This window comes from Sarcophilus harrisii, chromosome 1, assembly GCF_902635505.1.
Source record: "Sarcophilus harrisii chromosome 1, mSarHar1.11, whole genome shotgun sequence".
NCBI lineage: Eukaryota > Metazoa > Chordata > Mammalia > Dasyuromorphia > Dasyuridae > Sarcophilus > Sarcophilus harrisii.
In genome coordinates this window covers 2,458,430-2,527,178 of record NC_045426.1, presented here as the reverse complement: position 1 = coordinate 2,527,178, position 68,749 = coordinate 2,458,430, and the positions used below count along the sequence as shown (strand labels likewise).

Here is a 68,749-nt window from a genome sequence, read left to right as displayed (position 1 = left end):
GACGGGCAGGGACGTCCCGGTCTCCATGATAGGGCAGCTGGGCAGCCCCTCAGCACCGGGAGTGAGGGCATGGAAACCTTCAAGAGACAGAGAGACAGAGACACACAGAGAGAGACAGAGAGAGACACAGAGACAGAGACAGACAGACAGACAGACACACACACACACAGAGAAGAGAGAGAGAGAAGGGGGGAGAGAGACAGAGACAGAGAGATGGAGAGAGAATGAGAAAAGAGACAAAAGAGAGACAGAGACATGGAGACAGAGACAGAGCAACAAAGGGGGAGGGAGCAGCGCCCGGGGCCCGTGGAGCTGAGCTTGGGCCTCCTCCCAGTCTCCTTGACCCCAAGGCCGGCCCTTCGGGGCCTTTCTCGGCGGAGACCCTGGAGGGGCTGCGCTTTTTCTCCAGATTAAGGCAGACGGGGTCAGGGGACTTGCCCAGGGTCACAGCTGGTGCCCGAGGCCCCCTTCGAACTGGGCTCTTCCTCAGCCGAGGTCCGGCCCCCTCCGAGCCCCTCGCTGCTTCCTACGCAAACAAGCCCCAAACCAGAGCGGAGCGTCCGAGGGGGCGGCCGGGCGGCGGTCCCGGGGGCACAGGAAGCAGGGGGTGCGCTCCGCTCTGTGTCTGGGACACAGGACACCACGTTCTCTGCCGCTGGCAAGAGAACAAAGGCGAGGGGCAGGAGGGGCCGGGGCATGTGCTTGGGAGGCGGCCAGTAGGCAGAGCCAGGAGCCCGGGAGGGGCGGGCTGCCAAGGCCCGAGGTTGGAAGACCTTCCGCACCACCTTCGGCACAGGCTGAACCTGTCTCCAGAGCGCGTCCAGCCTCCGGGCCTTTGTCCTCCCCCTCTTGTCCTCAGAGGAGCCTCTGGAGCCCCGGGACCCCTGCTCAGAAGCCACTCTGTGAGGGGGGGGGCGTCCAGGAGCGGGGGCTGTGGGGGGGCGGGGAGGCCATGGGAGGGATGTCTGGGAGGGGATTCGGGAAGGCCCCGAGCAGGAGCTTCTGCCTGGGCTGGGGCTCCGTGGGGGTCAAGAAAGGCCTGGATTCTGCAGGTCAGAGGTGAGGGCCTCCGTCCTCGCTGGACAGAACAGGAAGAGAAGCCGAGCTGCAGCCCCGCGGCCAGAGCAGGAGGGGGCGGGCACCGGGGCCGTCCAGCCGGGAGGGACCCCAAGGACGCAGACGGGCCAGGGCTCCGAGACTCTGGCGCCTCCAGCCGAGTGGCAGCCGAGTGACCCGTCCAGCCCGGCCTCGGTGAGGAGGCGCTTCCGGCTGCAGCCCGCGTGGGCCGGCCCCGACCTGAGAGACAGCGCAGCCGGCCCCGGGCGACCAGACACTGGCCCTCCCAGGAGCCAGCCCGGCCCCGCCGGAGCAAACGGTCCCTTGCCGCCTCCTCTGAACAGGAGCAGGACAGTGGGTGCCAAGGCCCCGCTGCGCCCAAAGCCCGGCTGGTCGGGCCCTGCCTTCCACGGCCACCGCTCTTTGTGGCCGAACTCTGACTCCTGCCACATCTCTGGACTCTGCCCCTCACTGTCTGTGTGTGTGTGTGTGTGGGGGGCTGGATTCTGGACAGCATCAGTGGGAGGGAGGAGGCCCCGGGCCAGAAACTACTGTTCTTGCTCTGCTATTCGCTTCATGCACACACACTCTCACTCACCCACACAATTAATTTCCCCAATTACATTTTTAATATTCATTCCTTTATTATTATTATTATTATACCTTTTTATTGCCAGAGCCCATGCCTGGGTAGTTTTTTACATTTTCCCTTGCTCTCACTTCTGTTCCGATTTTTCCCCTCCCTCCCTCCACCCCCTCCCCGAGATGGCAAGCAGTCCTATACAAATCAAATATGTCACAGTGTATCCTAGATAGAATATATGTGTGCAGAACTGAAGAGTTCTCTTGTTGCACAGGAAGAATTGGATTCAGAAGGTAAAAATAACCCAGGAGGAAAAACAAAAATGCCAGCAGTTTACATTCATTTCCCAGTGTTCTTGCTTTGGGTGTAGTTGCTTCTGTCCATCGTTGATCAGTTGGAATTGAGCTAGATCTTCTCTTTGTCAAAGAATCCACTTCCATCAGAATCCATCCTCATACAGTATCGTCGTGAAGTATATACTTGTTGGTGTTTCTTTTTCCAAAACACAGCCAGGTGATAAAAGTTCAGATCTTTGATCGTGTCCTTCAATATAGCCCAGTTAGCTCAGAGACCTCTCTCTGCTTGGGTCTAAGAGCTCTGCCTGAATGTCTCCAAATCCAAAGGTTTGTCCTTCCGACTCCAGCCAGCCCCAAGGTAGAAGATGCAATGAACCTCTCTTGCCTTGAAGATAGGGCTTGTGGGCTTCCTCCCAGAGTGCTCCTCTCCGACCCCTGGGAATGTTCCCAAATAACTCTCCCAAGCTCTAAGAGCTTCCTGTCTATATATGATCTCCCAAAGGTTAACTCCTCCTTCTGGAGAGAGAGGGATTCTGGGTTATCTCCCAGAGTGCTCTCTGGCCCTAAGGGAGGTGTGAATTCAGATATCTCATACTAAGCCATACTAAGCCCTGAACTCTCCCAAATGTGTGAACTCCAATGAGTAGTTAGATACTTCTGAGCTCTCTAAAGGTGTGAACACAAGCATTGTTCTATCAGTTGTACTTAGTACCTTGTTTCAAGTTCTGGCCCAAAATATCTCCTCGCAGGATTGGATCAATCATACTGAACCAGGCTAAATTAGATAATTATTGTCTCTATCAGCTCCAATGGCTTAATACTCTGTAAAGATTCCAACCTATACTGATCTCCTGGTTCTGCTCATTTCGCTCAGCATCAGTTCGTGTCAGTCTCTCCAGGCTGCTCTGACATCCTCCTGCTGGTCATTTCTTACAGAACAATAATATTCCATAACATTCATATACCACAGTTTACCCAACCATTCTCCCATTGATGGGCATCCCCTCAGTTTCCAGTTTCTGGCCACTACAAACAGGGCTGCCACAGACATTCTGGCACATACTGGTCCCTTTCCCTTCTTTAGTGTCTCCTTGGGGTATAAGCCCAGTAGTAGCACTGCAGGGTCAGAGGTTATGCACGGTTGATGACTTTCTGGGCACAGGCCCAATCGCTCTCCAGAGCGGCCGGATGTGTTCACAATTCCACCAAAGGTGTTTTAATATTCATTTCAAAAATGTCTGTGTTCCCAATTTTCTCCCTCCCCCAAACCAGGGAGCAACCCGGCAGGGGTTACACGTGTGCAGTCCCACAAAGGCGCTTCCGCACCAGTCATGTTGTGTGTGATGGAAGTGACAGACCTTCCCCTCAAAACCCCCAGAAAAATAAAAAGCTGAGTCGCTCGGTTCTTCATGGAACGGCTTCTATGTCCGCCTTTGCTTCTGCTCACTTCCCTTTGCCTCAGCTCCCAGAGCCTTCCCAGGGGCATCCTGCCCATTTCCCACAGCCCCCTCACAAGCCCGGAGCCGCTCGCTCGGCCATTGCCCAACCGGGGGCATCCCCTCAGTAGCCACTTCTCTGACACTATGAAAGACCCACCGTAGACAATTTTGTCCAAGTGGCTCCTCCCTTGCCTCTGGGGGGGGGGTTCTTTGGGGTGCAGGCCCAGCAGTGGCGTTGCTGGATCCAAGCCCGTGCACTCTGACGGCCCTTTGAGCCCTTTAAGCCAGTAACTGTCTCAGTCAATGGGTCAAGAAGCATTTATTAAGTGAATTAGACACCATTAAAAACTACAAATAGAAAAAGCCCCTTCTTTCCAAACACTTATTAATCGAGGAAGAAACATGGAAAGTCTGAGGAAGAAGGGGCAGAGTCAGAAGCCGTTGGCACAGAGAGGGTCCGATGTACAACTAGGCCGATGGGGCCGGGCTCCTTCCCACGGGGTGTGAGAGGAGCCGCGGAGTCAGGCAGGGACAGAAGGGCGGCCGGAGCGAGGGGACGGCAGCTTCCGGACAACGATGGGAGGAACCCGAGTCTGCATCGCAGAGAATTTCAAACCGGAAAATACCGCAGCAGAATGACTAGAAAGAATAAAGGAGAACGCAAACATATCGGGACTAAACCCGGAGAAACGGGAGAGCCCCGTCTGGCCCCAGATGTGCAAGGATCCACTTTGTTTTCCAGGGACTTGATCTCCCCCCTCTGGAACCTTCCCTGGTAACAAAGTACCTCCCATAGAACACGTGACAGCGACTGCCCCCACAACCCCCCCCCCCACCTTCTAATGAGAAGAGGGGGCAGGACTGGTCTCCTGTGATGCTTCCCTAACACACACACACACTCACACTCACACACTCGCTCACAGACACACTCACGGACACACACTCACACTCACACTCGCCCTCACACACTTGCTTCTGAGAATTGTGCTGCAGCTCCCCGCCATGATTCTCCCCCCCCCCCCCCCCCCCCCCCCGGCTGGGCATCTTTAGGAGGCAGCACAAGTTGGGCCCGTTTTGGGCCCTGGTCCCTCCACGGGAGTTGCCTTTGCAGCAATGAGAGACCCACAGTTTCCATATTGATCAGTGCATGTGACGGCTGTGCCGTCAGGTTTTTGGGGGCTTCTCCCCGTCCCAGGGGACCCCGACCCGGAGGGGGGACCAGAATGTCCAGGCGGCGGCCGAGGCAACCAGTCAGAGCTCCTGACCCGCCAACAATCCTGGGCTCAAACCACCAAGCGAACCAAGCGAGGGGCAGCCGCGCCGCCCCTGGCTCTGCCCCACTGACCGGTCACAAGGTCCAGGGCCCGAGGACTCAGAGATATTCCCACAAGGCCCAGGGGCCCGAGGACTCGCAGGCGTCCCCACCAGGCCCGGGGGCCTGTGCTGTTTGCCACCTAATGTCTGGTCCGGGGGGGAGGAGCCCGAGCCACCCGAGGGTGCCTCAGGACTCTGTGCCCAGAAGCCCCTCCCTGCCATAAGCGGACAATGTCCCTTCCTGGTCGTTCTCCTCCCTTTACCCTACTGTTTGGGGCTGACCCCGGCTGGGTCCGGCTGGAGCCCGTCCGGTCCGGCCGACGCCTCGGGGCCAGGGCTTGGAGGCAGAGCCGGGCCTGTTCCCAGGCTAGGGGCGGCCCCCGGTGCCGCAGCCGAGCAGCTCAGCCTCCCTCATCTCTTTTCGGGGCAGTTCTCCCAAAAGCCACTTTCTTTTCCTTTGCCCAGAATCCATGAACCCCCGTCCAAGCCATGGTGGGGCCCATGCCCAGGTGCCCACAGGGCCGGGCAGACAGGGGAGGAGCCGGGACCTGGGCTGACGTAGCCTCTGCCTTCGGCCTGGCTGGGGGCGGCTGAGCCCGCGGTGCTTGGGGCTGGGGGCGATGCTGCGGGCGGGAGCCCAGGGGGGCCGGGTCTGTTTGGGGGCTGTGGCCCCGGGTGGAGGCTGGCTCTGGGCGCCGAGTCCTGGGGCGCCCTCGGGTGGCTCGGGCTCCTCCCCCGGACCCAGCTGGCCGCAGCTCCCGGACGTTAGGTGGCAAACAGTCAGCGAGGGCCCGGCTGAAGGGGCCCAAGCTGAAGGTGGGGGAGGCACCCGCCGGCTCCGCGAGGATGGGGCGCACCTGCCGGCCTTGGGGACCCTCCTCCCCCCGCCCGGCCACGGGACCTCCGACAGGAACAACCAGAGCCCCGAGAAACGGCTTCGGGAGAGGCAGGAAGTGTCTGCTCTGAGGCAAGGGGCAGGTAACGGATCCCAGGTAAGTGAGCAGGACGGGCCGTCGGTGGCCTCCCTCCCACGTGGCTGGAGGGGGGGCCGGTCCTGTCTCCCTGGGCGGGAGCTGGGCCCCGGAGGAGATGGGGAAAGTGCCCCCCCAAGGAGGAGGCCGGGGGGCTGACGGGCAGCAGGGGCGGCTGATGTCACGGCTCCCTCCCTCCCTCCCTCCCTGCGTCTCTGCAGGCCTGTCACGTGTGCGGCCGGGCTCTCTCCCGCCCGGTGACCAGGAAGCTAAGCCCACGTGGCGGCTGTTAGTAGGGGAAGCAGGGCCAATGAGCCCAGGGCTGGTGGGCATGTGCAGTGTGCTCGGCTGATGCAATCCCCACGTGGCCCAGGCCGGGAGCCTCTTCCGGGGAGCCTCACGGTGGCCGATGGAAGGAGGCTCGGGGGCTCGCGGGGCCCCCCACCGGCCCCCCACCGGCCCCCAGGGGCGGCTCTTGGCCGCCCAGAACACGGCCCCCGGGGGTGTCCCCAAGGCCCAGCTGCCCAGGGGCCCATCTCCCTCCTGCCGTGGGCTCCGGGTGTGGGGGGAGACCTGGAGCTTCCCCTTCCAGGGAGGCTGGGAGGCCACAGGCCGGAGGCTGGATGCTGGAGTGCTCGGGAGCTTGAGAGGTCAGGGCCAGCGGCCGGCTCCGCGCTGGGGCAGCGCTCAGTGTCAGGGCCCAGGAAGGACCAAGGACGCGGCTCCCGGCCTTCCCACGGCTGGCTGTGAATGGGGGCCGGGAGAAACGTGCTCCCTGTGTGGGCCGGGGGAGGGCCCGGGACCCAGTGTTCTTTCCCAGCTTCACAGGAAACATCCCCTGCAAAAGCTAAGCCGCTGATTGGCTGAATGGACTCGGGGCATCAATCACTGTCCAAGGCCAGGCCGGCAGGCCCGTAGCATCCCACGCTTCCTTGGGGGGCCGGAGGACCCCCTGAGAGCCGCAGCCGGAGAGGGCAGAGCCCCCAGTGCTGAGGGGCCAGCGGGGCTGAGGGGGCCGAGGGGCCAGACGGGAGGCAGGGCGGGAAGCCAGGGGCCTCTGCAGGGGCCCGGGGTGTGGGAGGGAGGGCACATGTGCTGGGCCCGGCCTCTCCCACGCGCTCGGGCTCATCTCCCGGCTCCGCTCCCACCGGGGAAGGGGCCAGAAAATGAAGTTCTTGGCGTTCAGGGCCCGGGAGCAGCTCGCGCCTCCCTGGGTCTTAAATGGTGGCTGGGCCGGCCCTGGGGGCCCTGGGCTCGGCTGTGCCTCCGGGACCGCGGTCTCCCCGCTTTCCTCACCTCCCGAGTCCCCTGTGCCCGATTCTGACTCCCCGGGAAGGGCCCGTGCAGGCTCTGGTTCTCACCAAACCCAGTGGCCGTGGCTGGTGCTGCTTCTCCGCTCCCAGGGGGCAGCTCCCTCTCCAGGACAGCCGGGCCTGCCGGACGCCCCCTCCTCCCTGAATCCCCTGAGACACCGGCGCGGGGGTGCCCCCTGACACCGGCCCCACAGATGGAACTTTCACGCTCCCGGGCATCTTGCCAGCGCCTCCCCCCCCCCCCCCATGTCCTCCTTGGGCTTCGGGCCTCCTTCCCGACCCGGGAGCATCCCCGAGGCTGCGGCCTCTGCGCCACTGGGGCCCGGGGAGACTGAGGCAGGCGCCAGCCAGTCCATGCTCCCCAAGTACCCGGGCAGGAGTGCCGGCCTGGGGGCGGCGCAAAGGCGGGAGATGGGAGATGGGGGCGGCCGTTGGGGCAGCAGCCAGGCCCGTGCAAACCAGGCCCGAGGGTCCCCAGGGAAGGGCTTAGAGTTGCCCCTGCTGGAGGGTTTCCTACTTACCCCGGAGCTAACAGGGAGCCTCTGGGGGCTGCTGGGCCCAGGGTGGAGCTGGGACCCAACCAGAACATTCACTGCCCAGCCCTCAGGCGAAGCTGGGGGGGGGGAGAAGGGGCCCCAGCGGCAGTCTGGGAGGATGGAGGGGGCTCATGGGCGCGGCCCGGGGCTATGCTGGGCCTGGGGGAGGAGGAGCGGACCCTGGACCGTTAAACCACAGCTCCCTCGTCTTTTGGGGAAACTGAGCCTGTGCTGGGGCCGTCTGGCCCCTGGGGCTGCTGTCCCCCCTGCACCCCCCACCTCTGTAGCAGCTGCCCCCAGGGCCCCCTTGCCAGGGGCTGGCGTTGGGTGCCATGACAGACAGCAGCCCCCCCCCCCACCCGCCTCTGCTTCCAGAGGCCCCACAGGGTCGCCCCCCAGCTTGGGGTTTCTCATCAGTGGGCTGAAGGTGCCCCCCCTCTCCCATCCTGCCCTGGCCTGTCCCCGGGGGGCGGGGGGCCCGGGAGACGCAGCCCGGACTCGGGCCGCCTGGGCCCCCCAACATCCCGGGCCCCCGCGGCTGGAGCCCCGGAGTCCCCCGAAGCCTCGAGTCTGGTCCCCAGTTATTCGGGGCCTGGCCCCCTCCCCCCCTCCCTGCATTCTGAACGAGACCCAAACAGCTACATTTAATGGGGTCACTTCTCGGGAGGGGGCGGGATCTGGGGGGCCTCGGGCGTTCTAGAAGCGTCCCTGGAGACGGAAGCTCGGGGGTGGGAGGAGCCCAAGGTTCCAGCCCTGGAAGCCTTTGCAGCCTTGGAGGGCAACCCGGAGGCGGTGGGAGGCGCAAGGCCACGTGTGGGAAGTGGGGGCAGTTTGGCTCCCGTGCCCGGCCCGGCGGGGGCCTCTGGAGGATGCCCAGGGGCTCCCGGGTCCGGAGGCGGCCCCTGCCCCCTCATCCCCGCCCCCGGAGGCTCCCGGGGCTCCTGGACCGAGAAAAGCCCGGTCTCTTTTCCTTCCTCGAACTTGGCATTGGATGTGACTCGCGGGCTCCGCGTGGAGGAGGGGGAAGGCTGCAGGGGCGTCGGGGCGGAGGGCTCCGAGCCCGGGGTGTGGGGCCCGGGCACTCCCCACAATCGGACTGGCCCGGCTCCGGGGGGGGTCCGGGGGGGGGCTCCGGGAGCGAGGAAGCTGAGGGGGGGCTCCCCACAATCCGACTACTCGGGGCTCCGGGGGGCTTTGGGGGGCTCCGGGAGCGAGGAAGCTCTGAGCTGGGGGGCTCCCCACAATCGGCTCCGGGAGCGAGGAAGCTCTGAGCTGGGGGGCTCCCCACAATCGGACTACTCGGGGCTCCGGGGGGGCTCCGGGGGGGCTCCGGGAGCGAGGAAGCTCTGAGCTGGGGGGCTCCCCACAATCGGCCTGGGCCCGGTCCGGGGCCCGAGCCGGGGGGGCTGGGGCTCCCCCTGGATCTGGGCGGCTGGGGCCGGAGCAGAAGCTCTGGTGGGGCCGACCTGGGACCGGGGCCCGGGGGCGGCGGGGCGGGGCCTCCGGGGGGCCGTGCCCGCCGGAGCCGGGGAGGCCCCGGTCGGGGGGGCCGGCAGCCCTCCCGGGCCTCGGGGCGGGCGGGGGGCGGGCGGGCCCCTCGGCCCGGAGTTTCCGGAGGAGGCGGGGAAGGGGGCCGCCCTGCCGGCGGGGGCGGAGCGGGGCGAGGCCTGCGCCCGGGGAGGCGGGGGGCCGAGGCAGGGCGGGGCGGCGGCCGGGGGGGCGGCGGGGCCCCGGGGGGGGCGTGCCGGGGGCGGGGGCGCGCCGAGCCGCAGGCCCCCTGCAGAGGAGGGGGCGGGAGCACGCGCGGGCCACGAGCCGCCGCTCCGCCCCCGCCGCCCCCCGCCCACCTCCGGCGCCGTCCCCGTCACGGCCGCCTCCGTCCCGATCCCCGAGTCCGCCGAACCCGAGCCCGCCGTCCCCGGCTCTTCCCGCGCCATGGGCCCGCCCGGGGGTCCTCCCCCGAGGCCGCTGCCGCCGCCGGCGCGGGGCCGAGCGGGGCCGGGGAGCGCGCGCCTCGACCGGCCCCGGGAAGGCCCCTGCGAGCGGCCCGGGCGCTGCGAGACCCCGCGCGCCCACCGAGCCCGCGCGCCCGCCGAGCCCCCCGCCGAGCCCCCCGCCGAGCCCCCCGCAGAGCCGGGGGCTGAGGCCGGGGCCGAGGGCTCCGGCGCCGAGGGCTCGGGAACCGAGCTAGAGGAGGAGGAAGGGGGGTTCGAGGCGCTGCCCCCCGGCCCGGCCCAGGCCCTGAGCGCGGAGGCCCCCGAGGCCGGGGCCGGGGCCGCGACGGGGACCGGGGGGCGCCGCCGCCGCAGCCGCAGCCGCCGCGACGCCGCCAGGTGGGAGACCTTCGGCTCCAGGCGAGTGGGACGGGAAGGGTCGGGGAGGGGGCGTGGGGAGAAGGGGGAGGGGGCGTGGGGAGAAGGGGGAGGGGGAGGAAACGAAGGTCCACCGTGGGGAAAGGGCTTGCTGCGGGTCACGGGTGGGGGAGGGGGCCCTCCGCGCTCAGCCTGTGCTCGGGCTCCAGCCTGGTGAGGAGGGGGCGTCCCCGGCCCGGGCCCCCCCATCACTTCCTCCCTAGCAGGGGACTCTGGCTGGGGGGGGCATCTTCCCCGGGTCTGGCGCTCCCGAGGGGGCGGGGCGGCTCGGGAACCTCGGGGGCGGGGGCGGCGGGGGCTCGCTCCCCATTGTTGTTGGATGACGAGCCTCCCCAGACATTTAGTAACCTTGAAGCCATCCCTGCCCCCCCCTCCAATCAGTTGCCAAGGCTTGTCAATTCCACCTCCACAACAGCTTTCCCATTGGTCCGCGCTGCTCCACTCCGCGCCACCAGCCCGCGGGAGCCCCTCACTCCCCCGCTGCCCCGAGCGCCGCGGCCTCCTCATTGGCCGCCCGCCTCTGGTCCCGCCCCCTCCGGTCCTGCTTCCCCCTCCCGCCGCCAGCCCTCCCCCTCCCCAGATGGTGTGGCTCCTGTGGGGACCCTGGCCCCAGGCCCCCGGGAGCGCCCCTCCCCCCTCCCCCGTGCGCTTGTTCGGGCCGCCTTCGGGGGCGCCGCGCCCTGGGTCGGGGTCTCCCTCCGCGGGGACCGGGGCGCCCGGGCCCCACCGGCTCTGCCCTGGGCCGGCCGGGGGCGGCTCCGGCCGGGGAGAAGATGGGGGCCCGGCAGAAGTGACCGCCCCTGAGCCCCGCTGCCCAGAGCCCCTCTTCCCCTGCAGCCCGGGAGGCCCGTCCTGCCGCCAGCCACCCTGGCCCCCGGGCTGGGGCTGCCGGGCCCGGTCAGAGCAGGCTGGGGGCCGGGCGGAGGGCCGGAGGGAGGGGGCCCGGGCCGGAGGGAGGGGGCCCGGCCCGGGAACGCCCAGGTGGCCCAAGGTCCTAAACCGCAGGGGAGGGGGAGGGGGCGGGGGAGGGGGCCCGGGCCCGGCCAGCGCTGGAGCTCTGTGCTCCAAGCCAGTGCCCGGGGCCGCACGGGGCGGAACTTTCCCTGCCTGGGCCCTGGGAGCCACAGGTGGCCGCTGGCTGGGCAGGGAGCCCGCTGGAGGAGGGGCCTTTCTGACCCAGGGGCTCCGGCCCTCAGGGGCTCCCACCTTCCCTCAGGGGCTCCTGCCTTCTGGTGTCCCTCAGGGGCTCCCCCCCTTTGGGGTGTCCAGCCCGGGCCGAGCCTGCTTAGACTCATATTTGCTTCTTTGGGCTTTAAAGATCACCTAGGTTAGTTAGGATTGAGTAAAAAGAGAGGTCCTTCAAGGCCCCTGTGGCTCTGGGCCCCGATCTTGCCCCCGGCTGGCTCATTCTAGACCTGAGGGGTGACGTCACTTTGCCCTCTGCCCCCCGGGGCTGGCCCGCTCTGTGGGACACTCTAGGGCCCGTTTTTGTGCACTCTGTACAAAATGGTCCCTTTTTTCATGAGCCCTGGGAAGCAGGGGGCTGTCGTTGGGGGAGGGGGACTGCGGGGCCGCCATCGGGGGGACTGTGGAGCCCCCCGGGAAGTTGAATTCTGTCCCTGAGTGCTCCTGGTGTTCTGGCGGTCAGCAGACCACGGTCTCCCTTGGAAGGGCCCCAGCCACTGGTCCTGCTGGCCCGAGGGCAGCCATTGGCAGGACCCCTTCTTAGCCATCCCAGAGCCCTGCTGCAATGAAGTTCGAATGCTGTTTGCATCCCTTGTAACCCTGTGGGCGCCTCCCCGGATCCTCTCTCCGAATAGAACTGACAGTCACGTGGCTTCCCTGTGTCTTCGTGGTGTGTGAGAGGCGGGAGCCACGGGGGAAGACCCCCCCACACCCCTTTGCCCTTTGCCTCCCTGAGGGGCGCAGGTTTGGAGCTGCCCTGGCGGGCGCTCCAGCATAGACTCCCTGGTACAGCCCGGGACCCTGAGAATCAGGGGCGTGACCTGCTCGCCCGGCGCGGGGCAGCCAGGAAATGGTTCCCCAGCCCTGGATAGAAGGCCGGGGCCCCCGATGGGCTGGTCCACACTTGCCCAAGAGGGAGAATGAGCCCAGGCCGCCCGTGGGTCCGCCCTCAGGGTCAGTGCCGGGCTTCCAACGGCCGGAGCAGCCCTTGTGTTAAACTGAGGGCCCAGGCCCCAGGGGTCGTGCTTCAGCAGCATTTCTAGGCGGAGGGGGAAGGGGGGGGGTCCCCCAAGCCCAGAGCTTTTTCCTGGCTGGGATCAAGCACTGGGCACGTTCCTGGCTGGGGTGATCCGGCATCTGCCTCTACTCTCTCTGTCTCTGGCCGGGTTTCCATGATCAGGCCAGGATGCAGACCCAGGCTCCTCCCCCATTCGTCCCCGTGCCCCAGCCTGTGCCAGACCCGTTCTTTTTAGTTATGGGCTGAGGACCCCCCGGCCCCGCTCCTGCGGCCCAGGAAGCTCACGTCCCCGCAGAGCGGCGCGGAGCTTGCGGCAGAGGCTCATCTCCGAGGCCGGCCCCGCTCCCGCACCGTCTGTCTGGGAAACCAGAGCACGCTCAGCAGGAGCTCGTCGGGCCCTGGTCGGGCACTGGGCCAAGCTCTGGGGGTATCAAGGAAAGCCAGCGGCCCCGTCCTCACGGCAACTACACACTGACGGGTTCGGAGAGGATGGAGGTGGGTGGTTCTGGAAGAGGCTCAAGGTGACATCGTTGTGCTGGAGGCGCTGTACAGGGCGCCCCCCGGGCCCGAGCGAGGCCGAGCGCGTCCACCACAGGCCTGAGCATGTCCCACCACAGCTGATCGTGTCTCACTGGGCCTGAGTGTCCCCCCCTGGCCCGAGCGTGTCCCACCATGGCTGAGCACGTCCCCCCAGGCCTGAGCGTGTCCCACCACAGCTGAGCGTGTCTCACTGGGCCTGAGCGTGTCTCACTGGGCCTGAGTGTGTCCCCCCTGGGCCCGAGCGTGTCCCACCATGGCTGAGCACGTCCCCCCAGGCCCAACCCCGTCCCACCACAGGCCTGAGCATGTCCCACCACAGCTGAGCGTGTCTCACTGGGCCCGAGCGTGTCCCCCCTGGGCCCGAGCGTGTCCCACCATGGCTGAGCACGTCCCCCCAGGCCCGAGCGTGTCCCACCACAGCTGAGCGTGTCTCACTGGGCCTGAGCGTGTCCCACTGGGCCTGAGCGTGTCCCACTGGGCCTGAGCGTGTCCCACCACAGGCCTGAGCATGTCCCACCACAGCTGAGCGTGTCTCACTGGGCCCGAGCGTGTCCCCCCTGGGCCCGAGCGTGTCCCACCATGGCTGAGCACGTCCCCCCAGGCCCGAGCGTGTCCCACCACAGCTGAGCGTGTCTCACTGGGCCTGAGCGTGTCCCACTGGGCCTGAGCGTGTCCCACTGGGCCTGAGCGTGTCCCACCACAGGCCTGAGCATGTCCCACCACAGCTGAGCGCGTCCACCACAGGCCTGAGCATGTCCCACCACAGCTGATCGTGTCTCACTGGGCCTGAGTGTGTCCCCCCTGGGCCCGAGCGTGTCCCACCATGGCTGAGCACGTCCCCCCAGGCCCGAGCGTGTCCCACCACAGCTGAGCGTGTCTCACTGGGCCTGAGCGTGTCCCACTGGGCCTGAGCGTGTCCCACTGGGCCTGAGCGTGTCCCACCACAGCTGAGTGTGTCTCACTGGGCCTGAGCGTGTCCCACCACAGGCCTGAGCATGTCCCACCACAGCTGAGTGTGTCTCACTGGGCCTGAGCGTGTCTCACTGGGCCTGAGTGTGTCCCCCCCGGGCCCAAGCGTGTCCCACCATGGCTGAGCACATCCCCCCAGGCCCAAGCCCGTCCCACCACAGGCCTGAGCATGTCCCACCACAGCTGAGCGTGTCTCACTGGGCCTGAGTGTGTCCCCCCTGGGCCCGAGCGTGTCCCACCATGGCTGAGCACGTCCCCCCGGGCCCGAGCGAGGCCGAGTGGGTCCCACTGCGGCCGAGCGGGCCAGTGTGAGCCTGGAAGGCTTGGCTACAGGTCAAAGTCCCCGTGAGCCTTGGGGGCTTTTCTGACTTTGGGCATCTCGCAGTTCTTTCGCGCTGTCTCCGAGTGCACCCTTTGGGTGTGTGGGGAGAGGAAGCGGCTTTTCTGGAGCGTTGGTACATTTCTGGCACCTCCCGTGACCGGGCCAGGGCTGGGTGAGCAGACAATCTCCAGGGCACCTTTTCTGGCCCCCTACGTGGAGGCGAGCGGTGTGACCCCTGAAAGGTGCCCAGACACCGTGAGCTGCCGAGTCCCACGGCTGCTTGCAGCAAGACCCTGTGGCCCGGGTCGCCTGTGTCTGCACCTGCCGCCTGGTCACGGGCTCTGAGATCGCCAGAAAGGGGCCTGTGGCGGCCTGTGGCGCGTGTGGTTTAGGTCAAGTGAATGACGGGGCGCCCGCCTCCGTCTATCTCGTGCAGCCTCTTTGGGGTGGGGGCTCTTTCGGGGGGGGGGGAGGCGGCCGGGGCAGTCTCTGCAGAAGGTGACATTTAGCCTTTGTTGTGAGGAAGCTGGGAAAGCAGAGGATGAAGAGGGAGAGGATTCCAGGCGTGGGGCACCCTCCATACAAAGGCGCAGACGATGTTAAAGCGCAGGAACGGGGGCTGGCACAGACCGACTGGGGAGCACAGGGGTGGGGGGGGCCTGCAATGTCTACAGAGCCTGGACTGTGGGAGGGGCTTCAAGAGTTTCCGGGGGGGTTTTCTTGGATCAGGGAGGTCGAGGGAGCCCCGGCACTGACTGAGAAGGGGGCAGGGAGAGGTTGGTCAGTCCGGCCCAGGAAGCCATGCTGTCCCCTTCCCTAGGAGGAGATGGCGGAGGGGGGGGCACATTTAGGAGGCGATCGCAGTACCTCAGGAGAGAACCTATGGACCCGGACCAAGGAGGAGAGGGCGCAGAGAGGGGCACCTGGGCCAGGGGCGGTGGGGCTTTGTGCCCGATTGACGGCGCCAGAGGGGGTGAATCTTGGTGCTGGTGGTGGGGAGGATGGGGGCTCCTTGGCAGTGAGGGAGAGCCGGGGAGAGAATAACCTTAGAGAAGGCATGTGCAGGGAGAAATGGCCCGGGGCAAGAGGGAGGGTCTGAGACAAGGCTGAGGCAGGGGAGAGAAACTGAGGTGGGAAGTCCCAGCGGAGCTGCCAGGAGCGAGGCCAGCAGCTGTCAGGAAGGGAGATCCCGAGCTCCTCAGTGGGCACTCAGAGCAGGCCTTGCTGCAGTTGGCAAAGGTGGAGAGGAGGCTTCTGTCGAGCCTGTTCCGGGACCTGTGACCAGAGAGTTAACCTCTGGAAAGTCTTGTGTTGGGGCAGCTCTGACGCAATGATCAGAGCACTGGCTCTGAAGTCAGAGGACCTGAGTTCAAGTCTAGCCTCAGACACTTCCTAGCTGTATGACCCTGGGCAAGTCACTTAACCCCAATGGCCTCACCAAAAAAAAAGTCTGATTTTAACTTGGCTTATGGGCACAAAGGACATCTTAAAGCTCCCGGCACCCCCACCCCTCCATTCTGGCCCCCACCCCTCCATTCTGAGCCCCCACTCCTCCATTCTGGGGCAAGAGCCCAAACTCCAGCCCAGAAACATGGGAAACTCAGTTGTTGGGGCTGCTCCTGTTAAGTAGTCAAGCCTTTTAAATCAGACCAATTCCCAAGTTCTAATGCCAGTGATTGGATCCAGTTCTCAGTCAATGCTCCCAATGCGCTCTGGAATGACGCAGCTTTGTTTTCGTTCCTCCCATCCCCCGGTCGAGCCCCATCTCTGTCTGGTCAGGCCCTCCGGCCCCTGCTGGGACAGCCCCGTGTGGGGCCCCCACTGGGACAGCCCCGTGTTGGGCGCCTGCAGGGGCCACTCAGCAGCAGGCAATGGGGAGCCGGACCGTGGCTTCAGCGCTTGACGCACTGCCAGTGGGAGAGGCTGGATGGCCTCAGTGACGGCCAATTGTTGCAGAAGGCCCAGCGGGAGGGACCGGGCCCCTCCTGCCATCCCGGGGCGGCTGGGTGAGGCTTGGGGTGCTGGGGCCTTGCAGGTCTCACCCCTGGGTCAGCGGGTCCCCATCACTGAGCCAGCCTGTCCTGGAAAGTGTCACCTGGGAAAGCCCGGCCTGCCGTGGTCTCTGGGCGATGGGGAGCCCGCTGACGCCTGGCCCGGCTTTTCCTGAGCCCCCGGGCCCGTTCTTGACAGGGTCTCAGTTGAGGGCAGCAGTCTCTGTGGAACGGCCGGTCACTTACAGAGGTTCCCAGATGTTTCCGCCTCATACAGACGTATCTTGGGGTGATGTGGGGACTTGCTGAGACGGCGAACTCTAGAACGTGGAGTCAGGGAGTCTCTGCCCTGCGTGGAACCGGGCGCAAGGCTGGCGGACGCTCCTCGAGGTGCTTGTTGCTCCTCAGAACTGCGCGCCCCCCGCCCCCTGTGAACAGCTGCATTCCGCTTCCTTCAGCTCTCTCTAAGTGATCCCGCTCCGGCCCCTTTGAGGGGATCCCGCGGTCACGCCAACATGACAGAGGCTGTCCCAGGAGCGAGATCCCGGGAACCGTCGCTTGTGAGAGCGCGTGGTCTGTTACTGGTAACGCTAAGGGCAACGCCAGACGGTTCCTCGCCGGGGGGAGCGCTGGCAGAAGTCGGCAGCAGTGAAAACCCAGGCGTCCGCGCCCTTTTCCTGGCCTTTGCCGCATGAGGTGGGCAGGGACGTGACGGGCGATCCCGTCCCACGGTGCCGTTTACTTTCCGCGGGGGCCATGGTCATCGGCCGGCAGGTTGCCCCCTTCGCTCTCCCGGAGGATGCGCGGGGGCCGCCGCCCCCAGGGCAGGGCACGGCCCACTTCTTCTGGGTGACGCTTGGCCCTGGGACCCAAACTCAGAAGGGCGGCCGTATGGTCCCACGGGACCGTTCCTCGGACGCCAAACTTCACAGTGGCAGCCGGGGGCAAAAGTTTGGGTTTTTCAGTCTTCGGAGATATCGGGCCCTTCCAGTGCTCCTTCCCCTAAAAATAATTCCGTGCTAGACTTCCCCTCCCACTGAGCACCAGTTCCCACGGAGAGGGAGTAGTTATACAAAATAGAGCTTCCTTCTCATTAATATTCATGAACTTTCCTGATTCTCCATATGAACTCAGATGAGACTCCCTCCATGTCGCAAGTGTAACTTAGCAATTCCCCCGTTTGGGCTGGAGCGGCAAAGCTACTTCCTCCGACTGGGCGGCTTCACCAGGCCGGGCCGCAAGGCTGGGAGAGCTTCTCCCAGGGGCCTCCGGGGCGGCTCTCTCCCTCTCCCAGGGGCCTCCGGGGCGGCTCTCTCCTCCGGGACCCAACCCTCTCTCCCCCAGCTGTAAGTGATCATTCCCCAGTGGGAAACACGTCCACCCTATTAAACAACGAGCAGCATCCACAGATGGGGAAATATTCCCGAGAGACTTATAACCGGACAGCATTCGGCTTGCAAGGGAAGTCCCCGCCTTAACAGCTTGGCTCCGATTCCGAATCCAAGGAAAACTTGTGTGGATGCAAAGCAGTCAGGGGGGTGGGGGGAGCGTTCTCGGCTGCCTTACAGAGGAGCCCCGCCTCCCCACCTCCCACCCCGGGTCTGCGCCGCTGCCTCCCTCCCTCCTCCCTCCTCCTTCCCGTGCAGTGGGACCTGGAACCGCCTCTGGAGCTGTCCAGCACGGAGGGGTGAACATCAGAGCAGGCCGTTAGTCTCGCTTCCCGGGGCCCATTTCTAGAAAGCCTCTTTTCCTTTTGATTTCTCAGTCGCCACTCGAGCTAACTGGGATTCCAGGGCAATTTGCACCCTTTCCCTTCAGGAGCCTTTCTCTCCCGAGATATCGGCCGGTTTTTAAACAACCTTGCTAACCACATGACATCAATTTAGTTGATTTCAAAGTAACCCTTCCCAGTTTTAGACTTTCTTTCAGGTGGACGATAAGACATTAAAACTTTATCCAAACACAGTGACAATATTTTTTTTTCAGTAGTAGATGTTAAATATATTAAAATATAAATTAGATACACAATAAGTATACATGACCAAACCATTATTTTGCTGTGCAAAAAGAATCAGACTCTGAAATATTGTACAATTAGCTTGTGAAGGAAATAAAAAATGCAGGTGGGCATAAATATAGGGATTGGGAATTCAATGTAATGGTTTCTAGTCATCTCCCAGAGTTCTTTCTCTGGGCATAGCTGGTTCAGTTCATTACTGGTCCTTTGGAAATGATTTGGTTGATCTCGTTGCTGAGGATGGCCTGGTCCATCAGAACTGCTCATCATCTAGTATTGTTGTTGAAGTATATAATGATCTCTTGGCCTTGCTTGTTTCATTCAGCATCAGTTCATATAAGTCTCTCCAAGTCCATGTAAGTCTCTGTATTCCTCCTGCTGGTCATTTCTTACAGAACAGTAATATTCCATAACATTCATAGACCACAATTTATTCAGCCATTCTCCAGCTGATGGACATCCACTCATTTTCCAGTTTCTGGCCACTACAAAGAGGGCTACCACAAACATTCGTGCACATACAGGAGTGACAATATTTAGATCAGAGCTTGGGTTGGGGGGGTGGTCCTTAACTTCATTAAAACGCAGGAATTCTACATTTTAAGGCAAGTTTTGTTTTTTTTTTAAGATTTTTTTAAACTGAGGCAGTTGGGGTTAAGTGACTTACCCAGGGTCACACACAGTATCTGAGTCCAGATTTGAACTCAGGTCTCCTGACTTCAGGACCAGTGCTCTATCCCTCTAGCTGCTCCCTTTTTTACACTTTTTAAAAGTAATTTTGAGAATTACAATTTTCAAAGATTTATCATAATCATTTTAATAATGGGAATAAAGGGAAGTGGGCTCTTGACAGTATTTTACATAATTTAGAACCATCTCCCACAATTGGGAGGGAATTGACTTTCCTGATCATGTTTGACATTCTCCCATGTTGGAATCCTTACAAAGTGTGTAAAGTCATTTGAGACAATAATTATCTAATTTAGCGTGGTTCAGTACAATTGATCTGATCTTACAAGGAGATGTTATGGGCCAGAAGAAACAAAGTGCTAAGTGAAACTGATAGAAACAATGCTTGTGTTCACAACTATAGAGAGCTCATATAGGCAAGAAGCTCTTAGGGCCAGAGAGCACTCTGGGACAGACACGGAGCACTCTGGGAGGAAACCCATAATCCCACTCTCGGATCCCACAATCCCACTCTCGGAGAAGGAGCATAAATAGAACTTCAGTGAGCCAGTCAAGTGAGTTCAGAGAGAAGCCCTCTCTTGGAGGCGCAGCCAGATTCATTCACTTCATCTCACCCCACTGTGGTGTCTGGGCTCCTGCACTTCCCCCACTGAGACCAAGGCTGGTCTGAAAGGCTCTCCAGAAAGCTGCCCAGCCCCAGGCAAGGAGACAAGAGATTCATTCCATCTTCCGCCTTTGTGCTGGCTGGAGGCTGCAGGACAAAGCTTTGGATTTGGAGACATTCGGAGGGAGCTCTTGGAACCAAGCAGAAAGAGAGGCCTCTAAGAAAAGCTACCCGGGCTATTTTGGAAGGAGAAAATAAACCTTTGAACTTTTATCACCTGGCTGTGTTTGAAGTGATTATTACTTTTAACTGAAACTAAGGCTGCCTCCAGGAAAACCTCCCCAAGAACCCTGCTCCCAGAGAGAACTATCATATTATAAAGAAGAGAACACCACACTCCCAGATTCCACGTTGCAAGAGAAACTCGAAGCCTATAGGATATCGGGAGGCTTTGATGTTGTTTTGGTTTGCCAACTGAACACCAAACTCCTCAAGTTTTACCTCCATGGCTGGAGCCAATCCTTCTCCTTAGGAAAGCTTCGACTTTTTACCTCTGCTATGTTGTTTTAGTCTGAAGCCCGCTGAGGACAGTTAACGTTTCCACACGGCTCCTTCTGCCAGCACTTTAATATCATCCCATTCCTTCCAAGGTCTTGTGGATGGGCGCTATAATTTATTATCCCCTTTTGATATATAAAAATGATGGGTTAATTCTCTTATGTATCTGTCACAATTATGTATATTCCCACCAACCAGATCAAATCCGGATTTATAATTCCTAATCATACTAATTAAATCTCAGTTTTTCTAGGAGCTCCGTGTTTTCAGTTAGCTCGTGTTCAGTTAGGGTGGCCCTCTCAGCTCCCCATAATTATTTCTTTATCTCTTTAAATCCTCTCAAATGCCAAATCAATCCTTTTTATTTTCTTAACTTAACCCTACCCATGTATCTTCACGGGGCACCTCTCCCTTACCCAGAGGCTTTCTGCTTGTCACCTGGGAGAGGAAAAGCTTCTTACTAATTTTTTTTTTACACAAAGGCCTTTCGCAGGACTATTTAAACCAGATCCAAACCCCTACTATTTTCAGATTAATCACTTAGTTGATGTGTATTTGTTAAATTTTCACTTAACTCTTCAAAGTCTTGGGAAATTCCTTTTGTAAGTTTATATTGATTGGGGAAGGGCACTTAGACAAAGCTTGTCAGGGCGTTTTTCTGAATCCTATTTATTTCTGTGGGATCAAAGCCTCTTACTCGCTTCTGCTTGCTTAATTCTTCTAGTCCTAATAATCTGCATTTTAATGAACACCAGTCTTTATCAGGCAAGATCTATTAATTGCTCTTCTGTCCTGTTGGACTTCTTAAAGGCTTACCAGTGCAGTTTATCATTTCAATTTCTTTGAAGTCATTGGGGTTTCTGAGGGAGTTAAATAAACCCTCAAACCCGCTCACTCAGCACAAGGCAAAGTTCCTCTTTGATGTCCTCAGAGGTCGAGTCTTCCTTTCTCAAAGTTAATCTCTTCTGTGCCAGAGAAGCCTTCACTCACCCATTTCGTGTTCCCTTGGCAAAGACCGGGCAGAGGCCAGAGCCCAAGTAGGGTTTTTCAGTTCCTAGCCTGGTGTGTAAAAGCAGCTGACATTTTGGTGCCATAGTTAAATGGGGAAAGAAACTTGGAAGCTCTTTTTCTTTGACTGTGAAAGATTTTTGCTCCTCGTGGGCTCCTCCTTTTACAAAGTCTGGGATGTTTTCTTAGTTACTGAATTATTGTGTCTAATTAAGCAGTTAGGAATTTTTGGATTGTCTCATCAAAAGGGAGTTAATTTACTAATGGTTTTAAAATGAACAGAAATCTTCACACTAATTTAATTTTTGGATTCAATTTGGATCAAGCGTAACCATATAATCATTAATATTTCAATTTTCACGCAGGCCATTAACTGCCAGGATTTCAAATTTCAGGACCCACCGTTATCGATCAGCTTATGCTTTGACTTTTCAAAATTAACTCATATTGAAAAGGATTGACAAGACTCTAGTTGTTGGCCACGTGATTGCGAATTTCACGTTGGTTTGATTTAACTAGCCAACAGTATCTTCAGGAGCACATTCGGACGAAGCCGTTGACGTTTAAAGAGACCGATCCGGTTTGACATGGTCTTCCCCGGTGACTGTATCCCTTTCACTAATTCTTTGATAGTAAAGCATATTGTTGTCCTTTATGATTTACTAATAAAATTTCCTCATTGTCAAGTGGTCAACAGTGATTTGTATTAGAGATATCTTTTGATTTTTAGCATAATTATTTCTTGATTTAGAGTATCTGATTTTGTTAAAAACACCAATGGAAATATTAATTGGAGCTAGCAGAAATTGCACCCCTCCTTGAAAAAAAAAAACACCAACAAAAGTGTGATAAAGGCTATAATTTTTTTTCTTTTTTCTTTTCTTTCTTTTCCTTTTTTTTTTTTTTTCTTTGCTGAGGCAATTGGGGTTAAGTGACTTGCCTAGGTTCACACAGCTAGGCAGTGTAGTATCTGAGGCTAAATTTGAACTCAGGTCCTCCTGACTTCAGGGCTGGTACTCTATCTACTGCACCACCTGACTGCCTCCCGAGGCTGTAATTTTCCAGTGATTTTTTTTTCCTTTTAAGTTATTCAAAGGTAAATACATTTCCTCTGTTTTTTTTTTTTTATCCCTGCTTCTTATAAGCTTCACAGAAAAATATCATATTTTACTTTTTAGTTGATCCCTGATTCCTTAAAAAATTTTATTAAAATTTTTTATTTTCAAAACATATGAAGGGATAATTTTTCAACACTGACCCTTGCAAAAACTCATGTTCTAATTTTTCCCTCTATCCCTTCCCCTAGTTGGCAAGTAATCCAATAAATGTTAAACATGGTAAAAATATATATTAAATCCAATATATATATGCATATTTATATAGTTATCTTGCTGCAAAAGAAAAATCAGAACAAAAGGGAAAAAATGAAAAACAAAATAAGATGCAAGCAAACAACAAAAATAAAATTCTGTGTTGTGATCCACACTCAGTGCCTACAGATCTCTCTAGGTGCAGATGGCTCTCTTCATCACAATTCCATTGGAATTGCTCTGAATCATCTCATTGCTGAAGATGGCTATGTCCATCAGAATTGATCATCATATGTCTTGTTGTTGAAGTATATAATGAAATCCTGGTCCTGCTCTTTTCACTCAGCATAAGCTCCTGTCAGTCTCTCCAGGCCTTTCTAAAATCCTCCTGCTGGTCATTTCTTACAGAACAATAATATTCCACAATATTCATAGACCACAATTTATTCAGCCATTCCCCAGGTGATGGGCACCCACCCAGTTCCCAGTTCCTTGCCACTACAAAGAGGACTGCCACAAGCATTTCTGCACAACTCCACCAACAATGCATCAGTGTCCCAGTTTTCCCACATCCTCTCCAACATTAGTCATCTTTTCCTGTCTTCTTAGCCAATCTGACAGGTGTGTAGTGGAATCTCAGAGTTCTCTTAATTTGCATTTCTCTGATCAATAGCAATTTAGAGCATCTTTTCATATGACTAGAAATGGTTTTAATTTCATTTGAAACTTACCTGTTCATATCCTTTGACCATTTATCAATTGGAGAATAGTTTGAGTTCTTATAAATTTAAATTAATTCTCCCTATATTTTAGAAATGAGGCCTTTATCAGAACATTTGAATATAAAAATGTTTTCCCATTTTATTGCTTCTCTTCTAATCTTTTCTGCATTAGTTTTCTTTGTACAAAAACTGTTTAACTTAATATAACCAAAATTTTCTATTAGGTTTTCATTTATGATCTCCAGTTCTTCTTTGGTCACAGATTCCTTCCTCCTCCACAGGTCTGAGAGGCAAATTCTCCTTTGTTCTAATTTTCTTACGATATCACGCTTTATAGACATAAAGGTCATGAACCCCTTTCGACCTTATCTTGGTACAGGGTGTTAGGTGTAGGTCAGTGCCGCCTTTCTACCATCCTAGTTTCCAATTTTCCCAGCAGTTTTTGTCTAATAGTGAGTTCTTATCCCAAAAGTTGGAGTCTTTGGGTTTTCAAACACTAGTTTTCTATGATCATTGACTGTTTTGTCCTGGGAACCAAATCTATTCCATTGATTGGCTGCTCTTGATCCCTGATCTTTTCTCTCTCTGGGCACACCGTGGGATTTACCGCAGGGCCGGGCCGATAACAGAGCCGATAATGGGGCTTGTTTGGTGTCTTCTGGCTGGAAGCAATGGAAGGGTGAACAAAGTCCAATTTTACTTTGATTCTTTTGGAAACTGAAAATAGTTTAAAATGTTTCTGTTTAGCCTTTCAAAAACAAAACAAAACAAATCAAATCCCTCCGTTTCTTCCCTACTGTAAATTTGTTGATTTCTTCCAGTGTAGTTTTTAAATTATACCTTTGAGAAAATCTGTGACCCGTTCCACAGCGAGGTCCCCAAAACTTTAGATCCAGAGACTAGGAAACTGAAGAGGCTTCGGAGTGATTTTGTTGATCAGAAGTGAGCCTTGAGCGGTTAGAGATTTAATTCCAACATCTTAGTCAGTGGTCAATGGCAAGTGTATTTAAGTGGAAGTTCTGAGATGTGTAAGTTTTTTAAACTTGGATTTCACTCTGAATTGTCCTGTACCATTTCCCCATGTGGTTCTTACCTTGATGCTTGTGTGAATTTCACTGAAGCCTTCTTGCACAGAGATTTGCCAAGTTTTTGTTTTCTTTTTTCTTTCTTTCTTTCTTTTTCTTTTTTTCTTTTTTCTTTTTTTTTTTTTTTTTTTTTTTGCTGAGGCAATTGAGGTTTTCCTCAGATTTTTACAAAGCTTACTAACTTTCAAAATATTTATCAAAGCATTCATATCATGATTTTGACATTTTCAGCAGAGAATAATATATTTAATTTTCTTTCTTTCTTTCTCTTCCTTCTCTCCCTCCCTCCTTTCTTTCTTTTGCAACTGGGGTTAAGTGACTTGCTCAAGGTCACACAGCTAGGAAACATTAAGTGTCTGAGATCAGATTTGAACTCAGGTCCTCCTGACTTCAGGGCTGCTCCTCGACCCATTACGCCACCTGGCTGCCCCTATCTCTTAGTTTTCACTTCATATCTTTCTTTCATTTTTGTAACTTCAATCTAGGGAGTGCTAGAAATAGAGAAGCAAGACTTTTTCCCCTGAAGACTTGAAAGTTTTTCCTTTCCCCCATCATCTTCTGGCCGGGAGAAGAGGCGAGCTTGGGTGGTTGGGACAGGTCCAAGCTTGGGGGCGGGTGTGAGCAAGAATCAGCCCCGGCCTGCGCCGTTCTGACCAGCATTTACACAAGGGCCCTTCGGGAGCGACGGCCACGTGCCCCAGCTCCTTGTGTTCACGGTGTAATTTGTCATCTGTACAACCGTCCCTCCCCGGTTTCCTCTCGAGAAGTGAAGCCAAATCCCTGCTGGAGAGAAAAGCGCAGAGCTCTGGCCGTCCCGACTCTGCTGAAGGGGGAAGGCCGGAGGCTAAAGTGGACACGGAAAGTCCCTTTTGTCTGAAAAAGGCCTCCCCTTCCTGAGAAGGGCAAAGGAAATCACACCGTCCCCAGGGAAGCTGACCTCTGCTTGGAGAAGGGGGGCCCACCTCCAGGACCGCTCCCCCAGAGGAGCTCTTCCCAGACTGTGTTCTGGGGTGGTTGTGATAAAAAAAAATCTGTGGTGAAGAGGGAAACCGAGGCCCGCGGTTCCTAGCATGGCCGTCTGTGAGCCGGGCTCCAGCGCAGCTGAGTGAGATCCCGGCTCCTCTGTGAGTGGGGGCACCTGGGCAGCCAGCGTGGGCTTTTCGGGACTTGGCAGGGGTGGGCGGGCTTCCCCGAGACGGGTCCGGGGAGGGCGTTTCTCGGCTGGGCCCCGGAGAGCCTGCCGTCAGGCGGCCCCGCCTCGGGAGCACGAGCACCTTCGGCCTCCGGGCCCCGCTCGCCATCCCGGGGCAAGCGCCCAGACTGAAGCCCAGAAACATAGGGCAGTGCGGCAGCCTGATCGGCGCTCGCGGTACACCGTCGTGCCGACGGTTCTAGGGACTGCGTCCGATTCTCAGTTGTAATTAAGAGAGATGCCAGAACAAAGTGGGGGCCAGTTGTCACTTTTGCCTCTAGGGTAGGGTTCAGGGGCCGGGAGCACTAGGAAAGAGCGGTGTCCCCAGAACCTAGAGGGGAGAGCACGGAGGAGCAGAGGGGGCATGGAGGGCTGGGGAGGGGGAGAGGGTGCGAAGGACGCGGGATGAGAAGGGGATGTTGGGGAGGCGGCGGTGTGGGTGACCAAGTGAGCAGGTCTTGGAGGACGGGGCTTAAGCAGGGAGAGGAGGCAGGAAGGGAAGAAAAACCAAGGGAGGAGGGGACCAAAGGACGGTCTGCTCAAGAAGGAGGAAATGGGAGGCGGGGCATCAGGGTCAGATCCTTGGAAGGGAACAGGGCCCTTTTGGGGCAGGAAGGGGAGAAAACATCAGTGAAAACCGAAAGGAGAGAAAAAAAATTTCAACCAACTTTTAAAAAGGGAAAGGAAAAAAATCTTCCTTTGAAACCCCCCCCTCTTTCCCCTTCCTAAGGGCAACAAATGTGGAAAACCATCCAACATCATAACCTAAACTCAACCCTCTCTAAATTGGGTATCCCTCCCTCCCCTTTCCCAACCCCCTAATTCCTCCCCCCCTGCCCAACCCAAACCCCCTCTTCCCATTTCAAAAATGGTCCCCCTCCCCGTCCCGGGACGCTTCCCCAAACTTCAAACTGAAAAACAAAACTTTTATTCATCCGCTTATCCCCGCCCCGGCACCACCACTGCACCCCACCACTGTGCCCGGGCCGTAAAAAAAAAGGCCAAACCCTCCAAAAATTCTCACGAGGCGCTCAAAAAACGAAAAAATCCCCACCCGGGAAAAGCCCGTCCCTGGGGGGCTCCCTCCAAATGCAAAAACCTTTTGCCCTTGCCGGGTCAAATGCCAAGTTTGGGTTTAAAACCCACCCACCTTTCCCCCCCCGAAACCTCCCCTCAAAACCCCCCCCGCCCCTCCCGTAAATCCCATCCTTTCACCATTCCCAAAACAAACCCCCCCATAAAACCCGGCACATAAAAGCCTTAGAACATTCGGTCCTCTTTTTCCCAGACTAAATCCCACAAAGGGAAAAACCCCCGTCGGGAAACTGCGGTCACCACTTGGTCGGGAGGCTTAAACCGGGCAGGAAATTTCTCTGGGGGGACTGCCTTTCCCCCCCCACCAAACCCACTCCCCTGGGCTCAATGGACTGAAAGGGCTCTTCCGAAAGGAAACAGGACCATCCCCATAAGGTGTGGGGGGATCCTCTTCAGAATTCCGAAACGGGTAAAACCTCGCGGCATCCCCAAAGGGGGCTCCCAACCCCCCCCTGGGTTCTCCTAATCCCCCTCTTTCCTTCTCCACATCTCTCCTCTTGGCCTTTTCCCTCCCATTTCTCTTGGGGGGGAAAACCCCGGCTAATCTCAGCCCGGGGGGCGGGGACTGGGGGGGCCCCCCCCCTCCCCAAACCCAGGCCTCTGGGCCACTTTTGGAACCCCCCTTCTTTGGGGCCCCCCAAACCTCCTCACCTCCCATCAAACTCCCTCATCCCCCAGGGTCCAAAGGGGCCCCCTCCCCCTCCTAGGGCCCCTCAACCCCCTCCCCAAACCAAAACCCTCTCCTTCCCCGCCCCCGGGCCCAACCACCCCCCTCCCTCCCGTCCCCCCCACTTCCCCTCCCGGGGGCTCCCCCTCAGGGGAGGGAACTCTCCCACTTGGGCCCCCCCTCCCCACTACACCCAGGAAACCCCAAAATGGACTCTCCTGTCCGCCCCAGGGAGGGGGGCACCAAAGCCCCAGGGCCAAACCGTGGGGAGCGGTCAGGGCCCCACTCCCCACCTGGGAAGGGTTAGTCGGGCAGAACTCTGCAGGGGGAGGGGCTCCAAACCCAAGAAAGGGGGAAAGGGGGGAGGGAATAAAAACTTTCCTTCTCAACTCAAACACTACAAAGAAACCAAGTCATAGAATGAGGGGAAGGACGTGGCAGCTTCCCAGGGGTTTATGCAAATACAATGGCCCCTAAAAAAACCAAACCACGGGACCAAGGGGGATGGAAAAACCCCCCCCCCCTCCCTCTTCCCTCCATCTCCTTTCTTCTTCCCCTTCCCCTCGACTTTTTTCTTCCTCTTCTTCCCCTTTCTTCCTCCTTTCTTTCCTCTAATTTTCTCCTTTCTCCTCTCCCTTTTCTTCCTCCTCTTCCCCCTTGCTTCCACTTCTTCCCCCTTTCTTCCTCCTCGTCCACTTTCTTCCTCCTCTTTCTTCTTCTTTCTCCTCTTCCCCCTTTCTTCTTCCTCTTCTCTCTTTCTTCCTTGCCCCCCCCCTCCTTCATCCTCCCCTTCTTTCTCCCCTCCTCCATTCCTTTCTCTCCCCTTTTGCCCCCCCAATCTTCCTTGGGGCCATTTGGCAACTCCTCAGCCGTCTCGGGGCGGTCCCCTTTAAGGGGGCCCCAGGGGGCGGTGGGCCCGGGGAAGTCGGGTCGCGGACCCCCTGCCAGGCGACCAGTCGAGCCCCCGACTCTGAGCCGGGGCGGGGGCTTGGGTGGCCAGGGGCGGGCCCGCCCCCTTGGCCAGGGGGCCACCTGTGACCCCCGGGAAGGGAGGGTCTGGGGGCCTCCTTTCCCCAGGCCTCAGTTTCCTTCTCTGTCCGTGGCCCAGCTCCGAGAACGCGGCCGAGCTCAGGGTCTCGTCTGCGGCAGCCGGGCCGGAGTCCAGGGGCTGTGGCCTTCCCCGGGCTCCGCCTCTGCCTGGGAGTGCGCCCACCCGAAGGCCGCGGCCCCCCCCCCCCAGCCTCCCTTTTTGAGGTCACGGGGCTGTCGTTGCCTTTTCTTAGGCCTCTGAGGGGCTCCCCCGGGCGGCCCTTCACCCACCCTCGGCCCCCAAGCTGCTGGCAGGGGGGGGTGCAAAGGGCATTCCTCGGCCCCGGCTCCTTTGGGGGCCGACCTGAGGCCCTGGGGAAGGGCCTTCCCCCAGGCAGAGCAGCCTCCGGCCGGGGCCTGACGGGACCGGGGCTCTTGGGGGGCTCTTGATGGGAGGAAACTTTGGGACCCCAATGTGGGGGCGGGGGTGGGGCAGAGAGAAAAGGAGAAGGGGGGTGGGGAAAGGAGAGGGCAGAGGAGGGGAGGGGGGAGGGAGAAGGAAGGAAAGCCAAAGGAAAAGAGCAGGAGATTGGGAGGGGAAAGAGAAGGGAACAGGAGAAGAGAGAAGAAAAGGGAAAGGGGGGGCTTAGGGACAAACCCAACAGTAGGCAGAAAGAACAGCGGACACAGGGACAGAGGCAGTAGGGAGAACAGGAGGATGGAGATGGAGACACAGTGAGGCAGAGACAGGAGAGGGAAGGGGGGCGCACCTGTGGCCCCGCCCCGCCCCTTCAGCCGCCCCTCCCGGGCAGGAGTCCCGGGGGCGCCCGCTCTCACTGGGGGGGCTGTGTCGGGGCCGCCCCTCCGTGCCTCAGTCCTTTCATTCGACTGCCGGGGCCCACCCCGGGACTTCCCAGGCTGCCCTGCCGGCTGCTGGGCGTGGAGGTGCCCTGGGCCTCTCCCTTCCCCCGCTTCCTCCTGCGCCGGGCACCCTGGGGGCCCCGACTCCCCACAGGCTTTCCCCCCCGTCCGCCTCGCCTCGGCTGGGCGGGTCGCCTCGGCTGGGCGGGTCGCATCACGGGAACCGCCGGGGCGTGGTTAGGTTGGCCCAAGGCCGGGCTCTTGGTTGCCAGGGCGGATGACCAAGGTCCCAAAGGGGGTTGTTGGCCGTGGGTTCGGTTCCCACCTGTGACCCCACCCCCCTGGCCCCACTAACACCTGTGACCCCACTAACACCTTGGCCCCCTGCCTGTGACCCACTAAACCTCCCCTAACATTGGATAAACCTGTGACCCACTAACTTTTTCTGCCCCTGTTTTAACTAACATTTGGCCCCCAAACCTTGGTCCTCCATCTGTGACCCCACTAACACCTTACCCCATAAATTTGCCCCTAAATTATTGAAACCCCCCCCACCTTGCCCCACATAACTAAATTTCTAAATGTGTCCGTTGCATTTTTACCCCCTAACACCTTACCCACTAACACCTCCCCCACTATTTACCCTAACCACCTCCCTCCCATTTATAACACCTTTTACCCCCTCCACCTGTTACTAACACCTGTGCCCCCACTAACACCTGTACCCCCACTAAACCTTGGTCCCTCCACCTTATCCCTCACTGTCCCCCTCCCCTGCCCCCACTAACACCTGTGGCCCCACTAACACCTGTGGTCCCCTGCACCTTACCCACTACCTTGACCCCCTCCCTTGGGCCCCTAACACCTGTTCCCTCCCCTGATCCACCTCTTGCCCCCACTAACACCTGTGACCCCACTAACACCTGTGGCCCCACTAACACCTGTGACCCCACTAACACCTGTGACCCCACTAACACCTTGGTCCCCTGCCCCTTGACCCCCATCACCTTGACCCCACTAACACCTGGCCCCCCGCCCACCTGTGACCCCACACCCCCCCCTAAACTTTGAAATTTCCCGCCAATTTGCCACTCCCTGCTTTTTAGCTCCACCTTCAGAAACCTGGCTGGGTGGGGAAACATCCGGACCCATTTCCAGCTGGCCCTTTCTTTTTTTTTTTTTTTTTTATTTTATTTAAAAACTTTTTTTAAGGGAAAATTTTAACCAACATTAACCCCTCTTTTTAATTTCCCTTTTTTTTTTTTTAATTTAAATTATTAAAATACTTAATACAAAATATAATAACCAAAAAATTTTTGCTTCAAAAAAATCAATCCAAAATTTTTTCCCAATTAAAATTTGAAGGGGAAATCAAAGATGCAGGTGTGCATAAATAAGGGACTGGGAATTCAATGTAATGGTTTTGTCATCTCCCCAGAGTTCTTTTCGGGTATAGCTATTCATTCATTACTGTCCATTAGAAATGATTTGGTTGATCTCGTTGCAAAGGAGCCTATCCATCAGAACTGGTCATCAAATAATTTTGTTAGTATAATGATCTCCTGGTCCTGCTCATTTCCTAGCATAGTTTTAATCTCTCGGCCTTTCAAATCTTCTGGGTAACCTAAACCCGAGACCCTTCTTGGGGATAACCGGGATCAGGGTTTTTCTGCCCCCCCCCCTTGGCTCTTCCCCACTTCCTCAGCTGAGCTCTCCCGGCTCCCCCTCGGACCCGGTCGCGCCTCGTCCGTTACTTCAGGCGGCGAGCTTGGAGGGGGCTGTCGGTCTGACCCTCGCTCCCTGGCCCGCCCTTCTTCGGTACCCCGGCCCGGGAACAGCGCCAAGCGGCCCCGGGTTCTCGGCCGCGGCCCGGGGCCCTGCGGAAGGGGGATCGGCCCCGAGCTGCGACTTCATTGGTTTCCGGCGGAGCTGCCGTTTTGGCTCCCCCGCCACGCGCTGCCCCCCGCCCCCTTCTCCCCCGACTGGCTTTGAGGGGCCTTGGTGCTGCTTTTTCCGGGCTGGGGCGGGCACCCTCCCCCTCCCTGGCCCTCCGTGGCCCTCCGGGGGGGCTGGGTGAGGGGGGATGGGCTCCCCGGAGGGCGTTTGGGCGGGCCCTCCTGGGCCCTGCTGTGGGGATGTGGACCAAGTGCTCTGTTTTCCAAAGTGCAAACAAACTGGCTCCCCCAACCCAGGTGGCCCAGAGGCATTTTGGTGGTCCCGGTCCGCGCCTCGGCCAAGGACCCCCCGGCCTGCCCCACAGGCGGGAAGGAGCCGGGAACCGCCGCAGGCCCAGGGGCCACCTGAACAAGGGAGGGGCTTCATGTCTGGCGGCCCACGGGAGGCCCCCCGGGCGTCAGGCCCTAAGCCTCTTTCCGGGCCCGAGGATGGGAGTGCACGGGCTCCATGGGGCCGCCGGCCGGCTCAGCCCTCCCCCAGCCCCCAAAGTGGACGCCCGAGCTCTCTGTCACTCACCGAGTGCTTGCGTCTGGCCCCTGGGCTGGGTCTGGCCCAGAGAAGGCCCTCGCCCTGCCCGGCCTCCCAAGGGAACAGCCTCCCTCCTCCGGTGAGGGCCTCGAGTGCCGGCAGAGGGGGCCGTGAGCTCAGTGCCACCCTTGGTTCGGGAAGCCCGGGTTCAGGCCGGTCCCAGATGCTGACCAGCCGTGTGGTCCCGGGCGAGTCACCCTTCTCGCTGCCCCTGCCCTCCTGGGGCCCAAGGGCTCTTTGGACAGCCCAGTGTGTTCCGGGCGGAGCCGGGGGACGGGGGCCGCGCTGTTGGGGGAGTGGGGGATGGGGTTCATGCCACAGGGGGAGTGGGGGGCGGGGGCCGCAGCATGGGGGACAGAGGCCATACCATGGGGGGAGTGGGAGGTGGGGGCCGTGCAATGGGGGGGGAGCGGGGGACAGAGGCCGCACCGTGGGGGAGGAGTGGGGGAGGGGGCCGCGCCACCATTGCCGCGGTAGGTGCCGTCTCCTGCGGGTGCCGGCCGGGCTTTGGTCACGGTGCCCCCCGCGGCTGAAGCCTGACGCCGTCTGTTTCTCTGCTGGCACAGAATGGACCCCGCGACCTACGCGGAGTATCTGAAAGAGTCTGGAAACCAGATTTTTAAGAGCGGGAACTTCTCCTTGGCCATCAGGAAATACGACGAGGCCGTCCAGGTGCTGCTGCACTTGTACCACTGGTGAGTGCGGGCGGGGGCCGAGGCGTTTCGGGCTCTCCGCGAGCCGCCCTTCGTCCCTCGGCCCATCTGTGGGGCCGGGGGCCTTCCGGTCGGGGGGCCCCCTGCGTGGGGGGATCTTCGGCTGCTCGGCGCACGGCCCTTGTGCTTTGCGCGGTGATTCACAGCCGTCGCTCGGGGCCGGCCGTTTTTTTCTTTGTAGTTTTTCTTTCCCCCGGTTCAAGGCGTTGGCAACATTCTTTTGGGCCCCCCATTTTGCCCCCCGTCAACCCAAAGTCCCTTCTTGGGTCCGGCTAAACCCGTCCTGAACCTTAACTGGGGCCCCCAGCTCGGGGTCTGGGGCGCCCTCGCAGCCTTTCTAAGCCAAAGGGTGTCCCCCATCCCCCTCCCCCGTCCCCTGCCGCGGCCTCGGCCCTCCCCGGTAGCCGGAACCGGGGCCTCGGGCCCCTCCTCCCCCGGGTCCCCCCGAGGGGCCGGCGGCTTCTCCAACAAGTCCAATGCCTTCTACAACCTGGGCCTGGGAGGGGGCCGGGTGAAGGCCTGCGTGGGACCCGTCTCGTGGGGTAAAGCCCCTCCGCGCCCACGCCGCCGGCTTCTCACCGGGCTCTTTGTGCTTTGAACAGGCTCCCTGCGGCCCTGGCCATTGTCTGGAGGACAGGAGAAAAAGGTCTGGCTAAGTAAGGAAACGTGCCCGTGGAGTGGTAGGAGCAGAGCACGGCCCCGCCCGCCCCGCCATGGGGGGCTTCTGGCCTTGCTCCTGCGTCCGGGCCGCCACTCCCGGCCCCGGGAGCGGAGGGGCCGTCGGCCAGGCGCGGGCGTCTCCGGTGCTCTCTCTCGTGCACGTGCTTTGGGCCACCCGGTGCCACGGGGCCCTGGGGGGAGGGGAAGAGATCTCCAGCTTCTCTTAGGGGAGATGAGCCGCAGTCATCCAGCGAGGCTGCCACAGGGGGAGGGGAGCCGCACAGCCCAGTGAGCCTCCAAGGCTGGGCCAAGGGTGGGAAGGCCCCCTTGTGGCCTGTGCCCTTCCGGGCCCCGGGATGCTTCCCGGGAACCCCCCGGCCCTCGCTCCTCGCCGAGCTTCTCTTTGGGCCTTGGGAGTCTGGGATTCCCAAGTGGGCAGTTCTCCCCCTATGAGGGCTGGGTCTTCCTTTGGGACCCTCCCGGAGAAGGAGAAGTCGGCCCATCCGCTCCCCGGCCTCCGCTCTGGCTCGGGGCCGGTCTCGAGAGCTCGCGGCTGCCACTGAGCTTCCCCCGGGATGACGGGGCCGCCCACGTGGAGCGAGCTCGGGCAGGAAGGTGGGCAGGGAGCTCCCCCTCCCGAGCCGATCACGCCCCCTTTCCCTGGCCCTAGCCCCCTCTCTGGGTGGAATGTCTTCTGTCCCTCCCCGCTGCTGCACTGGAGCTCTCACCGGCTCCCCGGGATCTGCCAGTCTGAGTTCGGCATTTGGGACCCGCCGGTCTCGCTTTGGCCCAAGCCCTTCCCGGGCCCTTCTTGCTCGACACTCTGGTCCCCTTGCCGGGGCTCCGGCCCCACGCCCTCTTCTCTGCCTGCTAGCTAGCTGACCCTTGGAATTCTGGGCGTCCTTCAAGGCCTTGCCCCCTAGGCGCCTCCTCTTTGGGGCTTGGGCCCCATCTCTCGCCCCTGCCCTGGACCTGTCCTTCAGCTTGGCCCAGGGTCCGGGCCTCTTGGGCCTCCTTGGCCTCTGAACCTTCTCTGCTCTGCTGCCCTTCTGCTCCGCCATGGGCACAGGCCCCTGGGTGCGCTCGGAAGAATCAGCTCCTTCTGCTCACCCTCCCGTCCTTCTCTGTCAGAAACTGCTGGTGGGAAAGGCGGGCTCAGAGCTCCCCCGGTCTCTCTGGGCTCAGAGCCCCTCGGGTCAATCTGGTCCTAGAGCCCCTCCTGGTCTCTCTAGGCTTGGAGCCCCTCGGGTTAATCTGGGCCTGAAGCCCCCCAGTTCTCCCTGGTCCTGAAGCTCCCCGGATCTCTCTGGACCAGAGCTTTCTGGGTCTCTTTGGGCTTGGAGCCCCCCAGTTCTCTCTAAGCTTAGAGCCCCCTGGGTCTCTGGGCCTGAAGCTCCCCTGGTCTCTCTGGGCCTGAAGCTCCCCTGGTCTCTCTGGGCCTGAAGCTCCCCTGGTCTCTCTGGGCCTGAAGCTCCCCTGGTCTCTCTGGGCCTGAAGCTCCCCGGTCTCTCTGGGCCAAATCCCTGGTCTCTCTGGGGCGGGCTCCCGTCTCTCTGGGGAGAACCTTCGGTCTGGGCCTGGCTCCCTGGTTCTCTGGGCTAGGCTCCCCCGTCTCTCTGGGCCTGGCTCCCGGTCTCTCGGGCCCCCCTGGTCTCTCTGGGCCCACTCCCTGGTTTCTCTGGGCCGGGCTCCCGGTTCTCGGGCCTTGTCTCTCGGGCGGGCTCCCTGGTCTCTTGGGTGGGCTCCATCTCCGGGCCAGGCCTTCGGGTCTCTGGGCTGGCTCCCCCTGGTTTCTCTGGGCCGGGCTCCCGTTCTCTGGGCCCTCCCCTGGTCTCTCTGGGCCCTGAACCCCCTGGTTCCTGGGCAAAGCCCCAGTTCTCTGGGCCAGGCCCTGGGTCTCGGGCCAAGCTCCCTGTTTCTCTGGGGCCGGCTCCCTGGCTCTCTGGGCCAAGCTCCCCTGGTCTCTTGGGCCTGGCTCCCGTTCTCTGGGAGGCCTTCCTGGTCTCTGGGCCGAAGCTCCCCTGGTCTCTCTGGGCCTGAAGCTCCCCTGGTCTCTCTGGGCCTGAAGCTCCCCTGGTTTCTCTGGGCCTGAAGCTCCCCGGTCTCTCTGGGCCAGAGCCTTCTGGGTCTCTGGGCCTGAAGCTCCCCTGGTCTCTCTGGGCCTGAAGCTCCCCTGGTCTCTCTGGGCCTGAAGCTCCCCGGTCTCTGGGCCTGAAGCTCCCCGGTCTCTCTGGGCCTGAAGCCCCCCAGTTCTTTCTGGGCTTGGTGCCCCGTGGGTCTCTCTGGGCTTGGAGCCCCCTGGGTCTCTGGGCACGCTCCCCCGCCTGCCTTGCCCTCTGCTTGCCTCGACCCCTGGGGCTGGGCGGTCGGTCTCCTGCCGGAGACAGGTGGGCAGGACGGCCCAGCTCTGGCTCTTGAACGTGGGCCGTGGTCCTTGCATGTGAGGCAGCCTTCTTGAGGCTGGCCCGACCCCCCCCAAGTCTGCCCCCGGGGCTGCCTGCCCCAAACCTTCCCCCAGCTACGTGAGGCTCCCCACCCTCCTACTCCCGGGGCGAGCCGGGTCCCAGTGACTGCCCTCTGTCCCCTCTCTGCCCCAGGGCTACTACCGGGCCGGCTACTCACTCCTGCAGCTGCTGCAGCCCTACGAGGCGGCCCAGATGTTCCTGGAGGGCCTGCGCATCCTGCAGAGCTCCCCGGACCAGGTGCAGATCTCCGACCTCATCGTGGGCATCTTCACCACCATCAGCGGTAAGCGGGGCCCGGTGTGCCCGCTGGCCTGTGAGCCTGTGCGCCTGCGGGTCTGTGCGCCCGGTGTGCCCGCGGGGTTGCCAGTGCAGCCTGGGCCTGAGCAGGGGGCCTCTCCCCAGCCTGTCTGCCCCAGCTGGAGAAGCAGACCGAGGCCGGGCCCCCTCCCGGGTGCCAGCCCTCCCCCCGGCCCCAGATGCTCCGGCTCCCGCTCACACAGGACGTGGACTCCCCCAGACTCTCTGCGGCTTTAACCATAATCCCCGGGACGCGCCCCCCGGGCCCCTGGGCCCAACCCTCCGGCGCCGCTGGACGCTGCCCTCTCACCCCCAGGGGAGCACGTCATCTTGCGCAGTTTCCTGCCCTTCTTTGAAAAGATCTTCAGCGTCGGTTTCGACGCGAGTGTTTGGCAGGCGGTCATCGAGAAGCTGGCCAAGAAGGGGCTGTGGCATGTGAGTGGTGCAGGCCTTGGTGGGCATGGTGGCACAGTAGGCATGGTGACACAGTGTGGGTGTGGTGGGAATGGTGGGCACAGTGATACACTGGGCATGGTGGGTTCAGAGGGCACGGTGGGCACCATGGGAGGCTCATGGGCGATGAATGCTTGTGCCTTCTCCCAGCCTGCCCTGGTTTTCTGACCGTGAACGTAGTTCCCACGGGGTCTCGGGCTGGCGAGGGGCCCCGGCCTGGGCGTCCAGCAGCAGGGAGAGGGCCGGTGTAGTCGGCAGTAGTGGGCGGGGGGGCCTGCGTTCTAGGTCCCCGGTACACCGAGGCTTTCTGCTGGGGGGCCCCTGCTGTGACCGTGGCCCCAAGAGTTCTGTCCTCAGGGTCTGGTGCTGCCCCCGGTTCTTAATAAATGCTTAGAGCATGTTCTGAACAACTGCTTCCTGGGTCGCTCTGGCTGCGTTGTGAGCCTCTTGGGGACGAGTGTCCACCGGGCCCGGCACTCGGGGGCCGTTGGCTCTGCTTGGCCCTGGGCGGCGGTGGGGGGCAGCTTCAGAGTGGCGGCTCAGAGAGCCTTCCTCCCCACCTGCAGCTGTCCCGGTGTGGGGCCCCTGCACCCCCTCACGTTCCCATGGAGCGGCCCCGGCCAGCTGGGCCTGGGGGCTGGGCTTGGGGGGCAGGGGGCCCTCGGGCCGGGCTGAACTCTTCCACCCCTCACCAGCTCTTCTCTACCCCCCTCCCCAGTCCTTCCTCCTGCTGTCCACCAAGAAAGACAAGCTGCCCCGGGACCTGAGGGTGCCTGACCTGTCCCTGAAGGGTCTGTTTGAGGTACGGGCGCTGCATCTGGGGGGGCTCTGCCTGGCCCTCCCCTGCCCCTTCCCCCGGCCCTCCCTCGCCTCCTCCCCCACCCTCCCTCATCTCCTCCCCTAGTCCGTGAGCATGGAGGCTGGGAGTCCCCGGAGGGTATGAGACAGGTCGTCCCTTCTCCTTCCCCAGAAGTACGTCCTGTTCGGACACTACGAGAGGATGGAGCAGATGCCAAAGCTGGTGCAGTGGCTGATCTCGCTGGGGGCCAGCGTGCAGAGCATCGGGCCCTACCCGCTGCACGCCATCATGAAGCTCTGCATCCAAGCCAGTGAGTGCCCCTGGCCCCCGGGGACCCCCGTCCCCAGCCCAGGCTCTGGCCCACGTGACCCCCGTCCCCCCCCAATACCCCCCCTCCTCCTGCACAATGGGGGTCTGGCCCACGTGACCTCCCCACCTCCCAGCCCGGGCTCTGGCCCACATGACCCCTGTCCCCCCCCGGTCCCACCGCTGGTGCCCCCCTCCTCCTCCTGCCCGGCGGGGCTCTGGCAGCCCCCCCGTTCCTGCTCCCTGGCCCCCCGGTCCAAGCCCCAGGCAGGGAGGTCACGGGGCTGTTCTTGAATTCAGAGGAGAACCACCTGTTCCGGTGGCTCATGGACCAGAAGCCCGAGCTGAGAGCGGACATCAACCAGACAGACGCGGACGGCTGCACCGTGCTGCACATCGTGGCCTCCCACTGCGCCGGGTACCTGGGCCGACGTAAGGAGCCGAGCGGGCCGGGGCCCCTTTGCCGGTGGTGCCCAGGGCACCCATGAAAAGCCCGGCCTGGGACAGGCCCCGGACCCCTCCGCTGCACGGGCGGTGCCTGGACCACCACGGGCTCCCCGGGGGCCGCCATCCATTGGGCGCCCCTTCTCCCCCCCCAGGGAGCCCGGCCGTCCCATCCAGCGGGGGGCCGCCGTCCTCGGGCTGCAGGCTCAGGGGCCGGGGCCGATGGCGCACACTGGGCCCGGGCCGGGCTGCCCCCCGCGCCACCTCAGCGGGCACGACCGCCGGGCTCAAGGATGGGGCTGCTCCCGGGGGCGCCTACGCGGCCTCCTCTGCCCAGTCTTCCTTGGCGCCCCCCGTGGGCCCGGCTCTGGCCTCTAGCCACCAGGGAGCGCCTCCTCCCACGGGGCCGGAGCCTTGCAGGCCGGCCATGCTGATGCCGGACGCCCTGTGGGCCGAGGGGCAGGGTGGGCAGTGGAGCCGGGGAGGGCCCCCTCTCTGGGGGCCAGGCAGAGCAGCCCGAGGGTGGGTCGGCAGCTCCCCCTGCTTCTCCCTCTGAGTAAGGGAAATGAGACATTTCTCAAAATCTCTGGTGATGGTTGCTAGGCAACAGCATTGCCCGGCGACCCCGCCCTCTCTCACTGTTGCCAGGGAGCAGATTGGCGCAGGGGGTGCGGGGCCGTCTTCCCGGGGTGATGGGGGGTCCCCGAGCGGCCCCCACCCGCGGCGCCGGTGGTAACGTGTGGCGCCCTCGCCCGCAGGCCAGACCGAAGACGTGCAGATGCTGCTGTACTTGGGCATAGACCCCACCATCGTGGACAAGCAGGCGCGCTGTGCCATCGACATCCTCAAGCGCAACAAGAACTTCAAGGCCGTCGACAAGATCAACTCCTTCTTGGACAGCCGCAAGCGGGGCTGCGCCAAGGGCGCTCCAGGTACGTGCACGTGGGCGCGCCCCCGCTCGGCCCCCCGCTCGGCCCCCCGCTCCAGCCCGCAGCTGAGCAGGACCTTTCTCCCTGAGGCTGCCTCGTGGCCAGGACTCGCCATCAAGACTCGCCATCAGGCCCATCCCGCTCCGGCTCAGGCACTCGCTCGGCTTTTTCCTTTTTTAATAACCGCTTCCTGGTTTTCCAGATCCACAAAGGGAGTTCCCCACCTTCCCCCGGCAGACCCTCGGGCTCCAGACTTTCCTGCCCCCTCCCCTCCCCCTCCCCTAGACAGCAGGGAAGCCTGCATAGGGTGGACGCGGGGGTCCTTCCATGCACGATGCTCGATGCTCACGCTGCACAAGGGAGGACAGACCACAAAGGGAACATAAGAAAAAAGGCAGCAAATGACACAGGAAGTGGAGGCCCCACCTGGGCCCCTCAGCCCTCCCCACCCCAAGGCCCAGGAGCTCTCCCGCCTCTGCTCCTTCCCTCAGCGCCCGCAAGGCCCCTCGTGCCCCATGCCCAGAGGCTGAGATTGGAACTCGCGTCCTGTGCTTCCAAGGGCGACCCCGTCTCCCTTTGGTCCTCAGTGGGTTTCTTCCAAAGCCCCTCCTGCCCAGAGGTGCCCCCCATTCAGCCCCAAGGGTGCCCTGTGGGTTCCCTTTCTCAGCCTAATCCGCAGTCTTCGCCTTCAGACACCTTCCTGCCCGACAGCCCGGGCCCAGCCCTGGCACGCTGCAGGGGTCAGGCAGGGCCTCCTCACCGCCGCCCTCCCTGTCCCCTTTGCCCCAGGAATCCCGGGCACGCCACCTCTCCCAGAGACCCCTGGGGCTCCCCCACGCTTAGGGCACTGCCCCTCAGCATCATGTAGTCCTCCCTTCCTGTGATCTATGCCCAGCGTGTCCTGCACAGCAGGGGCTGACTCTTCCCCTTCCTTTCCCACAAGTGTTCCTTCCCTCCTCCCTCCAGCCGTGATCCCTGTGGCAGGGGCTGACTCTTTCCTTTCCTTTCCCACGAGTGATCCTTCCCTCCTCCCCCCACGCTGTGATCCCCCGTGACAGGGGCTGACTCTTCCCCTTCCTTTCCCACGAGTGCTCCTTCCCTCCTCCCTCCAGTCGTGATCCCTGTGGCAGGGGCTGACTCTTCCCCTTCCTTTCCCACGAGTGCTCCTTCCCTCCTCCCTCCAGTCGTGATCCCTGTGGCAGGGGCTGACTCTTCCCCTTCCTTTCCCACAAGTGTTCCTTCCCTCCTCCCTCCAGCCGTGATCCCTGTGGCAGGGGCTGACTCTTCCCCTTCCTTTCCCACAAGTGTTCCTTCCCTCCTCCCTCCAGCCGTGATCCCTGTGGCAGGGGCTGACTCTTTCCTTTCCTTTCCCACAAGTGCTCCTTCCCTCCTCCCTCCAGCCGTGATCCTGGCAGCAGGGGCTGACTCTTCCCCTTACTTTCCCACGAGTGCTCCTTCCCTCCTCCCCCCACGCTGTGATCCCCGTGGCAGGGGCTGACTCTTCCCCTCCCTTTCCCACAAGTGCTCCTTCCTTCCTCCCTCCATCTGTGATCCCCGCGGCAGGGGCTGACTCCTTTCCTTTCCCAGGAGTGCTCCTTCCCTCCCCCCTCCTTTGGCGGGCCCTGAGACCAGAGCCAGCAGGGGGCAGCGCAGGAGGGCGGGGAGCGCGGGGCCGCCAGGGCCAGAGCGGGGCACATAAAGCCGGGGCGGGGGCCGGGCCCCTCTGGGGCGGAGGGCGGGCGGGGAGGGGGAGGGGGCGCGGTCCGAGGTGAGGGAGAAGGCCCCTGAGGGAGGGCGGGGCAGCGCGGCGGGAGGCGGGGACTGCCCTCTGGGGGAGGTCCCGGCTCGGAGGTGAGAAGGCCGCCTTGGCGGGTATGAGGAAGCTTCCAGGGTGAGGGCGGCTCTGTGGGGGGGATGGGCGGGCCTCAGACTCCTGGGGGCGGGGCCGGTCTGTCCCCGAGGGGGCCTTGGAGGCCACGCCCCCCTCCGGGCTGCCTTGTCCTCTCCTCTGGGAACCTTGGCCTGGCCCCGCCCGGGGGGCGGGGCTTCCCGGGGCTGCTCTGCCCCGGAGCCACCACTAGGTGGCAGCGTGTGGCCATGTGGGCAGAGCTCAGTGTGCGGCTGGGCCGGGGCAGAGCCGGAGCTCCTCGCTGGGCCCCAGATCCGTGCGCGGGACTGGCCTTGCCCTTGCTGGAGGGCCCGCGGGCCCGGGTGGGCTGCTCCAGCGGGAGGCGGCGGCCCGGGGCCGGGGCCGGCGACATGGAGACCCGCTGTGAGTGCGCGCCTGAGATTTCTGGGGGCGCACAGGGTAGGGGGGGCTGGAGTCAGGCGGGGGGCCGGGAGAGCGCCCCTCTGTGTCCCGGGCAGAAAATGCAGGGCCGGGGGAGCCGGGGCGCTAATGCCGAGGAGGCTGGAAGCCCCTCCCCCCTCCCCCGTGAGGGCGCCCCCTGCCTCTCCCGGGAGACCTCGCGGTGGGGGGAGCCGGGGGCGCTAATGCTCCTGGGGCTGGAAGCCCCTCCCCCCTCCCCGTGAGGGCGCCCCCTGCCTCTCCCGGGAGACCTCGCAGTGGGGGAGCCGGGGCGCTAATGCTCCTGGGGCTGGAAGCCCCTCCCCCCTGCCCCGTGAGGGCGCCCCCTGCCTCTCCCTGGAGACCTCGCGGTGGGGGAGCCAGGGCGCTAATGCCGAGGAGGCTGGAAGCCCCTCCCCCCTCCCCGTGAGGGCGCCCCCTGCCTCTCCGGGGGGTGTGTGCGGCTGTAATTGATGAGACTTGGGGCCCTTGCTGTCTCCTGGGGAGAACGGGGTGGGGGTGGGGGGGCGGGCGGGCCGGCGGGCATTGACCCCTGTCCCCCCTCGCCTCCGCTAGGCGCGGGAAACCCGCGATGTCACCGGTGTATTACAGGGCCCTCGGCGAGTGACGCCTCCCTGCGCGAGAGCCACGCCTTCCTGGACATCCTGGAGCCCTTCATCCAGTACCTGTGCACCGAGAACCGCTCGCAGCAGAAGGGGCTGCTCAAGCACGAGGTGGTCCAGAGGTTCCTGCGCCTCCTGTCCACCATCCAGGGTGAGGGCGGCCGGGGCCGGAGGGGGGGGGGGGGGGGGGGGGGGGGGGGGGCCGGGGCCTGCGGGGAGGAAGGGAGGTGGGGGGAGGGGCGGTGGCCTGTGGGGGAGGGGGGAAGGGAGGTGGGGGAGGGGCCGGGGCCTGGGGGGGCCAGGGAGCACGCTCCTCCTGGCCCCTCGCCCGGTGCTCCCCCGTGTCGGGTTCAACCCGCGGTGCGAGTGCCTTCGTGCGCCTGCTGCTGGAGAAGCAGAAGTGGCACGAGGTGCTGCTGCTGCTGACGGGCAAGGCCAACGACGAGTCGTCCGTGGCCGACGGCCTCATCAAGAACTGCAACTTCTCAGACCTGGACATCCGCACCGTGATCCAGCACCTCAGCCACTGGGACCGGCGCCGCATCTACCTGCTGGGCTGCCTGATCGACTGCGGGGGTGAGGGGGGCCGGGACCCCGGCCCGGCCGCTCAGCCAGGCTCTCAGCCTGGCCCCCTCCCCTCCCCCGGCCCCTCAGCCAGGCCCCTGCCCTCCTCCCCGCCTTGGCCCCCTGCCCAGAGGGAGGGCCCGCCTCCGTAGGGTACCACCCTCTGCCCTTGGCCTTTGCCATCTGGGCCGCCCGCCCCCTGGCGGGATCCTGAGCCCGGCCCGGGACTCTGGCCACAGCCGCCCTCCCGGGGAAGGGGCCGACGACTGGGGCTTTTCTGTTGTGTAGCGCCCCCGGAGGGGCTCAACAGGAACCAAGACCACGAGCGACCGCTCACCATGTGTCTGAAAAGCGGGGACTACCAGCTGGCCTTCCTGCTGCTGAGCAAGGGCGCCGACCCCCGGGGCATGACCCTCACCGAAGGGGACATGCCCCTCCACGTGGCCCTCTTCATCTACTTGGATAAGCGAGGTATGCGGTGCTCCCGGGCGTCTCTGCTCCTCCGCCCGCCCCTTGGGGGATGGGCAGGGAGTTTAGCCGGGGCCTGGGCCCTCACTCCGGGAGGGAGCTGCCTTCCTGGCCCCCGCTCTGTCCTGTGCCCCCGGGCCCCTTACCCTGACCCCGTGCTGCCCCCTCGGCCCCTCCCCCCGGCCCCATCTTGCCCCCCGCCCCTCCCCTTCCCCTGCACGGCCCGGGCTGACGGTCCCCGGGCCTTGTGGGTCCGCAGCGGACATCGGCTTCACGTTCCTGAGCCACCTGCTGGACCTGTACAGCTCGAGCCCGGCCGACTTCCACTTCCTGAGCCCCAACGCACAGGACGCCAACGGCAACACGGTGATGCACATCATCTTCCAGAAGGGGATGCTGAAGCGCGTCAAGAGGGTCATGGACCTGCTGGCGCGCTTCGACATCAACTTCAACCTGAAGAACAAGGAGGGCAAGGACGTGAGGCACCGCATCAAAAAGAACGACATGCTGCTGCTGACCTGGAACAAGGCCGTGACCGAGCACCGGCGCCGCGGCCGCCCCGACCCTGCCTCCCCGCACCCGCCGCGCCCGCTCAAGCCGCCCGCCGCCGGCCACGCAACCGCACCTTCCCCGCCCGCCGCGAGGTCTCGGCCATCCGCCTTCCGCCGGGGGAGGTGGCCCTGGGGACCCCTGGCGAGCGGGTCCCCGACTGCTGGGAGCGCGGCTGCACCTCCCCGGCCGCGCGGGCCGAGGGCGCCAAGCCCTTCACACCCCGGGATGGCTTGGTGCAGGCCATCGTGGCCCTGATCCAGCGGCTGGAGTTGGGGCCCCCGGGCCCCGAGGAGGCGCCCGCCTCGCCCAAGCCGGGCCCGCCGCCCAGAGGCCGTCCCGAGGCGGCACCCAGCGGCAGCGGGAGCCGAGGCCGCCCGCCCGCCGCCGCCCCACGGGGCCAGAGGCGGAGGAGGTGCGGCGGCGAGGCGAGGCCAGCACCCGGGGCGGCGGAGGAGGAGCGGGAGGAGGATGGGGAGGGGGGGGAGGAGGAGGAGGCGGCGGCGGCCGTGGTGGGGCCGGAGCTGGAGGCCCAGCTGCAGGACTTCGACAATATGACGTGGGAGATTGAGTGCACTTCGGAGATGCTGAAGAAGCTGGCTAGCAAGGCGGTGACGCGGGTGCTGAAGAAGAAGATCGTGCTGGCCATCCAGCACCTGGGCAACGGCGAATGGACGCAGGGCCTGCAGAAGCGGCTGCGCCACCTGCGCGGCGACATCCAGCTCTACGAGGCCAAGCTGGATAAGGGCGCCCGCATGCTCTGGGAGCTGGCCATCGACTTCTCGCCGCGCTGCAGCGAGGACCCCGAGAGGATCATCGCCGCCACGCGTGCCGCCCCGCCTCCCCAGCGCACTGGCGGCGTCTACACCGAGATCATCCGCATCTGGGATGTGGTCCTGGACCACTGCAAGCTCAACGACGCCATCCGCGCCATCTGCGCCGCCTACAACCGCGGCCTCTCCTGCATCCTGCGCAAGAAGCTGAAGGGCATCCACACAGGCCAGCTCTCCTCAGGCCTCAAGATCCAGAAGCGCATCCCGCGCTGCTACGTGGAGGACACGGAGGCGGCCGAGGCACGGCCGCGAGCGCGTGCTGCCCGAGTACTTCCCACCTGCCAGCGCCGTGGCCACCGAGTACAACATCATGAAGTTCCACAGCTTCAGCACCAGCATGGCGCTCAACATCATCAGCGACGCCACGGCGCCCGCCGAGTACCCCTTCCGCGTGGGCGAGCTGGAGTACGCCGTCATCGACCTCAACCCGCGCCCACCCGAGCCCATCATCCTCATTGGCCGCAGCGGCACTGGCAAGACCACCTGCTGCCTCTACCGCCTCTGGAAGCGCTTCCACTCCTACTGGGACAAGGCCGAGCGCGCAGGCAGCCCGCTGCTGGCCAAGCACGCCTGGCACCGACCGCCGGCCCGGGCCGCCGCCACCACCGCCACCGCCGCTGAGGAGGATGGCCTGGGGGAGGGGGACGGCGAGGAGCCCGAGGACGAGGAGGAGGAGGAAGACGAGGCCGAGGAGGACGATGGACCTGGGGACGACGGAGACGACGGGGAGGATGGGGCCGGGCCTGGGGCCGCTGAGGTCCCAGAGCGGGAGCCTGGGCCGGACGTGGGGCCGGCCGGGGAGCCAGAGGCGGCCGAGACCGGGCAGCTGGAGCACCTGCGGCAGGTGTTCGTCACCAAGAACCACGTGCTCTGCCAGGAGGTGCAGAGGAACTTTGTGGAGCTGACCAAGTCGAGCAAGGCCACGAGCCACTTCCGGCCCCTGGAGCCCAGCGTGCACCGGCTGCAGGACGTGCGCGACGAGAGCTTCCCGCTCTTCGTGACCTCGCGGCAGCTGCTGCTGCTGCTCGACGCCTCCATGCCCAACCCCTTCTTCCTGCGCAACGAGGACGGCAGCCTCAAGCGCCACATCCTGGGCTGGTCCACACATGAGGAGGCCGCCATCCCCAACTGGCAGGAGGAGGAGGAGGCCGGCGAGGCCGAGGCCGACTATGGCGAGGAGGACAAGGCCGCCGAGCCGCGCGGCCCCGAGAGTGACCCGCGTGTCTTTGTGACCTACGAGGTCTTCGCCAACGAGATGTGGTCCAAGATGGTGAAGGGCAAGACCCCGTACAACCCGGCGCTGGTCTGGAAGGAGATCAAGTCCTTCCTGAAGGGCTCCTTCGAGGCGCTGAGCTGCCCGCAGGGCCGCCTGACCCAGGAGGCCTACCAGAAGCTGGGCCGCAAGCGCTCGCCCAACTTCAAGGAGGACCGCGGCGAGATCTACACGCTCTTCTGCCTCTACCAGCGCATCCGCTCGCAGAAGGGCTACTTCGACGAGGAGGACGTGCTCTACAACCTGTCGCAGCGGCTCTCCAAGCTGCGCGCGCTGCCCTGGTCCATCCACGAGCTCTACGGCGACGAGATCCAGGACTTCACGCAGGCTGAGCTCACGCTGCTCATGCGCTGCATCAACGACCCCAACGCCATGTTCCTCACCGGCGACACGGCCCAGAGCATCATGAAGGGCGTGGCCTTCCGCTTCAGCGACCTGCGCTCGCTCTTCCACTATGCCAGCAAGAGCTGCGCCGACCAAAAGCGCTGCCCCGTGCGCAAGCCCAAGCGCATTTACCAGCTCTACCAGAACTACCGCTCCCACTCAGGTGGGCGGGCCTGCGTGGGCGGAGGGCATGGGGCATAGGGCACGGGGCAGAGAGCACGCTCATGGGGCGGGGGGCACACTCATGGGGCAGGGGACACGCTCATGGGGCGGGGGGCACACTCATGGGGCAGGGGCACGCTCATGGGGGCAGAGGGCACACTCATGGGGCACGGGGCATGCTCACAGGGTGGGGGGCATGCTCGGGGGTGAGGGCATGCCCAAATGCTCTGTCATGTGTGCACATGTATATGCTCATGGGGCGGGGGGCACACTCATGGGGTGGGGGCACACTCATGAGGCATGGGGCAGGGGGCACACTCAGGGGGGCAGGGGGCACTCTCATGGGGGCAGAGGGCACACTTATGGGGCAGGGGGCACGCTCACGGGCCAGGGGCACGCTCATGCTGTCACACGTGCACACAATCACACACACACACACACACACACACACACACACACACACGGCTCTTAGAGGCTGTTAAAGCCGGGCTGTGAAAGTTACGCTGGGCCTGTGGGTGCCCCCTCCCCTGTGGTGGTGGGAGGGGGGGCAGCCCCTGGCTCTCGGGCCCCACCCCCGCCCTCTGGGCCGCCTGACTGGTCCCCTGTGACCCAGGGATCCTCAACCTGGCCTCGGGCGTGGTCGACCTGCTGCAGCACTACTTCCCTGAGTCCTTTGACCGCCTGCCGCGGGACGCCGGCCTGTTCGACGGGCCTAAGCCCACCGTGCTGGAGTCCTGCAGCGTCAGCGACCTGGCCATCTTACTCCGTGGCAACAAGCGGAAGACGCAGCCCATCGAGTTTGGAGCCCACCAGGTGGGTGGGACCCCCGGCTCGGGACGGGCCCCGGGCCCCAGAGCACCCCCTGGGCCCGACTCCAAGGCTCTGCGGGTCCCGGCCTCGGCCAACCGCCTCTGTGGACGGAGGGGGCGGGACTCTGGGGGCCTCAGTGACCGTGGGTGGCCGGGGGCATAGAGGGGGGCTTCCCGTGCCCCCTGGGGCTGCCTCTTCTTGGGTGCCTGCCCCTGGCACCGAGGGGGGGCTGGCCCAGGCTGGGACCCCTCCCGCGCCCCCCCCCCCGCCCTGGGGCCGACCCCTCTCCGGCTGCCCCACAGGTGATCCTGGTGGCCAACGAGGTGGCCAAAGAGAAGATCCCGGAGGAGCTGGGCCTGGCGCTGGTGCTGACCATCTACGAGGCCAAGGGGCTGGAGTTCGACGACGTCCTCCTGTACAACTTCTTCACAGACTCGGAGGTACCGCAAGGGCGCTGGGGGGGCGGGGGGCGCTGGCCCCAGAACCCGTCTGGGGGGTCCCGGCCTCACCTCGGGGGGCGCCCCTTGGGCGGGGCCCTTCTCTTGCTCCTGGTGTCCTTAGCCCCTGCCCGCCTCGCACGCGGGTGTGGGGCTTGTCCCCTGCAGGCCCGGGGGGACAGTCCCCCGGGGCCTGGACACCACCGAATCGCCAGCTTGTCCCACACCAGTTTGACGGGGGCTGAGGCGGGGCGGGCGTCCCCGGCCTCGGCTCCCGGTGCGTTCTGCCCACCAGAGCTGCCGAGGCGGGTGGGGCGCAGCCAGCCTCTGACCCGGAGCGGGACAAGACCCCTCCTTTGATGAGGGGCCAGCCGCGGCCAGAGGCCGCGGACCCGGTGACTGAGCTTCCAGTGCAGCCTGTTGCCCTGAGTCGTGGCTTCCAGCTGTGAGGGCTGGGGAACCTGACTTGTGGGGGGCTGGGGGCTCCTCCCGCCACCCCTTCCTCTCAGCGGGCTGTGGGGAACGAGCTTGGCAGCTGGTCTGGGGCAGTCCCCAGGGGAGCCTGCCCTTCCCCGGGGGTGCCCCTGGACCCCCCCATTGTAGCGGGAGCTCCCCGAGGGCCAGGATCATGGGGTTTGTCCATGTGACCCACGGCCCTTGGCAGAGGGCCCTCGTGGCGTGTCCCAAGCTGCAGGAGCCCCCCGGGGAGCCTGCCCCCAGCCATTGCCCATCAGTCTCTGGGAGTGCTCCGTGTCCCCCTCTGCAGCCCCTCCTGTCCCTGCACCCGGGGATCTCCCACCCTGCCAGAAGGATCGCCCCTTAAGTCCACTGGTGGCCCACTGCCATCTTCGGGGGCCTCCCTGTCATCTGGGCAGTCTGGCCCCCGCCGGGCTCTCTGTCCCCCTGCCAGCGTCCGCAGAGGGGGCGTCGGTGTGGCCATGGGTGTGGAGGGGCCGGCACCCCCCTGACTGCTGCCCGACGCCCCCAGGCATACAAAGAGTGGAAGATCATCTCCTCCTTCACGCCCTCGGCCGAGTGCCGCAACGAGGAGCACCGGCCCCTGCTGGAGGTGTCCTTGGAGCGGGCGCACGCGTCTCCCGGCCGGCCCCAGCTGCTCAATGTGGAGGCCTACAAGGTGGGTGAGCCCCACGGCCGGGCCCTTTCCCGGCCCTCAGCCCTTTGGAAAGGAGAGGGGGCCTGGGGTTCAGAACGGGGACTTCCCCGCCCACCCTGGGATCGCGGTCGATTTGTGTCAGCGACCCCGCAGGGACTCCCCCATCTCGGGGCGGGCGTCCGTGAGCCTCACCCGCGGCCCGTGCCCGCCTCGCCTCACAGCTTCTCAACGGGGAGCTGAAGCAGCTGTACACGGCCATCACGCGCGCCCGCGTCAACCTGTGGATCTTTGACGAGAACAGGGACAAGCGCGCGCCCGCCTTCCGGTACTTCATCAGGAGGGACCTGGTGCAGGTGGTCAAGACCGACGAGAACAAAGGTGAGACTCCGCCCCAGGAACCTGCCCAGGTCGGGGGCATGGGATGGTGGGCATGGCACAGGGTAGTGGGCATAGGTACAAGGTGATGGGCATGGGCACAAGGTGATGGGCATGGGCATGAGGTGGCAGACGGGTGTAGGCATGGGGTAGTGGGCATGGGCATGGGGTGGTAGGCATAGGTACAGGGTGGTGGGCATGGGCACAGGGTGTTGGGCATAGGCACAGGGTGGTGGCAGTGGCACAAGGTGGTGGCAATGGCATAGGGTACTGGGCATAGATACAAGGTGATGGGCATGGGCACAAGGTGGTGGGCATGGGCATGAGGTGGCAGATGTGGGTATAGGCATGGGATGGTGGGTATGGGCACGGGATGGTAGGCATAGGTACAGGGTGGTGGGCATGGGCACAGGGTGGTGGCAATGGCACAGGGTGGTGGGTATGAGCACAGGGTGGAAGGCATAAGTACAAGGTGATGGGCATGGGCACAAGGTGGTAGGCATAGGTGCAAGGTGATGGGCATGGGCACAGGGTGATGGGCATGAGGTGGGCAGGCATGGGTGTAGGCATGGGGTAGTGGGCACGGGCACGGGTAGCGGGTGCCAACAGGCATCAGATGCACTTGGGGCCCTCGGCTTCTGTGCAGACTTTGACGACAGCATGTTCGTGAAGACCTCGACCCCCGAGGAGTGGATCGTGCAGGGGGACTACTACGCCAAGCACCAGTGCTGGAAGGTGGGTCGGGGGCCCGGGCGCTTGGCCCATTTCTAAGAGTGACGGCAGCACTCAGTTGGCGCCTTCTGTGTGCCAGGGACGCAGTCGTTCCCTCACACACCCTCTTAGTCATTCACTCATTGGTGATGATGAGTCCCCTTTATGTGGCGCTTGTTTGTGCCGGGCACTCCGGTTCATTTGTAGTGATTGTTATGACTAACATTTATGTGGCACCTTCTGTGTACCAGGCACTTGTCCATTTAGTCCCTCACAATCCACCCATTCATTCATTTGTGGTGATAATAGCTTCTCTGTATGTGGCACTTGCTGTGTGCACCCCTTCCTTCGCACACTCATTGATCAGTAGTAACAACACGACACTTAGGGGCGCTCATCCATCTATCCCTTGCATGCCAATTGATTCGTTCATTTGTAATAACAATAATAGCTAAGGTTCCCGGGTGCCGGGCACTCGCTCATCCCCTGGTGCAGTGATTTGTTCACTCATTCGTTTGTAGTAATGGCTCTAACACTTATTTGGCGCTTACTGCGTACGAGACTACTCCATTCCCTTCCTCGGCCATCGCAGTAGTGGCTGACGCTTGTTTTGTTCATTGTAACAATGACATCTAATGCCCAGACGGGGCTTGTCGGGGACCATGCCCTCCCTCGTTCTCTTGCACGCTGGCTCATTCGCTCATAGTGATACGTATTTACGTGGCACTTCCCGTGTGCCGGGCACTCGCTCATTCCCTCGCACGCTGATTTGTTCATTCATTCATTCCTAGTTGTGAGAACTAACATTTATTTGGCACTTGCTGCGTGCCGGGCACTCGGTCCCTTGCACACCCGGCAGCCGGCTGGCAGGAACCAGGCCGGGCTTGGCCCGTGGGCTCTCTCTCTGTTATTGGCTGCAGGCCCCCAGGATGGCCCGGAGAAGAGTGGACCGGTGTGAGGGTCGTGTGTACCGGTGGGAACAGGCTTAGGCAGGTCACCCCCTGGGGGAGTTAGACAGGGAAAGGAAGCATTCATAGAGCACCTACTGTGTGCTGGGCTGTGCTGGGGCAGAGATTAAAATGCCTTGCCCGAGGTTCCACAGGCTGAATTAGAACTCAGATCTGCCTGACTCGGGCCAGAGGCTCCGTGCACTGGGTGAGCGGCCGCTTTGGCCCCTTGATGTTGTGCCTCAACATTGAGCCCTGGGCCCCCCGGCCTTGATTTGTGCCTCACCCCTGTCCCCCAGAGCAGCCCCTCCCAGCGTCTTTCCCAGCCTCCCTGCTCAGTGAGGGGCGGAGCCCGGAAGTGCCTAGTCTGGGCCGCCCCAGTGGGCAGAGAGAGGCCCCTGCAGGGGAGGGCACCCCGACCTCAGGCCGGGGGCAGGTCCTTCAGGAAGGGGAAGCCCTGCCGGCCCCGCCCCACGCTGACACCTTCCTCCTGCCCACGGGCTCTGCCCCTGCCCCCAGGTGGCCGCCAAGTGTTACCAGAAAGGGGCCGCCTTTGACAAGGAGAAGCTGGCCCTGGCCCACGACGCCGTCCTCAATGTGAAGTCCAAGAAAGTCAGCCCCAAGTGAGGGAGCGGGGGCGGGGTGGGGCGGGGCAGGGAGCATGGGAGTGGAGGGCGGGACGGGCCATGGGAGCGGGGAGTGTGGGCGGGGCCAGGCCCCAGCCTGAGGACCCCACTCACCTCCTGGCCACCTCCTGCCTCCCCAGGGAGAAGCAGATGGAGTACCTGGAGCTGGCCAAGACCTACCTGGAGTGCGGGGAGCCCAAGCTCTCCCTGAAGTGCCTGGGCTACGCCCGGGAGTTCCAGCTGTCCGGCCTCCTCTGTGAGAAATTAGGAAAGGTAAGGGCTGCGCCCCGAGCCCGGGGAGGACCCCAGCAGGGGCCGCTGTCGGGGCAGAGGCAGGCCGGGGAACAGCCCGCCCCGGAGCTTCCTGGGAGCTGCAGCAGGGTGGGAGCTGCCCCCTTCGGGAAGAGCGCTGTGGAGGCTGGGTCAGAGTGGGGGGAACTGAGGCCGGTGGGAGAGAAGGCTGGGCTGTGGCCCACCGCCGGCTCACTGCATGTCCCCCGCCCCCGCCCCCCAGATCAAGGACGCGGCCTACTTCTACAAGAGGAGCCAATGCTACAAGGACGCCTTCCGCTGCTTCGAGCAGATCCAGGAGTTCGACCTCGCCCTCAAGATGTACTGCCAGGAGGGGCTCTTTGAGGAGGCCGCTCAGGCCGTGGAGAAGTAGGTGCCGCGTTGCCCCCTGCTGAGCACCCCCTTTCTTCCCCGACCCGGCCCCTCGCCGCCTCAAGCCCGGCTCTGGCCCGGGGCCCCCTCCGTGGGGCCGTGGCCATCCCCCGCATGTCTAGGAGCGTGCTGAGCGCCGGGGGCTTGTGGGGGAGGGGGCGGGGGCCCTCCCCGCTTGTGGCTGTCAGCCTTTGCATGCCACTGCTGCGCCGACCCCCGCGCGCCCTGCTCGGCCTGGCCCGCCCTTGCCTGTGCCCCAGAGTCGGGAGGGGGATGAGCCGTGCCCTCTGGTGCCTCGGCGGAGGTGCCACAAGGGACGGGGACGGTCTCTGAAGAAAAGCGCTGAGTGCATGGTCCAAGTTGGTGCGGCTGGCATGAGGAGAGCTGTCGACAGGGGCGAGGCCGGCCGGGGCTGGGGTCCAGCCCCCCGCTAGGTAGGGCGCTGACACGGGCCCAAAGCCCAAGAGCCATTCCCCAGTGGATCGCCGGCCAGAGGATGGCACCTGTCCTCGAGGGGAGGGGGGGGCGCTGTCAGTGTCCTTCCGGAAGTTTGTGCCACGTCTGTCAGTGAGGAGAAAGCGATCGGAGAGCCCCCGGGGGTCCCCAAATTGGCCAAAATGGTGGTGGAAGGTTCTAGACGAGCAGCTGTGAATTGGTCCAGATGTTCTTGAGCACAGTTGGGAATTTTGTTAGAGCGTGAGCCGGAGGGACCCACCCCCCGCCGGGCCCCGTCCCATGGGGTCGTTGACCGCCCAGAGCGGATGCCCATCGATTGGGGAATGGCTCGTCCCCCACGCATGTGGAGGCGCACGCATGTCACAGAGACGCGAGCGCGAAGAAGGCCGAGGCGCCTGCTGCATGCTGGCAGAGGGGCGCGAGGAGAGCAGAGAGAGCGTGACCCCGAGCCCCCCAAGCGAGGAAAGGGAAGGCAGTGGCTGGGCGGGTGGCCGGGGTCCGGAGCACTGTTTCCGTGCTCCCTTCTGGTTGCCGTGTCGGGTGCTCTCACTGAACTGCTTTCTCTCTCTTTTCCTTCTTTGGTAGAAGGCTGGCTCCCGGGGAGCGGGGAGAGGAGGGGTACACGGTCCGCTAGAGCTCTGACCCGGGAGGACCTGGCCCATTTCCGGGCCCTGGTCCCCCGGGGTGCCCCGCCCCCCCCCCCGCGGAGCCGAGCTCGCTCCGTGGGGCGACCCCGGCCCTCGCTGCAGCGGGCTCGGCCGGGGCCCCGTGGATGCCCTGCTCGTCTGGGGCCTAGAGAGCGGCCCGCCTTGGCGCTCGCTCTCTGACCAGATCCTCGAGAGTCCCCAGCTCCCAACGGGGCCGAGCCAAGGGCACCGGCTTCTGCTTCCGCCCCCGCCTCTTAGTAGCGGTGACGACCACGGGTAAGTCACTGCCCCCTCTCAGCTGGTTCCCGCTCTGTGACGCGGCCATGGGGTCCTCGGCATCATGGCACGTGGCAGCTGGGGAGGTGCCTGCGGCAGGGGGCAGGGCAGGCCCAGGTCAGGCACCGTGGATGGTGGGGCTTTCCCCAGTTTTTCTGCTCCAAAGCCGGAGGTCTCGGGCTTCCTTCCTCTCAGACCCGGCGGGAGCTCCCCAACCCTACCCCCCCAAGTTCTGGGATCTCAGAGGCTCTCACTTCAGAAATGAGCGAGCCGGCCCGGAGAAGGGACAAGGGACTCGCTTTCACTGGGAGCCAGGGTGGGGGCAGGTGGGCTCGGCCCTCTCCCGGTGAACCGGCCAAGGGCCCGGGGCTCGGGCCAGAGCCGGGCAATGGCGGCCTCAGGCCCGCCGTCTTCCAGAGGGACTGCACTCTGCCTGACCTCGGGTCTGGGAGCGATGCTGACCATGGGCTGCCGGGGACTTGTGTCCTCCACGCGGGAGGGAACGTGAAAGGGTTTCTTGTGCACCCGCTGGGTGCCCGGCACCGGGTGACGTGCACATTCTCTGAAGGAGCTCCTGGGCCGTGGGGGCAGAGAGCCCGTCAGCCCGTCCGGGTACGGGGGTCTGGGCTGGACAGCCTCCGGAGCCGCAGGATAGCCCCGTTCGGTGGCTTGTGATGGGGCGGGTCTGGTGTGGAGAGCTTGAGCAGCTCAGGGGGCCAGACAGAAGCTGGCCGCATGTCAGGCACAGTAAGGGGCTTGGGCTGGAGGGGATCCCGCCGCCCTGAGTGCTCCCAGAGGCCACACCCGGTCCCAGACTCCGATGGGGTCCCGCTGCCTCATACATTCTGGGACCTCCACAGGGGAGGGAAGGGTGAGCTTCAGAAGGGGAGTGAGCGCCCTGCGCAGAGAGCAACCACCGAGGAGGATCCCGACGCACACTAGGGCCTGCCACGTCTCTTCTGGGGGGGATTCCGGCATGCAGGAGCCGGGTGGGGGCCTGGGCGTAGCCAGTCTCCAGCCTTGGAATTAGTGGGGTGCCTGTGTGACCGTGGCTCGGTGACACTCCCCAATGGGACGGATGGGCAGAGCCAGCAGGAGGCGCTTTTCATTCCCGGGCATCGTCCACGTAGAGCCTGAGGAAGTCTGGGCCCCGATCTGGCTGAATAACAGTGACTCAAGGCAGGACTCGTGGCCCCAGGCCTAGAACTGGGGGAGACAAAGCTGGGACGTTCCCCGGGGGCAGGAAAAACAGCTGTTGTTAAGGCATTTTCTCGCCAGCCTTGTGCCTGGTCCCTTGGTCTGTCCAGCGGCCCGTGCGCCATCTGTACGTCCGGTCGGGTGGATGGTCCGGGGCCTCCTAGTGTGTGTCCCCGAGGCCGGGGGCTGCCCCTGCATCTCTCACTCTGTCCGGCGGCTGGCCCTGGACCTCCCATGGTTTGTCCCAAGGCCGCAGGCCGCCTCTGTGTCTCTTGGTCTGTCCAGCGGCCCATGCTCCATCTGGGCATCCTGCTGGGCACTGGTTCCAGTCCCCCCATGGTCCATCTGTGCTTCATTGTCCAGTGGCTAGTCCCGGCCCTCCTATTGTCTGTTGGGGGCCGTCTCTGCGTCACTCAGTCTGTCCAGAGCCCAGTCTTGGTCCTTTTGCGACCCGCTGCCTCTGCATCTCCAGCAACCGGTCCGGCCCTCCTATTGTCTGTCGGGGGCTGCCTTGGTCTCTCTCACTCTGTCCGGCGGCCCTCCCGGTCCTCCCGTTGTCTGTCGGGGGCCGTCTCTGCGTCACTCAGTCTGTCCAGAGCCCGATCCTGGTCCTTCTGCGACCCGCTGCCTCTGTGTCTCCAGCAACCGGTCCCGGTCCTCCCGTTGTCTGTCGGGGGCCGCCTCTGCGTCTCTCGATCTGTCCAGCGGTCTGTGCGCCTTCTGGGCGTCCTGCTGGGTGGCCGGCCCCGCCTTCCTCTCGTCCCTCGGGGGCCACCTCCGCGTCTCATTCTGCCCGGCGGCCGGCCCCGGCACCCCCGCCGCCCTGCGGTCCCTCTCCGAGGCCGGGGGCGTCTGGGGGTAGGGGTGTGGCCCCGGGGCGGCCGCCCCCAGCCAACGGCTCTCTGTCTCTTGGCCCCGCAGGTTCGAGGAGGTGCTGAGGGCCAAGACGCAGCCCGCGCCCAAGCTGTCCTACTCGGCCGGGCAGTTTTACCTGGAGGCCGCGGCCAAGTACCTGAGCCTGAACAAGACCAAGGAGATGATGGCCGTGCTGGCCAAGCTCGACCCCGAGGACCAGCTGGCCTTCCTCAAGTCGCGCAAGCGGCTGGCCGAGGCGGCCGCCCTGCTGAAGGCCGAGGGCCGGCGCGAGGAGGCCGCCCTGCTCATGCGGCAGCATGGCTTCCTGCTGGAGGCCTCGCGGCTGACGGCCGACAAGGGCTTCCAGGCCTCCTGCCTGCTGGAGGCCGCGCGCCTCAACGTGGCCTGGGGCTCCGACGTGGAGGACACCAAGGGCATCCTGAGGGAGGCGCTGCAGCTGTGCTCGCAGACCGGGCAGCGCGCCGGCATCGCCGAGGCCTACCTGCTGCAGGGCGTGCTGCTCAAGGACTTTGCGCGCCTCAAGGTGGCCTTCTACAAGTTCATCCACCTGAACCACCCGGCCGGCGTGGTGGAGGCGCTGTACGAGGCCACGCGGCACTGCCGCCCGGGCGCCGACAAGCTGCTGGCGCTGGCACCCGGGGGCCTGGAGGTGCTGCTGCACACGGTGCGCGCGCTCAAGCGGGCCGGCAACAACGCCGAGAAGGAGATGGTCAAGTCGTGCTTCGACTTCTTTGGCGTGGCGCAGCTGGACGGGCGCCAGTGCCGCGTGACGCAGGGCGGCCCGGGGCCCGTGCTGAGGATCCTCCTTGAGCTGAACCCGGGCCTGCGTGACCGGAAGGGCCGCGAGCACCTGCTGGTGGCCGTGGACAGCGTCAAGCTGGCGCTGACCAAGCACCTGCTGGCGCGTCTGTGCGGCATCGCGCGGGGCCTGCTGGCCGCCAGCTACCCTGGCGTCTGCCGCAGCTTCGTGGCCGGCCTGCGCTGCCCGGACCCGGCCTGTGGCGACTTCCACCGGCCCCTGCGGCGCTGCGAGGCCCGAGCCATGGTGCAGAGCCGCATGCACCTGGCGGCCCTCAATGGGCTGCTGCTGGAGGCCAAGCGCGTCTTCCCCAAGCTGCTGGCGCCCGAGCTGGAGGAGATCGACTACCTGCTGACAGCCGACGCCTACGGGCCCTGCAAGGCCTTCCTGGACGTCATCTTCCCCAAGCACTTCCACCCGCGCGTGCTCTCCGAGAACCCCGCCTCCTGCCGTGAGATGTTCCGGCCCAGCTACCGCTCCTTCAAGGCCTACCGCGTGGCGCTCAAGGAGTACGTACACTTCCGCTTCCGGCACGAGCGGGCGCGCAGCCAGCGCGAGTCCACCGACCTGTGGCTTAGTGCCATGCAGGCCTTTGTGCTGAGCTCGGGTTACCCCGAGGAGCTGGAGAAGCTGCTGCACCAGGTGGAGGAGGACTATGGGCGCGAGCTCAAGGCACTGGAACTGCCACATGAGGCTGAGCCCGAGGAGTGGGCACGCGCCAAGGGCCCTGAGGGCCGCGGCGGCATGCTGCTGCCCCACAAGGAGGCTGAGAGCACTGAGAGCACCGAGAAGACGCACCTCTGCTTCATCCGCCTGCTGCAGAGCTCCATGGAGCGGCTCTACGTGGCACGTGACCCCGAAGACTGCAAGCGCCTCTTCTTCCGCTTCATGAACGTGCTGGTGCGCCGCTGCAAGGAGCCTCTGACGCCCGCTCCCGGCCACACGCTGGCGCTGCTCGAGTTCCAGTTCGTGCACTGCGGCGCCGTGCTGGCGCGCCTCTGGAAGAGCGCCGCGCTCTGCCTGCCTCGCAGTTACATCGCCCTCATGCACCACTGGGACTACCTGTTCGGCAAGCGGGATGAGGACAAGGAGCCAGGCGACGTCTTTGCCATCATCCAGGAGTACAAGCCCAAGGACGTGGGCCGCGCCATCCGCACCTTCCGCTTCCACCTGGCCTACCTGGCCCGCGTGCTCTGCGGCTGCGAGAATGGCGACTTTGACGTGCTGCTGGACGCCTTCAGCCACGTGGGCCGCGTGGCCTCGGGGGAGGCCGAGCGCACTGTGGTGCTCTGCCTGGTCATGCTGGTCAACACGGCCGAGCTGATGCGGCCCTGCTGCAAGCCAGTGCTCTGCCGCCACTTCCAGGAGATCGCCTCCCGCCTGCGCCTCATGCGCCAGGAGTTCCCCTCCAAGGTGCCCGAGCGGCTGCTGCGCCTCATGGACCGCGTGCTGGTGGCCGCCGACGTCAAGGCCGTGGCCGAGGCCCTGCGTGACCTGCTCTACGAGCGCGACGAGGAGTACCTGCTGGACTGCTACTGGCGCTGGGATGCTGCGCACGCCAAGGGTGCCGCCGTGCGCGGCCTTTACTTCCGGGAGGCCGACCTGGACCGGCTGCTCTGCCTGCCGCCCGCCGGCTCCTTCGTGGCCGAGCTGGAGGCCGAGCTGGATCGTGAGGAGCCGCCCGAGGAGCGTGAGGACGTGCTGGCCTCCATCCTCTTCCAGAAGCGGCTCAAGGAGCTGCGCCAGATCTCCACCCGCCGCAAGCTGCGCCGCGTCTGCCTCGTGGTCTCCCTCTGCGTGGCCTGGCGGCGGCGGGTCTGCGTCCGCATCGAACCCCCCCGTGAGGAGCCCCGTGAGCTGGGCAGCGGCAGCTTCAAGCGGGCCGACGTGGACCGCACGCAGTGCGACCTCTGTGGCGTCAAGTTCATCCAGGGCCCCGGCAACTGCTTCGGTGAGGCCTTCGACGGCGAGGCCCCCGAGGCGCTACTGCCTGCCGAGGCCGAGCCCCCCGAGAGGGCGGCCCCGGGGGCCGGCGCCGCCACCTTCGAGATCAGTGAGTGCTACGAGAAGCACGTGCGCCTAGAGGCGCACCAGCAGAAGCATGCTGCCTACCAGCGCTACCTGGAGTTCTTCAGCACACGTGTGGACCCAGCCATTGGCGAGGGCCGCCTGGTGGTCAGGAGCATCGAGCAAAGCACCTGGACCGAGACCCACCTGGGCTCCCAGGAGCACAGCAAGATCCTACAGAGGAAGATCCTGGAGAACATCAACAGGGTCTCCGACGCCGTGGAGGACGTCTACCGCAGGAAGGCTTGGGCCGACGGTAAGGCTGGGAGGGAACGCCGGTGGGGGTGCGGTGAGAGGGGAGATGGGGGCCCCCGAGGGTGGCCGGTCCACGGCCACCCTTGAGCCCACCACCTCCTGTCCGGTGCCGCTCCGACCTCCCCCCAGAGCTCACGCCTCTGTCTGCGCGCTAATTGTATCGTCCGTGACCAGTCAGAAGCTTCAGTTCCTGCCGACGGGCGACTCCCCTCTCCACCTGTTGAGGGCGACCTTTGCCCTTTGGCCAAACGGATGTCGGGGCCATGGAAGAGGCCCACTCTGGGCCTTCCCAGTGCCTGATGGCCCGGCCCATTAGAACATCCTCTAGGCCGGGATCTCCCCGGGCCTGTGGCCTCTGAGGCGGGGAGCACCGGGAGAGGGGGTTCTCCTGGGGGCCTCCCGCAGCCCCGCCTAAAGCCCTGCACGCTTTTGTTTCTGTAGCTGAGGAGACCATGACTAGGCTGGTTAACATTCTGGCCCCTTCGGTCAGTGACGCCCGCGAGTGGCTGATGAAAACCGAGGACCGATTGAAGGAGGAAGGTAAGGGGGCGGGGTCACCGCTCAGGCCTGCTCGCCTGGCTTGGGGTCAGCCGTCACCTGTGGCCTGGGGGGCGGGGGGGGGGGCGTCACAAGCTCCTGCGCTGCTCGGGCCGCTCGCCTTGTTTGGCGTCGGCCGTCACTGGTGGCTCGGGCCCGCTCGCCTGGCTTAAGGTCAGACGTCACTTGGGCCCGGCCTTCACCAGCTCTGGCGCCGCTCCAGTCCTCTCGCCTTGTTTGGTGTCGACCGTCACCAGCGGCAGCCTCCGCAGCTCCCTCGGACCTCAGCCTGCTCTGGTGGAGGGAGCTTCCTCACCTGGGAGTTCCCTACCCCTGGCTCGGCCCTCACCTGCACAGGGGCGTTTGCTTTCCTGCCACTTTGCTGCCTGCTCTGGCCGGGGGCCATTGTCTTTCTTGGGCCACTCGCCTGGTTGTGGGGACTCTGGGCTCAAGGGGACAGACATTCCAGGCACTTAACCCATCTCCTTCGCTGTGGCTTTCCAAAGTCTCCCCAGCGATGGATTAGTGCGTCCGTCTCACTCCCCACAATCCCACCAACTGTGGTCCCTAAGCAGGGTCTGGGGGCTTGTGTTTGTGGTCTGCATTTGACCCCTTGATCTCGTGTCTGACATCTCTGTCCCCTGCCCTGTGACTTCATATCTGACGTCTCTGACCCCCCCCCCCCCCCCGCCCCCCCTGGCCATCTCTCTGGCCCCCGTGATCTCGTATCTGATGTCTCTCTGACCCCCCCCCTGTGACCTCGTGTCTGACGTCTTTGCCCTCCGCCCCATGACTTCATATCTGATGTCTCTGACCCCCCCGTGACCTTGTGTCTGACATCTCTCTGACTCCCTGGGACCCCGTCCTCAGTTTTACAGGCCTGCGTTTGCACGCGAGGCCTCCTTGGGTGTGGGGACCGCCTGGTTTTTTGTGGCCCCTGTGCTGCCCGTGCCTTGTGCCTGGCACACAGTGAGTTCTTGGTTGGCGGGGTTCCTCCCCACCCTGCCCAGCCTGGACCCTGGAGGGAGTCAGGGGAGGCTCGGACCTCCTTTTGGAGTAACTTTAAAGGTGCCTTAAGCAAAAAGGCTGAGGACCACCAGGGAAAGCGGTGAGAGCACTCCTGGCGTGGCCCCGCCCCCATTGTGTACATAGGGAAGCTGTGCCCACAGTGAGCACTGGTGCGCAGTCAGGCCCTTGGGGACCGCTCCAAGTGCCGGGGCTGCCTGGATTCCCCCATAAGGCGGAGAGCGTGGTCCAGACTAGCTCGGAGGTCCACCGTGAAGTCCCTGCGAATGGCCCCTGGCCCGGGTAGAAGCTCGGAGCTGAGGAGACGTCCCCGTGGGGTCCTCGGGCCCACTCGCCGGGCTGGGGGCCGGGGCCTCCGCTTTCCTCTGGGCCTCATCTTTTGTAGGCGGCCAGAATAAGCCAGACTCTGGGATGGGGGTGGCCACGTGTGGCGTCTTCTCCCTTTGGGGCGGGCTCTGGCCCCGCTGGGGGCCCTCCTGAGTTTGGAGGCGCCCATGCTGGCTCTGACTGTGCCTGGGCTCTCCTAAGCTGCACCTGCTGGTGAGCCATCCGGCCCCGTGGGACCCCAGCTGGGAGCTCTTTGGCCTGAGCTCTCGCCCAGCGCCCGCCTCGCCTGTCATGGCCCTTCTTGGCATGGATGCTATGGGCGGGACGTCCTCAGGGGCGCTCTGTGGCTCAGGAATGCTCTCAAGAAGTGCCCGGCGTCTCCCTGGCTCCCAAGCCTTCTGGCAACCACCCCGGGCCACCCTGCTGGCATCTGTCCCACCCTCTCCTTGGGGGGCAGAAATCTGGCTGTGACCAGAGTGTGGAGACCTTCTCCTGTGTCTGCCCTGGGGCGGAGAAGTACCGAGAGGGAAGCCAGCCCCTCACCCAGGGCCGAGCACGCGGGGTCACGGCCACCTGGGGGGTCACCGGGTCTGGATTCAAGTCCAGCCTGGACATGAGCCGTGTGCCTCCGCGTCCTCGTAGGGATAGTGGCAGCCCCTGCCCCACGGGCTCCCATAAAGATCAGCGATCGGATCCGTTAAGTGCTGGGCTCCGTGCCCGGCACACAGTAGGTGCTCTATAAACGTTACCACCCGTGTGGACCAATGATTGTCACTCCTCTCCTCTGGCGCTGTGCTCTTTCGGCGGCCAGCCCGGCTCTCCCACTCTGCTCCCTGCTTTGCACGGCTCACCCTCGGCCCCGCCCTCGCCTATAGCTTGGGTCTTGCTCGGGCAACGGGCACCTGCTCAGGGGCCCCGGGAGGGGGGGGCAGACACTAAGCAGGGGGTCACGTGGTTTGGGTGCCCCAGATTTAGATCGTGGGGGGGCAGTGGGCACAGCCAGTGCAGGTGCTCAGGAACTGGGGGGGGGGGCCTATACCTGCCCCAGGGCAGTAGAGAATCCAGGCTGGGGTATGGGCAGGGCTGGGAGATGGGATGCCCGTACCCACCTCAGGGCACTCAGGCTGTCCGGGCCGGGCACGGGGGGCTGCCTGCCGGCCTCGCTGGTCCCGGTCAGTGACGCCCCCTTCTGTCTCTCCACAGGCATTGTCCAGGAAAATGACTACGAGAACGAAGTGGAGGATTTTGGGGAGCTGCGGCCCAAGAGGTTTTTCAAGAAGCGTGGGTGGCGCCGCAGGTACTGAGCCCGCTGGCCTGCTGCGCCCCGAGAGGCAGGTGTACATAGCGTAGAGAAGGCACCTGCCCGGCCTTTGCTTTCCCCTGTCCCCTCTTGTTGCACCCGCCCGCCTTCAGACACGCTCCCGGGCGCCCGCCTGGGCTCCTGTACCTGAGCTGTCACTGGACCAGGGAACGCTGGAGATGGGGGCCCGGCCCCCTCGGAGCAGCCTCCAGCACCGCCTTTTCTGCCCCACGTCAGTGACGCGGCGGGCACGCCTTGTAAATAGGGGCGCCGCGTGCCTGCCCGCCTGCCCTTGTTGGACGCGGGGCGCTCCGGGGGCAGGGACAGGAGGCGGCCTGCCTGAGCCTCCTGACGCCCACATCCGCATCCCGCCCCAGGACCGTCCCGCGGCTGCATGGCGCGTGTGGGGAGAGCGCCGGCCGGGGTTCTCCGCAAGGCAGCCCTCCCTGGGAGCAGCCTGCCTTTCCTCGGTCTCGCCAGCCGTCCCTCAGTTTCCCGAGCTGACCAAGCCGCGCCTACCTCAGAATTAGGTCAGGAATGTCCTCCTTGTGTCCTGTGGCGTCCTTGTCCTATGTACCGTGCCCGAGGGCCCCGCGCCCCGTGGCTCAGCCTGCCTTACGGCGGTGGCCCACCCCTGGTACTACTGAAGGCGAGCCCCCGCCCCCGTGCGGATAATCCAAACCCCCTGATGGAGCTTGCGCCTCCTCCCCAGTGTTTGTTCCCGGCTGGCGGCTTTGCCGCCCGCCCGTCCAGCCGTCCGTCTGGCGCGGGCTTGGATGGCGGAGGCGGCCCACCCTTCGCTGAGCACGCCAGGGCATGGCAGGAAGAAGCCGCCGGCCGCCACGTGGGGCCGAGTGATGCCCGCCCGGCCCACTTTGAGTGCCTGAAGGGGAGGGCGGCTGCGCCCGGCCCGGGCCGCTTTCTCTCTTTACTCTGCCCCATGCCGGGCGCCGGCCCTCCTGTCTCCTGCAGCGCCCACTTTCTGTTCCTCGTTTTTGTTCCAGACGTTTTTATAGATTTCACTTGCCAAAAACAGAACCAAACACAGACTATTGTTGTATATTGAGTTTTTATAAAGCCATGTGTTTTCTCTTACCCGCTGTCTGCTCTGCTTATTGGCCAACACTTGGGGCCCCTCACCCGGGGCCCCCTCCCGCCGCTCCTGCTCCCCGTGGGGCCATTGGGGGGCACCGGGCCCAGAGCAGACTCGGCACTTTAGACCGCTGGTGGCCTTCCCCCACCCCCCTCGTAGAAAACCCTTGGCCTGGCCACCGCCCCTTATAGAAATCATAGAAAGTCCACCCCCCCTTATAGAAAGCCCCCAGCCCGGCTACTGCTCTCCCCCCACTATAGAAAGCCCCCGGCCTGGCAGCCGCCACTTGCTGGGCCCTTTCCCTTGGGGACACAGCACCATTTAGGGGGAGCAAGGTCACCTAGGACGGCCTTCCCCTTCCTGCCCCAACCCCCAATGCTCTGCAGGGGCGAGGCAGCTCAGGATGCCAAAGAGGGCGCCATTGTTTGCCACCTGTCCCCCGTGTTTGAGGGGGGAGGAAAGGGGGCAGGATTTCCTAGGGGAGGGGGGGAAACGCGCCAGAATTCCCCGTGTGAGTCCCAAGTGAATTTGGGGGGCACTCCACGGGAACAGGCGGCCTGGTCGCGTTTTCGCATCCTTTTACAGACAAGGGGCAGCTGTGGTCATTGTGATGGGCGGGGCCAGAGACAGCCCTGGGGGGGCTCATTTTCTGGCTCGCTGTTGTGCAGCCAGAGAGAAGCCAGGAGCTGCTTCTGGCCCCGGAGGGGGGTCTGGCCCGGGAGCTGCTCTTGCCCCGTCTGATGGTGGCCACCAAAGTCCCAGCGGCGCCAGAGAGCGGCTCAGGCAAACAGCTTGTGCGCCACCCAGGGAGGACGCGTGGGGACGTGGGCGCTGCGAGCGCATCCGTGCTTCCATTTGTGCCTTGTGGCCACGGCCTGCAGAGGTCGGAGCAGCCCAGAGGTCACACAAGGGGAGAGGGGCCCGAAAGTGCTCGTAGCCCTTTCTGTGTTGCCGGAACGGGGCCGGAGGGGACGCCACGAGGTGGGAAATGAGGGATGAACGTCATGGAACATTATTGTTCTATGAGAAACGACCGCAGGAGGGTTCAGACGGGGACTGACGCTGAGGGACGTGAGCAGGAGATCATTGTCCGCAGCAACAGCAAGACCGCGTGAAGACTGAGAGAATCTTGGCTCTTCTCAGTGGTTCTGCGATCCCGGGCGACCCCAATCTCCTTTGGACGGAAAACGCCATCCGCGTCCAGAGAGAGCGATGGAGACCGAGCATGGAGAGCCGCGGCCTGTTTTCACCTTCTTGTCCTTGGTTTTGTATTTTTCCCTCTGATTTTTCTGTTTTATTTTGATTTTTCTTCCCCATGTGACTCATATGGAAATAGATTAAAAATAAACATGCAAATATAACCTAAAAAGTAAAACGAATAAATCACCCCCCCCCCCAACAAAGGTAGGTGCTGTTATCATCCCCGTTTGTGTAGATGAGAAGAATGAAGTGAGTCATAGAACTCGTCCAGGGGCGCGGGCTAGGAAGTATCTGTGGCAGGGTTTGAACTCAGGGCATCTACTCCCCCTCCCACCTGGCTCCCTGAGATATCTTGCCCCCAACCATGCCACCAGTAAGTGAAAGGCTGGACGCGGGCCAAGGCGTTCTTGACCTTAAGTCCAGCACTTTATCCACTATGTCACACGGGCATTTATTAAGCACCTACTGGTTGCAAAATGCCAGGGCTGGATACTAGGGACAGAGAGTGTTCCCCTGGAGCCCCGTGACATGGGGGGACCCCGCATAGAAGCCCACCTGGAACGTGTGTCCGGGGCAGACCCCCCGGTGGTCACCCAGCCAGAATTGGTCTTTGGCAGAAACTGCCCATGGGAGGGAGCCCCTGAGCAAACTCTGAAGGAAGCGAGGGCTTCTGGGAGCTGAGGAGGAGGGGGCACTTTCTAACTGCTGGACAAGACAACTTGGGGCAGAACAACAGGGGCTCTGTCGGGTAGGCCGGGGCCCCCAAGCCCCTCAAGGAGGGTATCTGCCCTAGGTCCCTGAAGCAGCAGGGATCCTCATCCAGGTCCCAGGATGCCGCCTCAGCTCCCCAGGAAGTGCAGGGTGTCCGTCCACTGGGGGATCCACCAATTGTTTAAACTTCCAAAAGCTGGAAGATCATGGCCATCTGAGGCACCTCCCTGCCCCTGCTCCCCCCCCCCCCCAATCCAGGGGAAGGAGGGCCAGGATTAACGACCAGAGGACTTCCCTCGGGGAGCTCTGAGGCTCAGGGAAGGAAGGAGCACGCCGGGATTCTGCCTGACCCCCCCGAAACCCCGACCTTCCCAACCCCCCTAGCAAGCTTGGGCCCCCCAGACGGACCAGTCTGCCCATCCGCTTCTGCAAAGGGTTTCAAAAGTAAACCTCAGGGGAGACTCTGCTCCCATTGCACTGGCAGAGAAACGGGCCGGCCGGCCTTCTCTTCCTCCTCCTCTTCCTCTTTCTCCTCCATCTTGGTGAGAGAAAAATGAAAAAGAGGGAGGGAGAGACAGGCCAATCTCCTTTACAGACACTGAGGACCCCCAGGTTAGGGGACCACCCATTGTTCTTACCTCCACATCCAGGGAGTTGTGTGTGTGGTCTTGCTATTAACAGGATGAGCCTTCTTAGATTTTAGACTTAGGGAGATCTAAACTAAATTGAACTACTAAACTAAGATTTAAACTAAATCAATTTAACAATTAATGCCTTTCCTTTGGCTGCTTGGAAGGTTTTTTTACGTGTTATTGTAGTTCTGAAGTTTGTGCCCAAGTGAATTACATTTTAGGTTTGTCCTTGTTGGTGTTTTATGAATTTAATTTCAAATGACACTTATTTTCAAAGCTTCTGGGAACTTTTCTTTTATAATTTCCTGATGTGAGTGATGTAGAAGACCCTTACCCAAAATGAGAGATCACTCAGTAGAAGGCAGAAAAGTTGTTTATTGAAAACCTCCTGAGGATGAGCTGTCCCATCGCGAGATAAGAAAGAGAAAGCTCATGGTAGGAGGGCTAAAGAAGTAGTAAAGATATGTAGCTTTTATACAAGACATTACATCACAAGTAAGAGAGCATTGAGAAGGGGAGGGGGAGGCATAGGCTGTTGCTATTTGGGGAGATTGGAATGGAAGGTTTCTGTTTGCCTGAAATCTCCTGATTTCTAGGAAACAGAAGGTCAGGCCTTCAGGCTTAATCAAGCAGACAGTGGTCCAGCTAATAGACTAAATATCGATAAATGTCAAATACCAATAAATGTCATCGGCTCAGGTTAAGTAAATATGTTTCTGGCTGGCCAAGGCTCAAGAAAATATGGGCCTGCACATATCAGACAGGTCATAGGGGAAACACAGAAATAATAAAATACAGAAAAAGAATTCATACATTCCTGTAAGTTCTTCACCTTATCTCCATTCCCCACACTGACATTTAGTATTTGGCTTACTTCACTTTTTCTGCAATTCTCCAGAGTCCCGATATTCCTAAATTTCATTTTTCTCAGTCTAGTCTCCACAGAGATTCTTTTCATCTGTGGCTTTCTTTCCAAGTCGCAATATTTTGTAGTTTGTCTTTCATTTAAACTATTTTCCACTATTTTGCCTTTCCATATAACAATTCTCCCTTTTCCCTTATTTCATCTCATGATTTTTTGGCTGATTCTCTTTCTTCTTCTCATTCTTTGTGTCGAACAATTTCTTGCTTTGCTTCCAATGCTCCCACTCAAGCTATTTCTGCCTATTTTTCTTCTGACATTTTAGCCTCAACATTTTTTTTTTTAACTTCATGTGAAATGACTGTTTTCCTGGGTCTGCTTTGGGAGGTGACTGAGAGTTTTCTTTGGGTATTTCCGTGGTAATTTCTGAAGGGAATTTTGTTGGAAACTCAGGCTCTTGTGACTTTTCCCTTCTCTGTTTTCTTGGAGCCCTTTGGTGTCTGTTTAAAGGTTGTTTTTTCTTTTTCTTTTTGCTTGTGCTTAGCATCAGGCAAATTTGCTGGAACATTTTGGTGATATTTGCAGTGATACAGAAGGTTATTTAGGACTGAAAACAAATAGAGAAACAGTGCACGTGCCATGGGGAAGTGTATCCCTATTCTTTGTTTTTTTTTTTTATTTTTTATTTTTTTTTTCTGATTTTCATGAAACTGGGAGCTCCTCGAGGGCATATTGTCCTTTGCCTCTTAGAGCAATGTCTAGCACGTAGTTGGTGCTTGATAAATGTTTTTGACTTTCTGATTTGACTTTGCTTCTTTCCTTCCTAGGGATCTGAATTTGTTGAGTCTGGTGGCTTAAGAGGGAGCTAGTCCAATCAGGAGAACAGAAAGCACCTGGGTTCAGGTACACCCTGTTCCTTCTGCTGCTTCCCAGCCAAGTCCAACCTCTTCCAGAAGAGTTCATCCTTTTTTTTTTTTTAAAGTATATATTAAATACAATATATGTGTGCAGAACATCTTGTTGCACAAGAAGAACTGGATTCAGAAGGTAAAAATAACCGGGGGAAGAAAAACAAAAATGCAAGTAGTCCACACTCATTTCCCAGTGTTCCTTCTCTGGGTGTAGCTGCTTCTGTTCCTCATTGATCAATTGGAACTGAGTTAGATCTTCTCTTTGTCGAAGAATCCACTTCCATCAGAATCCATCCTCATACAGTATCGTTGTTGAGGTATATAATGATCTCCTGGTTCTGCTCGTTTCACTCAGCATCATTTCATGTAAGTCTCTCCAGGCCTCTCTGTATTCATCCCACTGGTCATTTCTTACAGAACAATAATATTCCATAACATTCATATACCACAACTTATTCAGCCACTCTCCTCCATTCATTTTCTAGTTTCTGGCCACTACAAACAGGGCTGCCACAAACATTTTGGCACATACAGGGCCCTTTCCCTTCTTTAGTATCTCTTTGGGGTATAAGCCCAGTAGTAGCACTGCTGGATCAAAGGGAATACACAGTTTGATAACTTTTTGAGCATAGTTCCAGATTGCTCTCCAGAATGGCTGGATGTGTTCACAATTCCACCAACAATGTATCAGTGTCCCTGTTTTCCTACATCCCCTCCAACATTCGTCATTATCTTTCCCTGTCATTCTAGCCAATCTGACAGATGTGTAGTGGTATCTCAGAGTTGTCTTAATTTGTATTTCTCTGATTAACAATGACTTGGAGCCTCTTTTCATATGGCTAGAAATAGTCTCAATTTTTTTGTCTGAGAATTGTCTGTTCATATCCTTTGACCATATATCAATTGGAGAATGGCTTGCTTTCTTATAAATCAGAGTCAATTCTCTCTATATTTTGGAAATGAGGCTTTTATCTGAACCTTTGAGTGTGAAGATGTTTTCCCAGTTTATTGTTTCTCCAGAAGGTTCATCCTGAGGGATCTGGGTCAGGCTTGGCTCCAAAAGCACACAAGAGTCCAAGGGCACTATGGGTATTCTTCCATCAGGAGCCCTGAACCTGCCCATGGTTTCTAAGGCTCACAAAGGAGGTGGGGGACAGGGAAAGTCTGATGGGGGAGAGACAGCAGCACTGGCGAGGGAGGAGGAGGCAAGAGGGCAGGCTGGGGAAACGCATGGACCAAGAAGGGGGAGGAAAACGGAGGCACATTGTTGTTGTCCAAGGAAACCCTGGCTCCACAGGGTGAATTCCCAGGGCCTGCTCACCTTCCTGGCTGGGTCAAAGCATTTTCTAAGACCAAGGGAGGGGCTGGGGAAAATGGATGCAAAGCCTTCTGGGAGAGGGAGGCCATGTGGGCTCCTTAGAGGCTCCCCAAAGCCTCTCCTAGCAGCATCTTGCACAGAGCCCAGCAGCGTAGGGGCTTCAGGGCAGCCCGAGCTGCAGAGGGGGCACCAAGGGGCTTGTTTACCCAAGATTAGACCACTGAGTTGAGCCAAACAGGGGAGCCCCTTGGAGAGCCCGTGATGAAGAAGCTGGGATGTTCTGCCATGCCCGGGCACTGATGGACCAGGGTCTGTGGGGGGACTTGAGACCCTCCCCTGGATGTGCTGCTGGCCAGCCATGGCCCTTATGGGCAGAGTCTTGCGTGGCGTCAGGAGCGCCGCCCCTTGGGCTTCTCTCGGGATTCCCGTCCTCCTGAGATGCGCTTATTGGATGGTTTCCCAGATGTAAATGGAGCCATGTTGCATCCAGTGCAGCAGATGATGTTCTTTTGGAAAGCGATCTCTGCCCTTCCCCCTTCATCCAGCTCTCTTATTGCTGCTTGGCTGCAGTTCGTTAGCATAATTCCTGCAACCTGGGGACATCATTGCCCTCCTCTTCCTCCTCCTCCTCCTCCTCCTCCTCCTCCTCCTCCTCCTTTTTCAGTTTCCTTTTCCATGTTTTCTGGAAGACTTGGTGACAAGTGGGTAAATGCTGCTGAGGAGAGACTTTCCCAGGTATCACTCTGCCTGGGGGGCTTAAGCCAAAGGAATGGTGACACTTCTGAAAGGTAACTACCTGGCTCTGCTTATGCCCCCTCAGAGCCAGCCGGCTCATCCCATGGCCGTTATTGGCTTAAGCTATTTGATTATCCCTTTCCTTCCTCCCTCCCTTCCTCCCTCCCTCCCTCTCTCCCTCCCTCCCTTCCTCACTTCCTTCCTTCCTTCCTTCCTTCCTTCCTTCCTTCCTTCCTTCCTTCCTTCCTTCCTTCCTTCCTTCCTCCTTCCCTTCTTCCCTTCTTCCCTTCCTCCCTCCCTCCCTTCCTTCCTTCCACTTTCCATCCTCTCCATATTTATAGAATGCCTGCTCTGGTGACTGGGCTAAGCAAAGCTCTTCTTCAAGGTGTTTTCCATGTGAGGATG

The 68,749-nt window shown here is 61.8% G+C and overlaps 1 protein-coding gene across 1 annotated transcript; it reads left to right on the top strand.

Moving 5' to 3' along the window:
- The first annotated feature begins 31,694 nt into the window (after window positions 1-31,694).
- Window positions 31,695-61,977, top strand: TRANK1 (tetratricopeptide repeat and ankyrin repeat containing 1). Its single transcript, XM_031957530.1, is given in 26 exon segments — window positions 31,695-31,922; window positions 32,196-32,482; window positions 33,089-33,215; window positions 35,188-35,348; window positions 35,679-35,797; window positions 36,534-36,617; window positions 36,786-36,924; window positions 37,221-37,352; window positions 38,123-38,296; window positions 41,193-41,354; window positions 41,510-41,779; window positions 42,056-42,238; window positions 42,495-42,888; window positions 42,924-43,860; window positions 43,862-45,437; window positions 46,050-46,249; window positions 46,549-46,686; window positions 47,672-47,818; window positions 48,019-48,175; window positions 48,819-48,907; window positions 50,350-50,453; window positions 50,597-50,729; window positions 50,971-51,116; window positions 54,617-57,693; window positions 58,134-58,232; window positions 60,786-61,977. Coding segments are annotated over 26 exon segments (9,264 nt in total). The 5' UTR covers window positions 31,695-31,794; the 3' UTR covers window positions 60,887-61,977.
- The last annotated feature ends 6,772 nt before the right edge of the window (window positions 61,978-68,749 follow it).